The following is a 72,089-nucleotide window of genomic DNA, read 5'->3' as shown; positions in this document are numbered from 1 at the left end:
GCGCATTCACACCAGCCTTTTATAGTCCGGTTGAATCGAACCCTGGTTGGGTCGGTGTGAACACAGTCCGAGACCTCTTAAGTGAACTAAACAACCGGACTCTGGTCCGGTAAAATAGGTGGTCTCGGAACGCTTGCTTGTGAACTCTGGAGCGGTTCATTGCTGGTGTGAACGCAGTCCGCACCAAAACATAGGAAGCGTATATTTACGTGTCACAAGAACGTGGATGTCTTCAAAATCTTTAGCGAAAGAGTCTTTCAAGACATCCGCGGTTGTTTAGTTAAAGAGTGAAGCAGAATTAAGTGTTGAACAGTGTCGTGTAAAGTAAAAATGCTCCGTCAACTACATAAAAGTAAGAACACCTGTCGTCGGTGAAACGCCCCTCCTTACTGCAGAACATCTCTCATTATATGTGTTATAATGTTTTTTAACGGACGTTGTCTGATTATATAATCATATGCGCGGGCCGCTAGAGTCTGTTGATCTCCAGATTAACAGCAGCATGAGAATAACCTGCCGAAAGTGCCGATGCTCCATGGCGGAGGCTCCGGTAGAAATTGCCGGGATTTGCGTTTTTACCCTTAATGTCTGACCAATGGTTGAACATGGTTGAACATATGACTTGTGTTTAAAGTTTATAGTCCGTTTGAGTTTTGCCCGTGTGAACGCAAACCGAACCTTCTGCAAAATAAAACAATGTAACAAACTGTGGTCTGGTGCGCTCCAGAGAAGCGGACTATTAGGTGTGAATGCACCCTAACGCCGCCTACACACGGCGGCGTGCGTTGCCGCTTGGCGATGGGCGTGTCTTGAGCTTGGGGAGTTTACGCGAGCAACGCGACCAACAACCAATCACATGAATCTCCGGTTTGTATAGAGTGGCGAAGTCCCTCCCCTTCCCGGTGGACCTCCATGGGACCTTATTTCGGAAAAATGATGTATTGAAGTCAATGGAGAGAGAAAGATTATCTTTCGATCCCGTTTGAATTGTGCCACGAATTACACATATGATGTTTGTCAATTTAAAAGATAATTTTGCAAGTCAAAAAAAAAAAAATGTGTCGTAAAACTGTGAAGTAACACATCTGTTTGTGTGAAACGCTCAATGAACTACATCTCTGGTCAACAACACACGTCACCAAGATGGCCGTCACTACTGTCTTGTCAACAAAACGATTGACTACCCTCACTATCACCACAATGAAACACGTCCTGAAGAATGTCATGCAAAGCTGCCTGCCTGCCTTCCTTTGATTCTCTCTGAACTGCCTGGTCGTTTTAATGTTTAATGTCAACCATTTGTGCAGATAGCATGAAGTAGAAAAGATCGCTAGCGTTAGCGTTAGCATTTCTCCCCCGGGCTTAAATTGTGTATTATAGAATGACCACACCGGTGACAGTACTCTTCAAAGGGTTCACGAAATATGACTACTACTCTTACTGTTTAACATTTTGGGTTACTTAATGTTACTTCATGTTAAGGCTAATAAAAATGACAAGGCTGTAATGCTAACTAACGTGCTAGCTACTAGCTAGGTAGCTAACTTGATCAAGCCACTCCTGGTCCTTTCATCAGACGGGAAGCAAAAGAACGAGCAAGACCCATTGCTGGTATGATAACAACCTGGTACTAAGCACACAGGCATCTTATTAAAGTTATCTTATCTTAGCCAGCGCCATATAGATAGATTCTATCTATATGGCGTTATCTTATCTTAGCTATCTCTATTTTAGTGGAGGAAAACAATTGTGACATCACTTACGCGACTCTGGGATTTGTAGTCTTTCTAATTGCGTATTTTTCATAGTCTTATATTTCAACAGTTTTACGACAAACTGTGACTTTTTTGACATGGAAATGATTTTTTAAGATTGACAAACATCATATGTGTAATTCATGGCACAATTCAAACGGGATCGAAAGATAAGTTTTCTCTCTCCATTGACTTCAATACATTATTTTTCCGAAATAAGGTCCCATGGGGCGGAAGTAGATGGGCGTGACTTCGCCACTCTATCCCGGTAGGTGAACAGGGACTGAAAGCACCGGGTGATTCCCTACCGCTACGATTATTTTCTCCTCCATTTTTTGGCATATGAGGAAATGAACTGCGGTCTGGCTCTCCCAGCATACACGCGGTTTGATTGGCTAGCGCTTGTACTGGCAGATTTGCATACGCAGGATTTGATTGGCTGACGCCTCCGCCTCAGCTTCAAAAGTAGAACATTGCTCTACTTTTGCAGCGAGCACCGCGAGAAAAGCTACGCTTTGCTCCCACAATGCAGTTTGGCGAATCGTGACGTCACCCCATTCAAAGTGAATGGGCAGAAGCGTTGAAGCGTCAACGCACGCCGCCGTGTGTAGGGGCCGTAAGACTTGAATATATTTCACATCATTCATCCAAATCTAAAGTATAAAGTAATTAAAGGTATTAAATAAAGGTAGTGAAGTAAAAGTACACCATTTACCTCTGAATTATAGTGGAGTAGAAGTACAAAGTAGCAAAATGTTGAAATAATTAAATAAAGTACAAGTACCTCAAAATTGTACTAAGTAAATCTGCTTAGTTACTTTCTACTTCTGCTGATAAGTCTGATGATACATCTCAACTTCACTGGAGTTTCACACCGTAGTGCATCACTCCCCATTCACTTTTATGGATATGTATTAAAGTCAGAGTGGGAAAGTTTGTCTGTTAGTAAGAAACACTTTTTAACGTTGTTCTTTATTTCTCATATGTGAGGCTTCTAAAAGATAAATCCTAAGCGTTGGGGTTTGATATGAGTTTTCCTGACCCATTAGGCCTAATCAATATTTTGAAGTGCCCTCAAATGAAACTTATTTTTTGCCAGTCTAAGCTCTGAGATCATGACAGCCTGTCTCCACAGACCCTACATTTAATCTCCAGTCATTTTAACTTGTTTGTACGCATTTAGTAAAGTAAAAAGCAAAAACTAAAAAAATTGCATTTACTTTTCCTTTTACTGGGTAAAGAAAGAAACACGATTGAAATTGTTTTCATTTCTTATTCTTTTTGCATTTTTTGGAACTCAGAGTAATTTCAAAGACAGCATCGATGCAACTATCTTTAAAGTCTTTAGAAGATACTAGACTCAACCGTTTTTTCTGCGATGAATGATCACAGATATCACCCAAGGCAGCAGCATACTGTCCCCTGTCTACAGACACCTGCACAGCATTTGGTTTGGAAGGAAACTTTCTCCCGCCGTATCTTTCAAACTGAATACATGGCTACAACACGTGACAATACATCCATCGGTTTAGCCAATGGTGTAGCCTACCATGCTGGACACGTGCCGAAAGGGAAGAAACCATTTGTGCAACATGGACGGGGGGGGGGGGAGTAATGGCTCCAAGTGGAATACATGAAGGATTCATAAAAAGTATAATACATAGTGCGCACTATAAACACACAAATCTAAAGGGACTTTCGGGGCTTAATAAAACAACTCTGAAATTGCAGCGTGTGGCCTAAATGCCAACGTATTCGATATTTGAGGTCTTATTTTGAAGGTCTTGACCGGAAGGTCTGTTTTTTTCCTCTTACTTCTCCGTCACTTCCTCTCTTCTTCCTTTAACCTCCACAGCTGAGCAGCTCTCTCCTGTTTCCTCAAAGTGAAGGACAGCATGGCTAGTGCTGCTGTTGACAATATGTCGACTCTTTTATACTTAATGTTTGAATCGTAAAGGCTTCGTATGGATACAGTTGGTGGGGATAACTGGCGGAGACGCACGAGGAGCGCGCGAGCCTGCTCCAAGCCAACCAGAGCGCGAGCTGACGAGTCCAATGTGCTGCGGTGTCTGAGCGTGGGGAACACGGAAGAAGGCCATGACATGGAGGAGGACATCGGCCTCAAGCAGGACAGCCTGGAGGGACGAGTCATGTCGCCCCGCTACAGCCTGCTGCGGGAGGTGGGCAGGGGTACCTACGGCGTGGTGTTTGAAGCGGTGGCCCGGAGGTCCGGGGCCAAAGTGGCCGTGAAGAAGCTGAGATGCGACGCGCCGGAAAACGTGGAGCTCGCCTTGCAGGAGTTCTGGGCCCTGGCAAGCCTGGAGAAACGGCATGAAAACGTGGTGCAGCTGGAAGAGTGTGTGCTGCAGAGGAACGGCATGGCCCAGAAGATGAGTCACGGGAACAAACGGTCCAAACAGTACCTGCGTCTGGTGGAGACTTCTCTGAAAGGTGAGGCTACCGTGAGCTGTGGGAAGAATGTGCTGCCTTCAGTTTAGAATTGAAGTTAATGACATTACCTTAATACTTCCGAAACTAACCTAAGCTGTAATGGTATAAGGGTTATATTTAAAATCGCAAGTTGTGTGTATTGCAGTTATGAATCTTACCCTGCAGGAGATTGTTGTTGTCGCCATGACATAGTCGTTGGGGGTTGGGTAGTTTTGAGAGAGCTCTCACTAAAATGGAGTCTGCTGTGTTGGCTGTGTTGGCTGTTCAGAGGTGTTTTACACTTTCCTCCTATAGTTTTCATTTTGTGTTCTCATGTGCTGTGTGCTGGTTCCCTTGTGTGTCTATTGCAAGTTGTGTGGCCTCTGTGATACATGTGTTTGCAGCTGTGTGAAGATATACCTCCTTTAAATTATGTGATCTGTTCACATCAAATAACAAAATACCAGTATTGTTTTAGCATAAGTATACAGTCCATGAATATTGGGTCCACATCAGTAATATTACAGTGGTTCAACAGTTTTAGTTTTTAACTCTTGCTGGCACATTTGCTGCAAATCGAAATACACCAAAGCATGTTGGAGATGTAGAGATACCAATAAATATAACTACACGTGAATAACCTCTTCAAGAAACACCCTGTAGTAGAATACAGTGAATGAAAACATTACGTTCAGAAAGTTCGGGTGCACAATACCCATTCACTCTTTCAAATTATGCAAATACAGGTGCATGTAAAACACAAATATATCTAATACATCTGTAGCTGATGGCCAAATGTATTTTCTAAATGTAAATCATTTATCTGTATTTTCATTTATTCTCTTTTTTACTTGGCACACGTCGCTATTTGGAGTAGTGTGCATCAATGTGAAACGATTAAATGACTGAGTCGCATGTGTTGCAGGTGAGAGAGTGCTCGGTCCTCCAGAGGAGCCGTGCTACCTCTGGTTCGTCATGGAGTTCTGTGAAGGCGGCGACCTCAACCAGTTCATTCTGTCCCGGAGGCCCAACCCGCAAACCAACAACAGCTTTATGCTCCAGCTGACCAGCGCCGTTGCTTTCTTGCATGAAAACAACATTGTCCACAGAGACCTCAAACCTGACAACATCCTCATCTCAGAGAGATCAGGGACTCCAGTTCTCAAGGTGGCCGACTTTGGTCTGAGTAAAGTCTGCGCTGGTATAGGAAACACAAACGTTGGCGAAGACAAGAACAAAAACATTAACGTGAACAAGTTCTGGTTGTCCTCTGCGTGCGGCTCAGACTTCTTCATGGCTCCAGAGGTGTGGGAGGGCCACTACACGGCCAAGGCTGACATATTTGCCCTAGGCATCATCATCTGGGCCATGTTGGAAAGAATTACCTTCATTGATGCTGAGTCTAAGCGGGAGCTGCTGGGTACCTATGTGAGGCAGGGAGTGGACATTGTGCCGGTGGGTGAGGCACTGCTAGAGAATCCAAAGATGGTACTGAACATCCCACAGAAACGCAGGTCGTGCATGTCTGACGGAGTGAGGAAGCTGCTGCAGGAAATGCTCGCCGTCAACCCTCAGGACCGGCCCGATGCGGTCCAGCTGCAGACCCGAATGGACCAGGTCACCTAGGTGTGCTGCGTGACCTTCAACCTGATAGATTTACAGGTACTTATGCCTCTTCATATGATTACGTTATGAATTTTAGCATTTTTTTTTTATCAATTTGAAACTCTTATAACCACTATGTAGAATACATTAAAGCCATTCTTCCCCCAGGGTAACTTATGGCGCATTTCCACTACAGCTCGGAGCTCGCTTTAAGCGTGCCGAGCCGTGCGGGGCCCGTTTTTGGTTGCGTTTCCACTTAGCGTAGTACCGGCTAGCGGGTACTATTTCACAGTTTTCTGGCCCCATAAAATTTGAGGTTCTTTCCGGGCCAACAACCAGGCTGAACTAAACTAGTGAGAGAATCACTGGCAAGGGGGCTACAACAAGATGAACATATTTGACCGCTCGAAAGCGCTGGAGACGCTGTAGTACATATGCCGGGCCTGTAATTTAGCAACATGTAGTAGTTCATGTAATTCTCCATGTCCACTTGTTGCTGATGGTTGTGGTAGAGGAGCTGTAGATTTTGCACTAACATCTGTAGCATGGTCAGTAGCAGTAGCACTAGCAGTAGCTACTGACCATGCTACAGCAGTGAGCAGCAGAGGTGGGGCTATGGCTTCATCGTTATCAGGAAATGATCGTATAGGGCGTACACACAGAGCCGTTTGGCCCCCCAGAGCGTTCCGTTTGCAGATCTATCCACCTTGGGACCCGTTATCGTTTGCGGGGTCCGTTTCCGCATTTCCGTTACGGCCTCGTATGATACGAAAGAGAAAAGTAGGGGATACAACCGTTTGCGTTCTCGTGTAAACAGCACCTTATTATTTCCCTGATAATGCTACAATGTAAACAACAAATCTGTGTTGAATTTGTCAGGAGGAAAGCTTAGTTCTATTAGCGTGTGTTCAAGTTCCATTCAGTAAAAATGCCTTTTAGCCCCGAGTCAATTATAGCATTATCATCATGCCAACTGCAATCTCGTAAAAACATTCTTTTAGTGTTTTTTACCGTGGTATCCAACACAAGTAGATGTGTCTAGCATATACAGTAGAGACTCAACCATTAGCCTAATGTTCCCACCAACGTCTTTACTCAACTACTTACAGGAAACTTTGTCTAAGTTTGAGCATGCTTTTGGTGTTGGCTGAAGTTCCATTTTATGAAGTACCTGCTGTGGATTCAAGATGTCAGGGACTAATGTAAACTTGATATTGACTTAGGTAGCATTTGTCAGGAGCCTAATACTCCACATCTATATCAGATTATTTTTGTCCTCAGGTCTGTTTTGATGGCTGGCAGTCAGTTTCAGTTTGAGGTGTTGATGAAGTGAATGGTTAACAGTGAGGGTGGGGTTTGTTTAGTGTCTTGCCCATAACACGTTTTGTAACTTTAGTGACCACCCTCAGTGTATGTGCTCTTGTACTGTCTTATGCAACCAAAGCCTCAGCCGCCCCCTGGGGGCCACACATCCTTCAGCACACAGATGCCTGTGTTTTTAAGAGGTTGAATAACATGCCCTGGCTGCCCCTGGTGTGTTCTACATGTAACAGTTAGCTGTTAGTTGTCCATCAACTGAGCTACCAGAATGTCTTTCTTATGTAAGACATTATATCCTACCTTTTGTCTTTGTTTGTTCTTACGTCATGTGCCTTGCCCTGTGGGGGATGGGTAGTGCAGATTATGTGAGCATGGAGGCGGTAGGAGCTGCAAACATCCAGCTGACGCTCCCTCTGCTCACTCTCACCAGCTGAAATGACATTTTGCCACCAGTAAATGTCTGCAGTTTGTGGCCTTTATTCTTTTAGTTACATGACATAAGGTTTATATTTGTTTGAGTAAAACACTTAAGATTGTACCTACAGGGTGGTGTTGTGTCTCAGAATCAGAATACCTGTATTTGTCCCACAGAGGGGGAGTGTACGTTGTATCTGCCCTCTTAAACAAGTGATATTGTGTATGTGATTGTAATTACTTACTTACTAAAAACGAAGTAGATTTGATTGGCAATCTCAAAGATCAAACGTGCTCTGACATATTAACCCTCTGTGTGTGTGTGGATATCTAACACACACACAACATGTTACTTAGATGCACACAGAGAGCATTGCAATTTAAATGCTATCCCATTAACCGGACCATATCAGGAGGTCTGGCTCACGTTGAGAACAGACCCCAGTTGTGTGTAAATGCGAGAAAAGAATCCTCTTAGCATGTTCACCAACCAGCACTCTCAGGGGCCAGCCAGAAGCTGCAGGCTCGCCCTTCACTAAGATGGGAAAGTAAAGCCCATGCAGCAGCATTCTTTTTCCTCACATGCAACGCACCACGTTCCTGAAAAGTCGGCCAGTTATGTCCATCCGGTTTACAAAATGAGATTCAACCCAAACTACAGAACAGAGATTCCCAGAACTCTAAATCAGGGCAAGCATAATGTCCGGTAATCTGATTTCTTTACATGACTTCATAATAATATCAATAGTATGCAGTGTCTTTGATCACAGACTGCTTTTCAGGAACACATATGCTGTAGAGCCAGATTTAACTTCTAATATGATGTTTGTCTCTTTACACACATTCCTTAGTACAAAACCTAAAAGTATACCTTTCCATGAAATTGTAAACAAGGCTTTTCCAAGGTATTCTGGGAAATGCATGATTTTTTCAATAAATTGTAAAAGATGAATGTACACCAAAGTACAGAGATGTGCCGAGCTGGGCTAAGATGAAGCCGAGTGTGACACCACTCTGTCTGTAGTAGACAAACTATTTATTTGGTCACACATTTGTTTTGATTCAATATCATTAATTTGACTCAGACCCTCACTATTTGGATCAGATATCTTTTTAAAATCTGGTTTGCAAATTCTAGGAGGCTGCAGGAGTTTTCTCAATGTGTCCCATACGCATGGAATCAACCCTCAGTGTTCTGCAAGCCTGTATTTAAAAGGTGTTTATTACATTACTTTAGTAATTACTGTGCGCTAGTTCTGTTTTACAATATAGTGTGCTGTAAAGAGAAAGATGGCAATATAAAAAGAGTGTTTGTGTGACGCAGTTTTTAATAGGTCAAGGGATGGAGTGTGAGGGAGAGAGTGTGTGTGTCTGCAGTATGAACTGAGCAGAAACGTAGCTGGGTAGTGTGGGCGCAGTATGTGTATGCAGTATGCGAGTCAAAATAGTTGATTAGGAAAACCCTGAGTTAACCTCGCCCTGCGTGTTGCTTTGGCTGCCTCCACATTCATTTAGCTAGACATATCATTGTGTGCTATTTCCTACCAAAGGGTGAAAGCAATACGATACCAAAAAAGGAGGTCATCTGGAAAGACACATCTTGTTTAGTGTTTGTCAGAGATGCACCCATCGTTTGGCTGCCCAAACATTAGGTTCATCTGTCAGCTGATCGTCATCACGATCAGTCCAGTATATCTGCAAGTCAAATTCACACACGTATGATCAGAAAACAGCTTTTGTTTCTGCCTACCACAAACTCCATTTAACTCACCTTTCATTTTACTGGGATGGGGACAAAGGTCTCGTCCAACCCTCAACATTCAAATGATATTCATGTGCTAGGGTTCAGGGAGAAAATGTATTTGTGATTTAGGTCAACTCAGCTCTTAGGTATTAGAATGTGTCTTCTACATTCTGGAACTATTTGATATGGTGTGAAAAACATGGACAGAGGCACTCCAGATCATATTATTAGCCAACAGCCTTGTTAGCACAACAGACTGTGTTCTGGTACGTTTATGTGGCTTCGTTTTAAGACCAAGATGCTACATAAAGTGACATGTCAGCTCTGGCCATTAAAGCTGGCTGTCTCTATGGGCTGCAGGATCAAGCTCTCTTTAAGTCAGTTATGTAACAGTGTGCGTGCGGAAAATCTATCACTGCATAGCTGGGCACACACGCAGTATCTGAGTGACAAGCCAAGCGGCTGCACATCTCTAACACAGCAGTCCCTCTCATGGTGCTGCAGGAACACAGAGACTGCCCCTGCATCCTCTCTGCTGCACGCTCACTGAGGAGCCTTAAAACAGGGCTATTTACACTGTCACACTTATGGCGCATTTCCATTGCAGGGCCTCACTCGGCTTAGTACGGTATAGTTAGGCCTTGTTAGGACTGGCTCACTTTATGCTGCGTTTCCATTACAGTTTAGTAGCTGGGGCAGTAACAGGTACTGATGTGATCACCGTTGGGATATTCTTTGTACTGCAGACAGTGAAGACGTGTGTTCTATCAATCAAAGGGCGGGTGCTGAAGAGTGAATCAATGGCTCAATATGTTTGATCAAATACCTCTATTGATACATTTTGTAGGTTGTTTTGTTATACAAATAATTATTGGGAATCTGCATATAATAAATAAGTGGGTAAGGCAGATAATGGAATAGCTAGAACTGTCATTTTCTAAAATCACTTTACTGTAATGTAGCCTTAAACACCAACTTACAGAAAGAAATACTCAAGATGCTATAATAAGATTGAACAATATCTAAAACTCTCCTCTCATACAGTATTTTTATAATAATATATAGTTCGTAGCCCTGTCATTTCACTCTAAGCCTTGTGGATTGGACTTGGTGAGATCTCATTGGATGTGTGCATAATAACAGAAATCTTCTGAGGAACTTGGATATTTCTTTATGGCTGCAGGCATTTGTTTTGGTATTGGTAAACCTTCCATTCAATTTCTAGGTGGGGTAACTATTCATCTGGTCTGAGAATAGTGATCATTTCTTAGAGCCCAATTCATACTGCTGACTCAGTTGAGATTCAGTTGAAATGGAGCAAAACGTTTCTTTTTGTACAGAACCAGAAGGAGTTTGTAGTCTTCTGTTATGTCATGACAATCCTCAGTTGATTGGTTATTTCTTGTTGACATTTTGAGTTTAGTGCTTGATACTTGTTCTCAGCCTTCCAGAGGTTTTAACAATATTCCAGACACAGGCATGGTTCTGTGTGTGTGTGTGTGTGTGTGTGTGTGTGTGTGTGTCACATGGACGCTCTGTAAACTCTGGGATGTGTTGCTGTTGTTGATCCACTTTACTTTCTTCTTTCCTCCGCAGACGTTCTACGGGAGCTGCTACATCAGTGAGGGCCTCACTGTTCAACCTGAAGACTGTGAAGAGAAGCTGAAGTTTGGATGCTAAAATGGGATTTGTGTTTTCTTTGAACTTGTTTACAGTGTGATCATCTGCCAATGCTGATAGAGAATGTTTGTCTTGCCCTAAAAATGATAATGAAGCAGGAAATAATGAAGATGTGGGGAGATTCCCGTTGGATAACAAGTTGGAGACTCTAAATGTAAGCTTAAGTGCCGGATTACTTTATGTGCAGGTGTTCACAGCGTGGGTCATCTCCATGTGTCGGATATTTTAATCATATTAAATGAACACACCGGGACATTAGATTCACAATACTGCTGGAAACATGTCACTTCCTGTGGGGGTGTTTCTGTTATTGTGTCCAACACTTCAGTGTAGGCTGGTCTCATGCCAGATGTTGCTGACACTTAGGATTGTATTGCACCTCTGAGAAACCACCGCTTCATGGTCTGGAAGAACTAGAAAAACCGTAACGCCCCTTCTGTTGCGGTTTATTCCACAAATCTGTTGGTTAACATGGAAGAACACTACATAGGAGTCATGGTTGGTTATTAGGTGCGAGTGTGTGTATATATATTTATATATATAAATATGTAGATATATATATACACATATCTCTCAAATACAGCCATTATTTATATTCCTCTGTTTGAGAGTTTTGGCTAATCTAGTGAGTGAAATACTTGCAAAGAGCCTGTGAATTAGAAAGATGTGACATCCATTGATTCACAGCATTGCCTGAAAGTCTTCCAGTGAGTCACCTTGGTATACATTTGAAAAGTCCTCGTAAAACCCATCCCATTTTGCCTGTGGGCGAATCTGAATATGTGTAGCTTCCACACTTCTTTGCCTTCGACTAGTTACCTTGATTTCAGAGATCAGGTTCTTTTTTCATTTCGATGCGACTTCATTGACATGTGCTCCTTGAGTTCCTTTGTAATCTCATTGTTTAAACCTATGGTGCCTTGAATTTGCTAGTCAGGTCAAATTTGGCTCACAGCCGTACAGCTGTCATATTTGTGTATTCTTTTGCAGTCCAAATGCATTAATGATTTATGCTCTAAATAATTTGGTTTCTAACCACAAGAAAAATATGGATTTCCAAGTTTCCCATGTGTTCATTTGAAAGAAGACGATATATGTTTTCTTATTTTATAGTTTTTCTGTCGGCCATTGATTTGTTGTGTAAATGACTATTAAAGGGAACTGAAGATTGAATGTTAATTTGAATAAGTGCCATTAATGTTAAAGGAGCTAAATGATGTCATCCTGTAAACTTTGATGCAAAGATTAGTTTTTTTCTTGAGAAATAATCACACTTGAAGTGTTGCTAAATTCACAGCCGTTTTTGAGATGTGATTGGTTGAAGTTTCGGAGCAGTTTGGAACACAGTGAATCACAGCTGAATATTGTAATTTCCCCCCTAAAACCAAACGTCTGAATACACATGTTGAACCCTGAATCTTAATCCTGTTTTTATTTGTACTACCTCATTGTCTTCACTGAGCCATCATTTAATGTTCCATTCCTCAGTTCGAGAGGACCTGTTAGATTCCCCGGAGGAGGTTCAGTTTTCCCTGGATTGTGAATGCATCACAATAGTCTGTAATAAGTGACTCAGCTTTTGACTGCTTCGTTTCATTTTTGCTGATGCATTGTGAGAAATTGGTTTACATTCATTCAAATGTTTACACAACTTTAGCTCAACACACTTCATAATGTTCGTTGGTTATTTTGTGCATTATGTGAAAAATGTACCTCTGTTTCATCACAGTATTAGCGTCTGGTAGTGCAGGGTATTAATCATTTTGAACTGGAGATGAGCTAACGGTAGAGCTCCCACTCAGTTCTTTATTCTGATTTCTGAGTTGCTTTTTGACTTTAATTTAGAGGAATGTACTTAAAGAGATTTAAGCAGACCTTGAATATCCCCCCGCCTCTGCAGGGCTTCCTCAGGAGAAATGTGTGCAGGAACGCTGTAGTGACTCGTATGTCACTTGTTACACTCTTCTATGCAACTCTGCCTCCCTAATACACTGTGGATTGTTCATCCAGGCCCAGCTGATTGAGTCCTTGTTGTGCTCCGATCAATTGACCCTTTATTTCAACACAATGTGCAGTTCTGGTTGTACAAGATAGTAAGGTTGTTTTTTTTTTATTGCTGAATTTGTACCAAGGCTCTGTTTCAATAAAGGTCGGTAATACCTCATCTGTGTCAATTCTCAACATGTGTATTATCAGGAGATGTGGGAGTGATGAAAATACTGTGCATGTTAGCTGGGTGTGCCCATTCCAGCCCGGCACACATGAACTGGGAAAATAGAATAAGTGACAGGTAGCTGATCATTCCTGCAGTTACGCTTTAGGTGTTCACTGACTTGTATAACTTGATTTACTGCTGCGTTGTGCTCCGAGGCAATTAGATCAGATGTTAGGCTGCCTGTAGATCCTCACATTGTAGTATAAATAAAATCATCTGCATTGCAAAGACTGACATTTTTATTTTTGCATTTCTGTAAACAAATCATAAAGAGATCTCTCAAAAATACCCTCTGGTCCCTCCCCTGTCTGTGGCAACTAGGCCAACCATTTCTTTGTTGGCAGCTTGAGATTGGGACAACGTTTCTGAACTTTACTAAATTACTAAATCGTAATTGACTTTTTTTGAGGGGCTCCGAACTGATGCTTAAAAATAAAGCATGATAACCAGACAAAAATGGACCCCTCTCCTCTGCCCAATGGCCCTGTACAATGTCATTAGACACATTTTGAAAGCCAGTGACTATTTTATTTGTTTTCTTAGTTGGTTCAAAAGTTGTAATGGTGTGTAACATCACCTGAAACCTGTCACTTCACACACTGCGTGTCCTTAAAGAAACAAGTATTGAACCATTCACTATGGAGCTTTATGAACTGAAACAACATTTCAACATTAAGATGCTGATCATATGGGACAAACAAGAGAAATAATATGAAAAAACTTAGAAGTGTAAAGATGTAAAACCCTCCCTTAGGAGAAGAAATGTATTAATCTCACTTTACTTCTCAGGCTCTTATATGCTCAGTAACACATGAACATCATGTTGCCCCCTGAAAAGCACTGCCCATAGCCCACTTTGGTCCTTTTACTTTAAAGAAACATTTAGTTGTGTATAATAATTTATTTAGAACATAACATGTTCATGGCAGTGGTTTTGTACAAAACATCTGCCCTCCCTCGGGACCCCATTAAACATACACCAAGCGTGAATGGAATTGGTCTGAGTGTTGGCGAGATTATCAAAACTTTGTCTGTCATTATAGTCAGATTACATTTACCACGAGTTATGTTTCCTCCTGTCCTGTGCAGCTCTGGTCTGCTCTTTGTTTGGGAGCTGAACAAAATGTGGAGTTGACAGGCCGTGATCTGTGTAATTAATCCCTAACAATGGCGCGCTCATCCCCCCTGAGAGTTTCCCAGGCCTGAAAGGATGCACAGTTGGAATGTGACAGGGCAAACATTGACCGGCAATCAGCATGAAAAGCAGGATCTGAGCGTTGGTGAGTGTGCAGGGCAGATGTTCAGGGCTGTACCTCAGGAGTCAGGACGGTTCAAACTTCCTCCCCAGCCGGTGGGACCGAGGCTTTCTGCCACACTAAACACCACTGACCTTTGGACACAAAGAGTGGGTTTTTGTGGGAGAAAAGAAGCATTTTCTCTGGCAATATGCTAAACCCAGAGTGCTGTTACTGTTATGTACATGGGCGTCACTTCGTTAGAAAAACTGGTTGGGCCACTTTTTTCCGATTTCAAAAAACACTCCTGCAGTAAGCACCCCCCACAAGCAATACAGTATATACATATATACATATGATTACAATACTTTCTTTGACAACTAGTACAGTAACTATGCTGCTGAAAAGAGGGAGCAACAATAGCTTTACTACTTTCTATTAAATTATGACTGATATTAAACGTGTCGCAGGTCCAAACTGCACCATTTGGGTTGGTTCACAGAAATACAAATTTCTTGCAAAGTTCTTCCTATGACAATACTCCCCCTCAGACACCTCAGTGTGCATAGCATGTATGACCCCCCCTCCCCCCCACATCACGTCTTGAGTTAATCTTTGAGAAGTGAAGCATTCCTTTGATCTGGAATAGATTATCTGCACTTCACCTAATTGTATTGCTTACTTGCTTAATCACACTGAAGACATCAGAATATAAAAGTGATCAATCAATCATCACTGATCAGAAATGCTGAGTCATGGTCTCACCCATAGCCGTCCCTCCCTGCAGGTCGATCATGCAGCGAGGCCTCACTCACCTCACGGGCTCCACTAGCACCCCCCCCCCCCCCCCGTTGACTCGCGAAACAGAGGGCCTCATCATATACTTTGTGTGGGGCCTCATGTTGGCCAATTTTGGTCCGGCGTCATTAAGCGTCTTTGAGTTTCCTGAGAAGCGCTATACAAGTCTCATGTATTATTAATATTATTGTACCGTACCGGGCGCGTTTCAGAAGCATTTCAGAAGCGGAGCATGTTGCTCGCAGTTTTTGTTGATTTGGGCATATTTCCTGGACAGGCTACTTTGTACAGACAAAGTTAATAATAATTGTAATATTCCAGTTATAAATGACATGAATCAAAGATGTGTTGCTGTATTTTAGTGGTAAAAAATGCATTCATCATCATAATTATTCTATATATATAATTTACACAGTGCCTGTAAACCGGAGGAGAACCCTGGCATTTAGTAGCACCCATTGACTAGAGTGGCCGCGATCTTTGCGAACGCCGCAGCCAGGCCCGGACTGGCCATCGGGAGGCGATGAGCGAGAGAGAAAGCACGTGCATCGGTTACGTGTATTGTTGTTGTTAGCATCTGGTGCTAGCTAGCTGCGCTAACGGATATAAGGAGCTGTTTCAACAACGAGGAGAGTCCTCTCCTGTCAGACTGAGAGACTGATAACTACAGCTCAGATGAGGTAAAGGACTCTCTGAGTGTTTAGATAGTTAACTTAGTCTAAGTTCTCAGTGGGTCTCAAACGGTTTGGTCACCATTTATGTAAACACATATTTCCATTTGAGGGGGGAGTGATTAGTAAAATATGCATGAATAATAAAAAAAAAATGTTAACTAGGTGAAAAAAAGTAAGATAAACTTATGGCCATGTTCTTATGATTTTATGATTATTTAAATGTATACAGTACTGTTTCATATGGGTGTTTCCATAGATCTAGTCTCTTTATTTCTCTCTCAAAATGCACCAGATTGATGCGTTTAACTCAAGCGGCAAACTCTGGGGAAGAGCCGGGACGCCAATACGGAAGTGCCACAAACTGCAGTTCATATATTGGCCGATAGGCGATGACTGCAGAAAGGAGCAATTTCGATAGACCCCCATGTTAAAATGCCCAATTTACAGCAGAAAAAAACATGTTTCTACCCCTGGATGCAATAAATATTATTATGGATATAGTTAGATTCCACCTTCATGATTATGAATCTGTGAGTGAATTGTTTTCTAACGCGACCCTTTTATTTATATTAGGTCTTAAAGTTTTTGCATAAATTAGGGCGTGGTCACTTTGATGGACAGGTACGTGCCTCACTGTCAGCTAACATCAACTTGTCCACTCTGCTAGGCTACAACGTTAGTTAGTTGTAGTTACTGTACTTGACCCTTTAGCCGTGTTCGTGGTGATTGTGCCTTTTAGGGAATATTGTTACAAATACCAGACAATTAAAATGTCGTGCTGTGCGCTTGAATGTACTAACAGAACTTCCAAGAAGTCTAAAATGATAATATTATACATGTTAACCCTGTTAGCAGGTGTTTGTGTGCTTGTTAGCTTAGCTTGTTATGTAGCTTATTAGCCAGCTAAGGACGTAACCCTTTATACATGTATATATATATATATACAGTTTAGTTTATGATTCAGCCTTGGGTAAGACTTTTATAGTATATGGCTATGACGCCCATAATGCTAAACGGGAGCAAATGTTAAAAGGGGACCCAATTATCCCAGTGGTGGCCGCCGGAGCTAACGGAGCCGCAGGGGGCTACGTTAGCTCCGGGCGGTGGAGTCCGGCGTTATAACTGGAGATCAAGGAATGCAGCGAAACGCGGACTTGGTTCGCCTGCAACCCGCTGTAGTATTAGCTAAATAAATTATGTTGAACAAGGCTTATTAAGCTGAACATCGCCACAATTGTTCTGCTATGTATCGGTACTTCTTTTATTTTATTAACGTGATGACAAGCATTAAGAATAACAAAAAATAGCTAATTCTCTTGCAGATTGTCTCGTTTGATTATGAATGTAACGTTTATATAGGGGAACTACACTGTTCAAAACCAAAAGTGCCACGCAGTAACTTGGTATGCATGTAGTTCATGTTAGCTTAGCCTGAGCTAGCTCTGTTACTTCCCAGCTGGAGGCAGCAGGTCCCGCTTGGCTCCGCCTCTTTGCCCTTATTTGGAGCAGGTGGGAGTTAGACTCTGACGTCACTGTCGAGCCGTTAGTGGCCGACTCCGCCTTCTAAGGGCTTCTCGGCAACTCTGCAGAATCCTATGGGTGACGTCACGGACACTACGTCCATTTATATATACAGTCTATGTATATAGACCCCTCTAGAGGGTTTGAGGTCCACCCCCACTTAAAATATGTTCACATGAATAGGTTCCTAAATAGATTTGCACATTTTTATTTAAATAGGATCCATATGTTTATTTTGGGGTAGTAGATTTAAACTATAGGGCTATCACTATGGGCAGCAACGCTGTAAATATTGACAAATAAATCCAGCAAAATGGCACAAAAAAAACTGGTAGTGGCCTGGCTGGGTGTATAATTCCCGGCCTGATTTATTGTCCCAGTCCGGGCCTGGCCGCAGCGCAGCCGTAACTCAGCCGTAACGCAGCCGTAACGCGACGCAGACGGACCCGGTGGAATCTAGGGGTCAGTGTATGAATGTGACTGGAGTGTCAGCATTAAGGAGTTCCATAACAGGCAGACCCCTCGATTCCACCGGGTCCATCTGCGTCGCGTTACGGCCGCGTTACGGCTGCGCTGCGGTGTTCGCAAAGATCTCCCCACTCTAGTCAATGGGTGCTATTCCACCAGACGCGTCGCGTTACGGCTCAGAAGCGTCCCAGAAGCGTCTCGACGCTGGGCACCGCTAAAAATAGGATGCAAGTCTATTTTCGACGTGAGGCGTTGCATAGCGCCGGGCAGGAAGTGGACCGGTCAGAGCATCCAGTCAATCCCCAAAATAAACTAATTTTGCAGACCCTATCCCTCCGTAGTCTTTCAAGTAGGAGGAGAAATGCCAGCGTTCTCCTCCGGTTTACAGGCACTGTGTAAATTATATATATAGAATAATTAAAATTAATTATATAATCATTTTTTTACCACTAAAATACAGCAACACATTTTTGATTCATGTCGTTTATAACTGGAATATTACAATTATCATTAACTTTGTCTGCACAAAGTAGCCTGTCCAGGAAATATGCCCAAATCAACTAAAACTGCGAGCCGGAACGCAAGACGCTCCGCTTCTGAAACGCGCCCGGTGGATTATGGCGCTGGAGGAGGTCGGACCAAAACCGCGGCGCAGACGGACCCGGTGGAATCCCGGGGTAGGCCTATATACATTTACATATGTATGCTCATTTCCCATACCATTCAATACAATTACATTCAACACTCACTATATATTTGAAAGAAAGAAAGTCAGATGTTGCACCTGACCTCAACATGGGACATCCGGGACGGTTTCAAATAAAATATATTTGATGGGTTTACTTTTTGATTAAAATATAAATATATTTTGTTTACAATAATGTTTTAATTGTATTGATTTATAAAATTATATTTAAAGGGGACCTATCATGCAAAATGCACTTTTGTACGTCTTTTATACATGAATATGTGTCCCCGGTGTTCCAGGGAACTCACCAAGTGTCAGAAAACACAACCCTCTCTATTTTCCTCCATACCCAAATCTCTAAAAACGGGGCTGCAACGGATCTGATCAAAACTGATCCAGATTTGAACATTTCACTGACGTCAGGACGGTGGCGCTACGGCTATTGTGCCAACTCTCCACCTATCAGGGGAATGTGGGGTTGGGCCACGGCCATTGCCACGGCCATTGCCACTCGAAAGCGCTGGAGACTCTGTAGTACATATGCCAGGCCTGTAAGTGGCGCTGTAGTCTGCCACAAAAGCAGCGAAGAAGACTTCCCGCGCATGGTTGCCATGGTTGCCCTTCTGTTTATTCTCCGCTGTGGCTTTTTTTCTCCCTCCCCGAGGCAAGCGTTTGCTCCAGCTGCTGTAATTCAATGCAATCCCTCCCCGTCGAGGCAAGCACTGTAATTCTCTCCGGTTAGTCCACCAGCAGATGACAAACACCCACCTCTCCGCCTCTTCCAAGGAACGAGGGGACCGTGCGGCAGAGTTTCAGTTAGGTTTTTTTTCGCCGGTCAAGATGTCCGTTAAAGTTGAAATCTTCCGGACAAAATTAGAAAAGTGCCGGTCAAAGGTCTTCTTTGTTATTTATTGAGCTTTAAAACAAATGAATAACGACCCTATATAATAATATAATAAAACACGGAGGACGGAGATCTCTTTTTCTCCCCCTCTTCTGACAGCCCAGCAGCTGATCAGAGCACGCTCCCCTCTCCTGCAGGGGGGCGTGGTCAGCTGCAGCTCACAGAATCAGCCCCCTGCAAAAACAGGGCTGGAAAGAGCAAATGGAGTGAAATGAGGCATGGCTGAAATGCAGGATCTGTTTGGTATTTTGAAAAAAAAACTATATTTATATACTTTATATAGGTATGGCCCTACAATATATTGTTCAAATATAGCATGATACAGATGTAGCACCTAATTTAGGACAGTTTGAAACGCGAGGGTCGTGGTCGGCACAGGGTCTGCCCTCGATCAAGAGACAACCTCCAGCTTGACTTGAGACCGCCCCCGTGATAAATAAATGTAATTATAATGAAGCCAGCTGCAATGGATCATTGATCCACCAGGGGGTGCAGTGGGGTTCCACACTGGAGCTCATGTGAAATCAACTTTGATACAGTATGCTGGATGTACAGCATGTCTGGTACTACTGTATAGCGGATCTTTGTTAAGATCCATATGTCACGGATAGGATCATAGTCTGTGCTAAATAAGAGACATGTAATCATTTACAAAACATCACCATGTTGTTATTTAACAAAATAATGTTGTTTAGTCAAAAAAAACGAACGAGAGGAAATGCAGCCGGCTCTCGATTTTTAATCCTAATTTAATCATCATCTTCACCACGATCATTTATGTTTATGTTCGCCGAATTGACATGAAATCACTGACAAATATGAATATACTGTATTCAACTTCATTAAAACGTTATTAACGTGCCTAAACTCAGTAATTCACAAAAAATATTTATATTTGAATGGAGCCTCGTCAGGCAGATCAGGATCCCGACGGGTGTTATTTTCCCCATAATGACCAAGTCGCTGCAAATTATCCTGCTTATTACATGGCCACATTCTCAACAAAGTAACGACATGACTCCCAATATTAATTGAAATGCTTTTATGGATTTAGAAAATGTTTTTATTGATTTAAAAAATAGTTGTATGTATTGATTTAAATTGACATGCATCCGCTAAGAGAAACCGAGAGATGAGTTATTGTTATTACAACGTGACTTCACTATTATTTAACAACTCTTTTTATTGGGTTCTTTTATTTGGGGTTAAGTAGGGTGAATTGCCCTAATGTGGGACATTTTTTGCATTTCAGACTTCTGGAATATATTGCGATATGAAGCCAATAGAATAAATCAACACCAAGTACCATTCTGAAATCCCCAGGATGTGTCCTAATCAAACCAAAAGAGAAAATGCAGATATTACACTCATAAAAGAAATGGTAGACATATCAGTACTCTTTATGCTTACTGTATAACATGCTGCTGTTAATTACAAAGTTAAAATGTTATTCAAATCTAAAATAATTTAAATATAATTCATAGGGAACACATACAATTGCTGATGTATTTGAAGGCAACATATCAAACATTGAGGCAACACATAAAACCTAAACCTGCATAAAACAATTGCTTATAACATGCTGCTGTTAATTACAAAGTTAAAATGTTATTAAAATCTAAAATCATTACAATTTATTTCACAGGGAACACATACACCTTTAACATGTATATTTGAAGGCAACACAACACACACAAACATGAACCTGCCTAAAACAATTGCTCACAACATTACATGTCTGGAAACAAGCAGTCCTTGCATGCCAAGTAGCCATCATCGTCCAAAACCCCATTATCCTCTGCACAGCTTTCATGGAACCACTGGAAACTACACCAATGTGGCATCTGCTATAATGGGGTTAATGTATGATATTACTTAACTAGAGAATGCAATTCCTGAAGAAATTGCTAGTGGGAATGCTTTATGCTGAAAATCTGACGCTAAACTGCTATGCTGAAATGTAATGTGTAAGAAGAAAGTGAAGAATTTAGATTGAAATTATTCATGAACACTGGGGGCTTGAATGTGTGATGAGAGAAGAAAAGAACGTAAAAAGGCTTGGCAAAGCAGCAGAATATTTGAACTGCAAACTTTTGAACTAACTTGATGGTGAATGATCTATCGCCATGCCAACGGCATTTGATGACATCCCATAATACGCTTAGATGTGTGGATGGCTGCATCGTTACCAAACCTGTGAAGTTTTGGGCTGTTTGGAGCATTTTCACTGAAGTTATGAGAAAACCGTGTTTCATGGCGAGCCTTGTGTTACCATGGCAACGGCATTTGAAGAAACCCCATAATTGACGTAGAGCTGTTGAGGGCTGTACCGGTGATATACAAGCGAAGTTTGGAGGACGATCGGACCGTGTCCATTGGACTTACAGCGACATCGTGCTTCATGGCGAGTGGTCTGTCGCCATGGCAACGGCATTTGATGACACCCCATAATACGGTTAGATGCGTTGATGGCTGCATCGTTACCAAACCTGTGAAGTTTTGGGCCGTTTGGAACATTGTGTGTGAGAGAGAGAGAGAGAGAGAGAGAGAGAGAGAGAGAGAGAGAGAGAGAGAGAGAGAGAGAGTGAGAGTGAGAGTGAGAGAGAGAGAGAGAGAGAGAGAGAGAGAGAGAGAGAGAGAGAGAGAGAGAGAGAGTGTGTGTGAGTATGAAATGAACAGTTAGAACTGACTGCTGTCAGTTGGAGTGATGACATCATCGTGTTCCATTACAAAGGTGTTTATAGTTGAGCTAACGAGCTGTAGAGATCAAAGGTTTGCATTGTTCTGAATGAGAGATAAACCTCTTACATGTGAACGTTTTGTGGAAGAACGATAACAGATATCTGTGAAATTTCAAAACGTGAAGCATGTCAAGGAAGTTGAGTATCTGAAGTGTAATTTTTGTGTACTTTCGGGTTAATAATGTGGCCTTTTTGGCAGTTTAACTAAAGGTGTGCGGCTGCTGCTGTGAGGAAATATCAGCCTGAAATTACAATGGGTTTTAATGGAGACATGTTGAACGTTTTTGTCACTTCATGCCCTCAAGAGGAATTTTGTTTAATTATTTTTTGCTTAATTATTTGTCATTTTTCAAGCTACGAGATGTTTTCCTACGTTTGTCATGAAAAATGATGTCTCAGGAATGTAGGGTTTGGGAATTATGGCAGTTTAAAAAAAATATATGAAGGCAAATTTCAAGATTTGCTCCACTCTAGCTGTGACATCACACACTATAGTTAATGTTAAAATCTGTATGAATGAACAGTTAGCAGTTGAAGTCGCATGAAGATTTGTTGAAGTCTGAAGAATGTCTCCATTGACTTCCATGTTAAAAATGTGATGAATTATGGGATGTATCTCTGGAATTATGAAAGTTTTGAATGATAAAAGTATCAAAGTGCACCAGATTGATGCATTTAACTTCAATATAAAGAAAAACATCTTCTGTTGTAACAACAATAACATTATAAATAGTAACATAGCTGAACATGGTATTGCACATTTAGCTTTGAGTGTTACTGACCTGAGATGTTTTCATTACATGAATTAAGGTGACTGAGGCTTTGTGACATAGACTTTTGAGTGTCCCACATTTTGCACAGAACTGTCCCACATTAGGAAATGCAGATTGTCTGAGACAACTTGGCACTAAGAGTACTGATATGTCTACCATTTCTTTTCTGAGTGTAATATCTGCATTTTCTCTTTTGAAAAACTAAGTCTTAGGCCCAGGCCCCACGTGAATGAAAACGGGTTGTATCCGCATATTTCTCTTGCGTATAGCCCTTTTTGCCACACGACGCCGTAACGTAACGATAGAAACGGACCCTGCAAACGACAACGGGTCCAAAGGTGGATAGATCTGGGAACGGAGCGCTCTGGGGGGTCCAACGGCTCCGTGTGGTAGCCTATACGGTCATCATTTTCTGATAATGACGACGCAATAGCCCCGCCTCTCCCCACCTCTGCTGCTCACCCCCGCAAAAGTACACTGCACACTGAATTCAGATTATTTATCTTTATCTCGATATGGACATAAATGCGAGTGAAGTCTAATCTGACAGGACGGAGACACGCAGCTCCTCCCGCTGTGATGCAGCGGGAGCAAAACACACACTTCAAGTCAGATCATCACCCTTAGCTATTTTAATTACCTCTCAAACTACCTAAACTAGTTATAAATATGTTTATTTTTACTGTCGAGTCACTCATTACTGGATCAGCTGCTGCATGAGACAGACACTGACACTGTCAGAAGAGAGGAAAAAGAGACAGGCTCCGTGTATTTTATTATTATATATCATTATATAGAGTCGTTATTCATTTGTTTTAAAGCTCAATAAATACCAAAGAAGACCTTTGACCGGCACTTTTATAATTTTGTCCGGAAGATTTAAACTTTAACACACGTTGACCGGCGAAAAACTCTGCCCGGTTCCCTCGGCCCCCACCGCGGAGAATAAACAGAAGTGCAGCCATGACAACCATTCTTCTTCGCTGCTTTTGTGGAGGAAGTTGCTGCTTTTGTGGAGGAAGTTACAGCGCCACGTACAGGCTTGGCATATGTACTGCAGCTTTTCCAGCGGTTGGATCTAAACGGAGCTGTCTCGTGTGGGAAGACACTATCCGGTGTATATTGCATGTGGGCGGAAGCTTTTTGGCGATTGCGTTTGCGTTAATCCTATGCGTTTTGCCGTATGCGTTCCCGTGGGGCCGGGGCCTTAGTTTGGCCACTCATTTTTAATCACACACGTCTCCCCATCCCATTCAAATTCAAATTCTTGACGGGAAGAGCAGTGTAGCCTACATGTAAATGGGTGGCATAGCCTATATGCATTTGAAAAGAAATAGTACCCCCCTCAGAGTGACTATCTGTTGACTTCACATCTTGTCACAAACCAGGGGACTTTACTTCCTGATTTTTGGAAGACAAGACTGACCCAAGATACCTGTACATAGTGGAAAGTGAAATTGACATTGTCAAATTTAATAAAAATACAAAATAATGTATCTGTGTACGTGTTTTACTGTACTGTGATCTGCATGCACTTATCAAACATTTAATTAAAGAATGGTGATATACACAGTATATGCTGTGATGCAGCGGGAGGAGCAAAACACACACTTCAAGTCAGATCATCACCCTTAGCTATTTTAATTACCTCTCAAACTACCTAAACTAGTTATAAATGTTTATTTTTACTGTCGGCCGGGTCACTCATTACTGGATCAGCTGCTGCATGAGACAGACACTGAAAAGTATTATCATCTGAAATTAATCATTATGTTATTAGTATTGAATACATATAAGTATTTTTACAACTTGTATTTAGAAATACTCTGTTGTAATTATTGATGCATAAATGTGTTCATCCATTCAATGTGGCATCTGCTATAATGGGGTTAATGTATGATATTACTTAATAATACAATACACTATATAATATATGATATGATAATTACATTTTAATTTGATTCATTTCTTATTTCATAGTTTCTCATCATTATTATGAAAGCACCCATTGTTTTAAATAATGGTCGGAATGTGACCTGTGAATTACCATGGGATAGCACATTCTAAACTAAAATGTTCAATCAATAAAGTAACATCTTATCTTATCTTATCTTAATAATATCTTCATATTAATAATAATAATAAATCATACAGTATGTGTCCGAAAGGGAGCAGGAGGAAGCAAACACAAAAATATACAAAAAATATACTGCATATTAAAGCAAACGATTGTAAAGGTAAAAGTATGAGCATCAAATCAAATCAAATCAAGTTTTATTTATATAGCACATTTTTAAACGATTTTTCGTCGAGCCAAAGTGCTGTACATATAATAAAAATACCCTGCAGTAAAGACACTTTACAGCAAATACAACAGCACAGTTTGTTCAGAATATCAGTATGAGAAAACGACACCCTCTGTCCTTAGACCCTCACATCGTACAAGGAAAAACTTCCAGAGAAAAACCCACATTTCAAAGGGAAAAATGGGAGAAACCTCGGGGAGAGCAACAGAGGAGGGATCCCTCTCTCAGGACGGACAGAAGTGCAATAGATGCCGTGTGTAAATCGAAGAGATAATACATTTTACAGCGTAGGTAGACCGCATGACAAATAAAGAAGTGTAATGTAAACATTTACATTATTATTATGATTATTTAATATATAAAGACTATATATTATTGAATTACAAGATTAGATATACTTTATTTGATCTAAATAATTGATGTGTTCAAATGCTCTTCTAAACAAAACTGAAAGTCCATGAAAAGTTGTCTTTCTGTATTTGTGAATGAAGCGCCATCTCCTGGTTAAATCCTGAAATTGAAAATCTGGCAACGCCCTCTTGGAAAATAGTGGGAGGGCGTAACATTCCCAGATGCTGGTCTTAGGCAGGAAGCTGTAAACTGGAGTCCTATCTGGAGTGCTACATCTGTAGGTCCACTTTAAGTATTATTTATTCTAAAAGAAAATGCATCTGTTATAAAAACTGTTTTGTTTAACCCACTCCACTTAAAGGTGGGGTAGGTAATTTTGGAGAAACCAGCTCGAGTGCGCTAGAATTTGAAAATACACAACCGGAAAAAATCTGCCACTTCCTTACAGAGTCCCTCCTCCAACACACACGAACGCGCACATGACCAATAGAGAACCGCAGTGACGCGTCCTAAAACCCGGAAGTAAACTTCTTCTGGTTCCTTCGACAAAAATGCAATGCAATTTCTCCATAGGATTTTGGAAAATAGCTCGAAATAAGGTCTGTGGTTGACACACATTTAAGAGACGGATCACGTTTTGTTCAGCCGGATAATCTCCAGATGTCTACCCTACTTTTATAATTTTCTAATCATAAATCTAATCGATAGATTTATGATCGATAGATTATCGATCATAAATCTGCGGTTCTCTATGAGGGCACGAGATACGTTTGTGCACAGATGGAAGGCTGACAGGCAGGTAGGCCATCCAGTTACTTTAGCCGGGCCGGCTAAAATGATTGGTCGTGCTTTTTACAGTACTACGGCTTCCACAGATGACATTTTTTTATGGATTTTTTGTCAAAGCACTTAAAGGGCCATGGCCATGGCCATTTCCACTGATCATAATTCCATTGTTGAGGTCTACTAGAATAGATTTATATTGTGCAATTTTCCAAACTCACATTGGTTTCTCATACAGCATCTCTGTAAACTACGTGTATTCACTGAATTTCACTCTCTGCCTTTAACGGCTCGTTGTAGCTCCAATAGCTCCAGCCCCCACCCTCCCTGTGAGCACAGTGTGCTCTGATTGGTCGGGACGTTGTGAATCGCGCTGAGCTCCGTGGAGGTGTTGTTTCCTTGTTTAGGATACACAGCGAAACACAGCCAAACTCATCCTGAGCACACACAAAGTCACAGCCGATGTAAAAACAATAAGTGTGGCTTGATATTGAGTAAGAAAAAGGTTGATAAACGCTGTGAGAATGGGTCTGCAGAGAGAATGTTGCCGCGATCCCAACTGTCTGTTATCAGCCTGCAGCCAGGGAGGAGAAATCAGCTGAGCTGCCTGCTCCCTGCACACAGATGTGTGTGTGAGGAAGTCCGTGGATTGGTCAATTTGGACTAATCAGCGGGGGCTTAACGTAACGGCTCCGCGGACGTAACGTAACGGCTCCACGGATTGGTCCATTTCGTTCCGGGTACGGCTTGACATCATGCCGTAACCGGAACGAAATGGAAGAATCAAATGGACAATGACGTATCTCCAACGAGGCGTTTAGGGGAGGTATTTTCTGTGTTAGAGTTTTACTCGCTACAGGGTGTACTTTGAGGGTTTTGACTCTGCACACCGTTTACATGCATAAAAACCTTCATAACACACAAGAGGACGGGTAATAACCGGAAAAGCATGACATGGGCCCTTTAAAATATTCATTACTATCGGGATGTTAAGAGCATTCCATGGAATATAACAAAAAGTGTATCTCGAGCCGGTTTCTCAAACGTACCTACCCCACCTTTAATATAAACTGCGTAACATGTACAGACCTTAAACTTAACAGAGCTAATACACTAAGCAAAAACCTACCCAACCCAATACAAATGTTACTTATGATTGTAAAACTAACACATTGTAAAACAAATAGTAAGTAAATATCGTGAACATAATTTATCTCAGTTTCGTCCCATTTAAATAATCTCACCTGAGCCCCTGGGCTGATTAACTACCCTCATCTTGTCAGCCATGACATAACACGACCAGCTCATACTATAAATGCAACTGTGCTCAGTGCATTAATGCACTTCTTAAGTAGAGAATAACGATCATACACTCAAGTACTAATTGGATTTAACATGATACAAGATATTTTAAGGATGAAAATGGTTTACATCTCGTCATTCCAAATTATGCAATTGCAAGAGTGTTTCGGGAACCCCAAAATGCAAAAAAAACTCTTAGAGCGGGTGAAAACGACCGATTTGTGTGCCTTGCATGCAACCATTAATATGCATTATGTAATATGAAGTGCATGCATCCAGGAATTAGCTCTTTCAGGGAAACGGAAAAAAACTGTAAATTTCTCTCACTTCTTCCGGAGTGTTTCAGTGCAAAGGACAGGCCGGGAGATATTCAACAGTGTCACCAAGTGGTGAAATAAGTATACTACATGTATGCATTTACTGTGGTTTAAATAAGCAAAACAGATAACCTATAAATACATTCAAAACAGATATATCTGCTATTGTCTCTGGAGAGTTTGGAGTTGTATGACCTGAAGAACAGAGTTGTTCTCAACTGTTCCAAAGTGGGTTGGCTTTGTAGAATGATTTTATTTATTTTTTTGAAAATCTGCTTATCTTATCTGCAAAATGGAAATACTCAATTACAAATACCAAAGAAAGTATTTAAGCAGGAGGAGTATATATATTTTTTTCCACCATTAACTTATACACAGTTTATTATTTGATGTGCTTCTACAAATTATCCTTGTAACCTTGTAATAACTTTCCTTTCAAATTAAATGTTTCGAAATATAGAGCCAACAGATGAACCAATATTTCCTGTTTGCACAATTATCATACATTTTGCATAATTTTACCAGGTATCCTCTAAGATTCCAAAATAAACACTAGAATTTGAATGCACCACAGATCCAAACGTGGAAGAGTTTACATGAACCGTTTGATTGATATGTCTTCCATTACCATTTTTGGTCAGAGAAGTAGGATGCTGAAATCAAATGGAAGCACATTGGTCATCATGTTGGACAGGCAGGGAGAGAGCGCTTGTGTTTGAAGGTAAGTGAAGGAAGCTGTTCCTCTGTGTTTAATGATCTAAACCAGGGGTTTTCAAAGTGTGGGAAGGTGAGCCTCCCCTCAGAGAACATATGAACAGCCGCGCCCCCCCTCCCAATTATTATTGCTATTATTATTATTATTATTATTGTTGTTATTACATTGCATTTCAAAGAGGTCCAGTAAGAGAACATGTCATTAAATGCTCTGTTTTCGCTGTCTACCTTCCGCCATTTGAAATTATTCCGACTGTTTCTCTCCTCTTGTCTCGTCTCTGTGAGTGTTTGAATCTATTGTGCTGACTCACTGACTGCACCGATTTGATTGGCTGAGTAGCGTCACCTCCTTAAAACATTAAACAATCACTTTTTAAAACCTTTTTATCTTTATGTTTTAAACATATTGTATAAAACTCCTCCACTACTTGGACTATTCCTTGCACCCCTCTAGAATAAGCCCGAATGGTCTCAACCATATTGCATCAGTAATAACGTGCACTTGTTGACTTGTTATAACAAGATCGCAAGGACACTGGTAGCGATCGTACAATTGAGTGTTGTTCAGTTTGTGTGTTGTGGAACATGCGTGTCCGTGCATGAAAATATACCACACACCCAATTACAATAGCATGTTCAATTCACTACCCTGGAAGATAATAAAGTTGTTAAAGTTGGAACAGCCTGTGGACAGCCGTTCTTCCTTGCATGTCAGTCGCCGACACCTTCTTACAGAGGACAGGCACATCTAGCTGCAGCACGACCCGTATATTTTCGCACGCCGTGTTCTCAACACATATCTTTTAAACATTTTTAACATTTTCAACATCGTGGATACATCCTTATATGCTCCCGGCAACACACTGAACGTCAACTTTATCTCCTTATTACACTCACCCCTACTTTAGTGGGAACAATGAGTCTGCGTCTTTGATGCACACAGGAATAAACGCAGATCATCCTCTGGCTGCAGCCTTGACCGGCACTTCCTTTGATCAGAGTCAATGCGGAAAACCCGCACTCACACAGGTAGGTGGAGGTGAAGGGAGTGAGCACTTTAACAGCCTTTTTGGCGAGGTGGGGGAACTCGGTCTCCACAGACAGGCAAAAGTGTGCAAATGTCACTTTACTCGTCTTTTTCTCGTTATTATTTTTTCTCACGCTGCGCCTCCCCTGAAGCTCTCTGGCGCCCCCCAGGGGAGGCGCGCCTCACACTTTGAAAACCGCTGATCTAAACCAACCACCAGGTGCTGACACCACACCATCACTGTTTCTGAAAGTCTCCTGCAGCCGCACAGTCACATCTTCATCTGCAGGTATTCATGACCAGGGATGGGAGGGCTACTTGAACATTTTATTCTGCTACAATTATTACATACCAGTAGCGTTGCAAAATTCCGGGAATTTTCAAAGACTCGAACTTGACTTTTAAGAAACATATTAAGAAAGTATCAAATACCATTAAATTCAACTTGCAACATTTTAAACAAATTAGACCTTTAATAATAATTCCTACAATAAAATCTGAGCCTCTTTTTAGATTTTCACTAACATTGTAATCCTGCAAATAATCCCCAGTTATAGAAATGTTACAGTAATCTGATATGTATTTTTGTATGTAACTTTAAGGGAATACAGTTACCTTGTTTGTATCCTGATAACATAACCCTTTACATGTAATCTGTTACTCCCCAAGCCTGCTGATGATCTGCGCTGACTAATCTTTTCACTATAGTAGTCGATTAGAAAAAACTTCCCCCTGACCTTGCTGGGTGACATAGGAAATAGATACACTGAAAATATGTGGTATGATTCAATGATGAACCATAATCTGAAAGAGGCAGCTCATGGTTTGACATGGAGCTGTCCCTGGAAGACATACTGGGAGGCTGGCTCTTTTTGAGATGTGGAATGTCAAAGCACTTTGAGTAAACATGGATTCATTTTGAATCACCTCAAACACCCCAGACTGCTGCCACGTGTGTGAGCCTGTGTGTAGAGCTGCAGGAATACAGATGATTCACCCTGAGTTCCACGGAAAGACTGTCATATGGCATCAGAGTCAAGATTTATGATATTTCAATTAAAGGGGCAGTTTATCTAACATCAATGCAGTAAAGTGTGATATAAAAGAGTTGTATGTGCTGCTCAAAGAAAGAAATTGTAATTTGAAACCCTCAACAGCATCATGTTGTTTCTTCAGTAGAAAGACATTCCAGTGAACATACCTTCGCATAACATGTCTTGCCAAACTCCTTCCAGCACTAACCAATTATCTTCAGTGAAGCCATACTTTACTGAGATACGGGATTGTCCCACTCTCAATAGTTTTAAAGGACAACTTAAAAAATGGTTGAGAAACAAACAGACGTGTAATCACCGCTAAATGCACTTTAACACAGGGGTATCTCCTCTTGCACTTTATGTAGCACTTTTATTTTATCCTGCACTTTATATATCATAGCTGCTACATTGTACTGCCATGTGGTAAATGCTTGTATGCTGCTCATGCTCTTCCTGGATATCATGTATTTATTTTTGCTATGCATATAAATGTCATGTTTTTATATGTTGTATGTGACGTGACTACGGATGGAAATGAGCTCAAAGCTAAAATCCGGCTCATTTACGCTTGTAAGCATTATTTTTGTTTTAAAGTGTTCATCAATGTGCACTGTCCCGATTCAAATAAACGATTAAATAAATAAGCCTGCTAATCAACCCTAGTTGAAGCTGGTTCACGTCTTATTTATCTGAACGGTCTCAGTTTGTACATATTATGATGAATCTTCCTTGCAAGCCAAAGTTAGCCATGGAGTGCTGCAGGGCTCTGTAATTGGACCTATTTTGTTCACATTATATCATATATAAATATAAAGCATATTGTGCTTCCGTTGAGTAATATTATAAGGCATCACTCCGTAAACTTTCATTGTTATGCGGATGATACTCAATTATATTTATCGATCAAGCCTGATGAAACCAATCAGTTCATTACAATTTTTAATTGCCTCAAGGACTTAAAAACTTGAAGGACCTTCAATGTGATGTTAAAGGGTTAGAGTTAAGCATCTCTGAAAAATAAACTATTAACAAACTGCAGCAACATATACTCACTCTGGATGGCACCAACTTGGCCTCCAGCAAAACCGTGAGGAATCTCTGCGTTATACTTGATCAGGATGTGTCCTTTAACTTCCACATAAAACAAATCTCAAGGACCGTTGGTTATATTGCAAAAATCAGGCATATCCTGCCTCACAACGTTACAGAAAAACTAGTCCCTGCATTTGCTACTTAAATGCCTCCTATTGTAACTTTGTATTATCAGGCTGTCCCAAAAGGTCTTAAGACTCTTTAGCTGATTCAAAATGCTGCACACACTCTCACACAAACACAACAACCACACACATGTATAATGGCCGTATTATAAATCAGCTATAATTAGTTGTTTAAAGTGGACCTATCATGCTATATTTGAATAATATATTGTAGGGCCATACCTATATAAAACATGTCTGCAACGTTTTTTTTTCAAAATACCAAACAGATCATGCATTTTAGCCATGCCTCATTTCGCTCTATTTGCTCTTTTCCAGGCCTGTTTTTGCACGGGCTGATTCTGTGACGTAGCTTGAGCTGCAGCTGACCACGCCCCCCTGCAGAAGAGGGGGGCGTGACACGGCCCCGGCACGAGCGTCATGTTACCATGCTTGCTGTGAATACGAGTGGAGAAGAAACATGTTCTCTCAGACAAATGCATGTGTTCAAGCATATTATGAATATGATCCAGAATCTGACACTGAAGAAGCAGAGGTTTCGGTGGAGGTGCAAACATCTCGGTTGCAGCAGGACCTTTCTGAATGGTTAGTTGACAAGCTGTTGTCCCTATTTATTTTACGTTAACTCTTGTTTGTTGTTACAATGCTTGCTACTTATTCCGTTTCCGTTCATATTTTGGCTAATTAGCAAGAATGCAATGTGTACAGTTTGTAACATAGAGTTTGTAACGCAAAAACAGCGGTACATATATATATTTACATAGGGAGACATTCATCTTTTCAGCATATATACAATGGCCTCATTGCGTTTATTAATAGTTTACAGTCCTTTTCTTCCAACATCGTGCAACAACTGTTACTGTTGGAAAGTTCAATAACTTTGGGTCATAAAAAGTATAACTCCAGATGCTTAAACACCTGTTGTCAGCAATGTGTGTAGTTTCATATGTGTTTTTAAAAGCTCAGTTATTGACTTCTTTCTACAGGTGTACATGTGGAAATTGCGCTACAATGCCTTCTGAACCAGAGAATGTGTGCTGCATTGAGATACCACAGGTAACATTTTTGATAGCTTCACTAAGTTGTCTGTTTAGAGAATACATTTTTCACATGTCATTCAATATGTTTATCACACTAGGTGTCAAGACGGATGCAGGAACTTGAGGACCCTGTGCCTTGTATGGTGGACCATCCTGGATTGGAGCCTGTGTGCCTAAATGTGTTCTCCCTGCAGAATGCATTGAATATATACAGAGCTGAATATGGGAGACTACAGATGAGGCAAATACAGCAGTGAGTGGTTTGTTTCTTTTGACTGAATTTGTAAAGCGTATGCTAATATTGTTCATGAAAATAAATACTGGTGTATATGGTTTTATCCAATCTTTCATTTCATTCTGTCATTGTACATGGCATTACTATTATATTATATACTACACAGCAATGGCATAACACACCCATGTGTATGACAAAAAAAGTCCACACACAACCTTATGCTTTTGAAATCAACATATACTTTACCCATCCAAACATGAATAATCATGACACATTTGATATAAACTGTCGGAACTTTATTCAAAATCAACGGTTCTTTGAACCCATAAAAAAAAGTAAATGTACTTGTATTTTACATAAATGACATAGGCTTTTCACTAAATATTCTTTGCAATTATTTCAGGCGTCACAGGTATCTAGCCTACAGAAGTTTTGTGAGCTGGTGCTGGGGCTTCCTTGGACGCAAGATCAGAGTGGTCATTCCGGCCTGCGTTGTCCTCAGGATTCACAGGGAGTTTCCTGATCCGCAAAACAACTATGTTGGGTTCAGACAGCAGTCAAATTGAACTGTGTAGCATAACCTGCGATGACCTCCTCCCTGTCAGGTCGCTCATATTGGGAACACAGGTCCTCTGGGATGGGTATCTTCAAAAGCTCCTGTGTGAATGGTGCAGGGTCCACAAAGACTTGGTCGAAGATGAGGTCCATCAAGTTGGCAACGTAGCCTGTGCAATATTGAAAAAAAGCAAAACAAATATTTGGTTTAGATTTTAATATGCATGTGAAAAAACTGAAAGTTCTTTCTACTTTTTTTTCAAATATTGTTTATTTTATAATTTGTTGTGCCAGTTGTGCAATACATACTTCATTTTAAAATGTATAAATGTGAATATTACTGGCACTTCAATAGATTTATAGATTTATTTTTCATGTGCTTGCGTCCTAATTCATATGGAAGTCTACTCTTTGGTTGTAAATAGTTGTATAATAAATATTTTAAACACTTACGGAATGTGGGGTCAGTCTTTATGGGTTTTGCTCTGCATTCTCCCTTCCTGGCCTTTGGGAACTGCAGTTTATACAGAGGGTTTCCAGTGGATGTAGTGGCTTGTGCACGATCAGCGTTTTCATTGTAGTGCAGGGCTGCCGGGTACAGTCTTTAATTTCACAGGTAATCTGCTGGTAGGATGTGAGGTGCTGGCCTGTAAAGAAGAAAACATAGTTAGAACAAAATCATCTCAATTTAGTATTCAGGATGAGAAAATACTATTTGGATAATTATAGTCTGAAATCCCAAAAGATGGGGGCTAAAACTGTCTATTTAGCAAAGCTCTTTGCTTAGCCTTTTCCAATCTGAGTTAGTTTGGAACCGTAACGTGCATGCTGTGTTTCTGACAGGAGACAGATGATGTGTTGGAGAGGGGCTGAGCTCCGTAGACTGACTGTAATGAGTGCTAGCCACTAATTAGCCTGTTGCTGGAGGTAAGGACTGTTGGAGCAGAACACCTCTGCTACGCGCCGTTCGTTGGATGAGGCTGGATCTCTATTAAATTAAGAAAGGAATTGAAAACACCGGAATCAAAAGTTATAACAATTATCTGAGTTTACTGGTAGGAAACCAAACACATATACAAGTTATACAGAGTACTCGAGTACTCCGGGCTTCAGGCTTGTGATGCGATGCGGACAAAGGTGTCGGGACCGGCCACTCAGCAAACCAGAAGCATTTTACACTCAAAAACAACAGTATACATACTTATATTTCGGGGCGGAGATGTGTTCACTTGTTCCCTCCCCCTTTTATTCGACAGCGAATTAGAGAGCCCCTGGGGAGGAGCTGTGTAAACTGCTCACCTCCCCCAAGTGTTCTTATTGGTTGGATTCACATCTGGTCGGGTTCAATAGTTCTCTCCAGAACTTGGAATTCCAAAGTTCCATAAGGTCAAAAGTCAATTCTTATCTCCGTCCCGATCTTAACTCCATTCCTTTTCCATGAGAGTTTTTCACATAAACTATCCTATTTCAGACATTTAAACCTTTCTCCACATATTTAAGGAGGTCTTTAACGACTTTAAAAACAACATCTGGCTTTTAGGGGTCAAAAGGCCAAGTTGGTGTGTGAAACAGAATCTCTGGATCAGTGAGTTTGAAAGTAAGAATATCATTTCTATATATATGATTACCCAAAACCGTTGTGATTACTTAAAACAGTTCAAACAATACATGTTCACTAAAATACAATTCAAAATAATACATGTTTACTTCAATACAGTGTAGAATCATATCTTTTTACTTCAGGACCCATCAACAACAACAACAACAACAACAAACCAACGGTGCTTTAGCTTGGTTTTACTCGTGGTGTGTCTCCCCCCTTGCACACATACACACACTGTTTTATCCTAACAGTCGTGCACACACACACCCATTTAAATTAATGTGCGCTAACAAGTAAACACACAAAAGCTTTTACATATAACGCTGCAAAAAACGGCGTGTCTCATTAGCGTAGCGTAGCTTAGCTTACAGATCGATGATATCTGATCATTCTTACAGACTACAATCACAAAAGCTTGTACATATAACGCTGCAAAAAAACGGCACTTAGCTACAGAAGATTACGTTTGTTATTATAACTTACTTTATATGATTTTAGAGGATACAAAATACTAATAAATACGAGAATAAATACTTGTGTTATCTGCTATGGCGTGGCTTTACAGCCTTCACACAGATCGCCATTGAGGCAGTATGTCTGAGCATGTTATCAAATGCCTGATAATTAAAATAAAAGCAAAGACTGCGGAGCGTACAAAATAAAATAAAATGTCACAAAAACATATAAACACCTAACCGATTACTGTTTGGGTTTGAGGCGACATTGATACGGCGAAGCTACATGCTACATGCTACAAGCTAGAATAGCTTTATCAGGAAAAACACCGCTAAATAAAAACGTACAGCTTCCAAATTGGATGTGGCCTCACTGGCCTGGTCCCGGATGGTGGGTATTGATCCCGGTTTTAGCCTTAGTTTGGAGGCATATCCTTCTTTGACTTGAGTGAAGTTCATAAACATGTCCGGGGCAAAATGTTGTGAACACACAAGCAGACATCTGCTGGAGTCTTCTGGCACATGTCCCTGGAAAATGTCAATGAACTCTAGCCACAGATTCTTGTCTTTTTCCAGGGATTCCATTGCATGCAGTATCTTGCCCTTGTCCCGATTCTTGCAGCCAACAACAGCACAACGTTTAACTCCCTTAGACATCCTTGTTAGAGCAGGCAAAAACACAGATGTGACTGGGGGAGCTTTAGCCTGCCGACAGCCTATATGCGAATGACAGGTTGGGCAATGGCCGTGGCCGTGGCCCAACCCCACATTCCCCTGATAGGTGGAGAGTTGGCCATATAGGCGGAGCTCCTCGTTCCTGACGTCAGAGCATTTTCAAATCTGGATCAGTCTGTATCAGATCCATTGCAGCCCTGTTTTTAGAGATTTGGGTATGGAGGAAAAGAGAGAGGGTTGTGTTTTCTGACACTTGGTGAGTTCCCTGACACACCGGGGACACATATTCATGTATAAAAGACGTACAAAAGTGAATTTTACATGATATGTCCACTTTAAATGAATGAAAATATTTTGTGGTGAGAAATGTTTTACTCAGATGTATTGAGTTAAGGGGAATTTATTAATAATGTCCATCTCTTTGGGGCAGCAGAATTCGGTAATCATTAATTTATGAAACACACCTTGGAAGTTTTCTTGATAAGGAGTAGTAAATCGTGAAATCAGATCATAACGATTGTGAGTCATTTAGCTTCATCATAGATGGGGAGTCCCCAAGCAATAATTGTCATCTACATAATGTGACTCATTGCATTGATTGTTAGCTGATTGAATTTTTGAGGGAACCTGGCAATTCTGACATTCGATAAAAAATGGCATTAGGGTATAATGTACTGTATTTGCTTCTCTTATTATGTTTGTGGCTAACAATGTAGACATTAGCTGTCCTAATAAGCTTCCAGTAATAGTCATGTTTCTGGTGACCAGGCAAATTATTCAACAAACTCATCTGTCTCTTTAAATGTTAAACGCTCCAATGTGTTCACCAGCTATATGCTAACACTCAGTTGCTGTTTTCTGCACCATACACATGCTTCTGATCCATTGTAAATACTACATTATAGGCTAGTCAATGTTTACATACTATTTAAATTAGCTCTATTTCGTTAGCTACCCGAAAAGTTGATTGGATATTTGAGCAGCACATTGCAGGTACAGACCTATCCAGGGCAGCGTGGGGCAGTGGAAAGGGTTACTGCAGAAATGTGTCCTGGTCCTGGGAGGTTTTATTCTTTTCCAGTTACTATTTACTCCGCAGTCCACTGCCTGTGACATCAGAACCGAGACTATATAAGTGAATGGAGGCAGGCAGTTTTAATAAATACATCTTCTCCAGAGCGGGAGGAGAACAAGAGAAGGAGCAGAAGGCAGTGGTGAGGGACATGGCCAGAAGACAGCTGCTCTGCTCTCTGCTGCTGTGTGTCATCACTCAGGTGAGGCCTCATGAGGCAGATCTATATCTAGGAGGATATTGTTGTAGCTGATGTTTTGCTTTTTGTTTGGTATACTGTATATGTGACCAGAAGATGTTGCATGCTTCAGAAATAACAGTTTCCCTTAATCCCATGTGGGATGAGCCAATGTTTGGCATGGAAAAAAATATGAATGACTGTATCTTATTCTATAATTGGAAAATCAGTCCAGGTGTTGTACTGCTGTCCCTCAGAATGATCTGTAGTGCTTATCAAAGGATATGTAAAGATCCTATTGTGATGTCTGAGTGTTGGGAGGGTAACTTTATACATGTATTATGTTACAATTACAAGTTACCTGTAAACAAAATGTAATCAGTAACCTAATCTGAGTGTGAAAATATAAAAGTAATGCAACCTGGTTACTTTCCGTTACTTTCGGATGACTTCAATATTGAATGCAATGCAAATAAATCCAATAGTAAAGAAATATCAATAAAATGTTTTTTACTGAAGTTAATTATTTAAGACAACAGAACAATGTGACCTTAGAAAAGAAGAAACCCAGGTATTTAGGATACAAAATTATTGGTAAGAAAACCTGTATTTCCTTCAGCATATTCAGGCAGTATACACCAACACTGAAACACATGAGCACATACTACAGTTGAAGTTTACAGAAAATGCTCCTTTACACACTATTTATTGAACATATAGGTTCACCTACTTAATTAAAAACAGAACAAATGAACCAAAGAAAGGGAAAACCATAAAGCAGATTCAGGCAGTAGGCGTATAGATTCACACTTAAAGGTGGGGTAGGTAATTTTGGAGAAACCAGCTCGAGTGCGCTAGAATTTGAAAATACACAGCCGGAAAAAATCTGCCACTTCCTTACAGAGCCCCTCCTCCAACACACACGAACGCGCACATGACCAATGAGGGCATGAGATAAGTTTGTGCACAGATGGAAGGCTGACAGGCAGGTAGGCCATCCAGTTATTTTAGCCGGGCTGGCTAAAATGATTGGTCGTGCTTTTTACAGTACTACGGCTTCCACAGATGACATTTTTTTATGGGTTTTTTGTCAAAGCACTTAAGATATTTATTGCTATCGGGATGTTAAGAGCATTCCATGGAATATAACAAAAAGTGTATCTCAAGCCGGTTTCTCAAACTTACCTACCCCACCTTTAAAGTATAAGCACAATAATAATTCCTACAATAAAATCTGATCCTCTTTTTAGATTTTCACTAACATTGTAATCCTGCAAATAATCCCCAGTTATAGAAATGTTACAGTAATCTGATATGTATTTTTTTATGTAACTTTAAGGGAATACAGTTACCTTGTTTGTATCCTGATAACATAACCCTTTACATGTAATCTGTTACTCCCCAAGCCTGCTGATGATCTGCGCTGACTAATCTTTTCACTATAGTAGTCGATTAGAAAAAACTTCCCCCTGACCTTGCTGGGTGACATAGGAAATAGATACACTGAAAATATGTGGTATGATTCAATGATGAACCTATAATCTGAAAGAGGCAGCTCATGGTTTGACATGGGGCTGTCCCTGGAAGACATACTGGGAGGCTGGCTCTTTTTGAGATGTGGAATGTTCGAGTACTCATTCATGTTACGAGATATTCATTGCTATCGGGATGTTAAGAGCATTCCATGGAAGATAACAAAAAGTGTTTCTGAAATAAATTACATAACCCACCTTTAAATATAGTTGGGGAAATTATATTTTAGCATAATCTTGACTAAACAGATGCAATTCACTTGAATAGCCATGCCATTCCTCAATCACATGCACATAGGACAGTGTTTACTGCAAGGCTATTGAGACCACACCCCCTACAGGCACTGTGCATTCCTCCATCACATGCACAGATGATTTCTAGAAGACTCGATCACACTTTTGAGCCCAAAGCACAAGACAAATGAAGCCACACATTTGAGCCTGTGGACTACACAAAGTGAAGTAAATTTTGATGATATTATGAGGTAATATATTTATTTAATGTTTAAATTGCAAATATCACATACAAATGTATTCATCTAGTACAGTGTTTCTCAAACTTTTTCATACCAAGGACCACTTAACCAATAAAAAAAACACTCGCGGACCACCTAACTCCCCAAATATCCAAAAACACATCGTTTTTCTAGAACAGATTACAAATCGTCTGAAAATGGTACAAACAAGTGGCAACATGTGTGACGAAGGTGTTGCGCTGGGCTCTATCATGCAATCGAAAGTGAAACTTAAGCTCGCTCGCGGAGATATTCCCGCGAGAGTGCGGAAAACTTAAATTAATTTATTCATTTCAAATATGGAATATTTCCAAAATTCCCCAGCTTAATTTCCCATGGAAATTTACCAGAAACTTTCTGGAAATGTACCGGAAATGTTCCGCCCCTTTGCAACCCTATAGAGTGGCGAAGTCCCTCCCCTTCCGGTGGACCTCCATGGGACCTTATTTCGGAAAAATTATGTATTGAAGTCAATGGAGAGAGAAAGATTATCTTTCGATCCCGTTTGAATTGTGCCACGAATTACACATATGCTGTTTGTCAATTTAAAAGATAATTTTGCAAGTAAAAAAAAAAAAAATGTGTCGTAAAACTGTGAAGTAACACATTTGTTTGTGTGAAACGCTCAATGAACTACATCTCTGGTCAACAACACACATCACCAAGATGGCCGTCACTACTGTCTTGTCAACACAACGACCCTCACTATTACCACAATGAAATACGTCCTGAAGAATGTCATACAAAGCTGCCTCCCTGCCTTCCTTTGATTCTCTCTGAACTGCCTGGTCGTTTTAATGTTTAATGTCAACCATTTGTGCAGATAGCATGAAGTAGAGAAGATCGCCGATGCTAACGTTAGCGTTAGCATTTCTCCCCCGGGCTTAAATGGTGTATTATAGAATGATTACACCGGTGACAATACTATTCAAAGGGTTCACGAAATATGACTACTACTCTTACTGTTTAACATTTTGGGTTACTTAATGTTACTTCATGTTAAGGCTAATAAAAATGACAAGGCTGTAATGCTAACTAACGTGCTAGCTACTAGCTAGGTAGCTAACTTGATCCACACACTCCTCTTTCATCAGACGGGAAGCGAAAGAATGAGCAAGACCCATTGCTGGTATAATAACAACCTGGTACTAAGCACACAGGCATCTTGTGAAAGTTATCTTATCTTAGCCAGCGCCATATAGATAGATTCTATCTATATGGCGCTGATCGTATATATACGGTATTATACGTATATCGTAGTGTCTCAATTGTGACATCACTTACGCGACTCTGGGATTTGTAGTCTTTCTAGTTGCGTATTTTTCATAGTCTTATATTTCAACAGTTTTACGACAAACTGTGACTTTTTTGACATGGAAATGATTTTTTAAGATTGACAAACATCATATGTGTAATTCATGGCACAATTCAAACGGGATCGAAAGATACGTTTTCTCTCCCCATTGACTTCAATGCATAATTTTTCCGAAATAAGGTCCCATTACCCGGAAGTAAGTGGGCGTGACTTCGCCACTCTATTTGAAACCCTCAACAGCATCATGTTTCTTCAGTAGAAAGAAATTCCAGTGAACAATACTTTCGCATAACATGACTTCATGCCAAACTCCTTCCAGCACTAACCAATTATCTTCAGTGAAGGCATACTTTACTTCACTGTGTAGCCAAACTTTACCTCAGCGTAGGTGTGTGTATGTGGTCAAAACCTGTTTAAACTCTAGGTGGAACCGGAACCCGTAGAAACAAGCATTGTTTCCTACTTTTATACCCTGAGAGCTAATTGGCTGCAAAACAGGCTGCTGAGCGACAGTATAAACAGCAGCTGTATCTCGCTCCCAGGGGTGGAGTACTCAGATCTTGTACTTGAGTAAAAGTAGAAGTAGAGTGTAGGAATACTCTGTTACAGTAAAAGTCCTGCATTCAGAATCAAAATGTTACTCAAGTAAAAGTACAAAAGTATTAGCATCAAAATATACTTAAAGTACCAAAAGTAAGAAGTAGTCATTTTGCAGATTGGTCCATTTCAGAATAATATATATGATATGTTTTATAAGGATTGATCATTAAAGTGTTCTCAAAGCTGGTAAAGGTGCAGCTAGTTTGAATGACTTTGTATACTGCAGGGTAGCTTGTGAATTTACTCCAGGTGAAACTAAAGTCTGATTTAAGACTTGATTATATTTCACATCATTAATCCAAATCTGTAAAAGGTATTAAATACAAATAGTAGAAGTACAAAGTAGCAAAAAATGGAAATACTCAGGTAAAGTACAAATATCTCAAAATGGTACTTGAGTATGTGTACTTAGTTACTTCCCACCTCTGCTCTCTCACACCAGGTGTGCTGCCAACCTTGTGTGGGGCCCTGTCAGTGCCCTCCCAGCATGCCGCGCTGCCCGGCGGGGGTCCCCCTGGTGTCAGACGGCTGTGGGTGCTGCAGGCTGTGCGCCCGGCAGGAGGGTGAGGCCTGTGGCCCCCGGCGGCCCTGTGATGCCTCCCGGGGCCTGCAGTGTGACCTCAGCGCCAGCTTCCCTGGGGAGCCGGGACAGTGTGTCGGTGCGTACACACTCACACACTCACACTCACACACTCATACAAATCAGTCTGATCAGAAGCTACTGCTACTCCGTGCTCTGCTCATTACTACCACAGCATCGCCTACCTCTCATTTAAAGGATAACAGCCATTTCATGTTAGGGCTGTCCTAACTACAGCCCGTGTGTAAAAATATATTACACAGTAATTTTCATGTGTTAATGAAGTCAATTATAGTTGAGAACATTTTCAAACAAATGTTAGTTGATTAAAAAAAGCCCATTAACTTATTAACATAACAAGCTTGAAATATACCCTTCCTATTTCTCCTTATTATAAGCAATCTGAGGTAACTACTGATAGTACTGAGGTTGCCTGCTACTACAACAAGTACTACTACCACTACAACTACTGCTACTACTATGTTCATCATGATAATAATTATTGCATTATTGAGCAGGTATGTGTTTAATTTCTTTCATGTTTTCAGTTATTTGATAAAACCGACCATCTTTCTGACTCCCTATAACAGTTTCTTGCTCAGCTCCAGGTAGCGATTCAATACCAACATGTTTCCTGCAGGTTCTCTGTCTGCACATGTTGACTTAACTCACCACATATTGGCACCAAAAGGATGCAGTAAGCGTGGCACTCCCCCGCATAACGTCCCCCCCCCTCCTTCTGTTGTGGTCAGGTGAAAACCAGCTGGGCTGTGAGCTGGATGGCAGGAGGCTGGAGGAGGGGGAGGTGTTTCAACCGTCCTGTGACCAGCTGTGCCACTGCATGGGTGGGGGGGTGACCTGTGTGCCCCTGTGCAACGAGGATCTGCAGAGGCCTGCTGAGGGGTGCCCCCGCCCTCAGCTGCTCAGACTGCCAGGCCGCTGCTGCAGGGAGTGGGTGTGTGAGGGCCGGGACAACAGCATCGTCCCCAACCCCCCTGCAGGTGAGGGGGGTCATGTTGTCCATGATGTTACACTATCAGAAGAACAACGGCAACAACAAATGTGTTTGTTCAGATTCATATGAAAGAGGAAAAGCCTGAAATAGCTACATTTTGAATTTGTATTTGTTTATTTAAAGTGGACCTATCATGCTATATTTAAATGATATATTGTAGGGCCATACCTATATAAGGTATATTTATACGTTTCTGTTTTCAAAATACCAAACAGATCATGCATTTTAGCCATGCCTCATTTCGCTCTATTTGCTGTTCTCCAGCACTGTTTTTGCACGGGGCTGATTCTGTGAGCTGCAGCTGACCACGCCCCCCTGCAGGAGAGGGGAGCCGTGCTCTGATGAAGTCAGAAGAGGGGGAGAAAAATAGATCTCCGTCCTCCGTGTTTTATTATATTATTATAGGCCTATAGAGTCGTTATTCATTTGTTTTAAAGCTCAATAAATAACAAAGAAGACCTTTGACCGGCACTTTTCTAATTTTGTCCGGAAGATTTAAACTTTAACGGACATCTTGACCAGCGAAAGAAAACCTAACTGAAACTCTGCCGCACGGTCCCCTCGTTCCTTGGAAGAGGCGGAGAGGTCGGTGTTTGTCATCTGCTGGTGGACTAACCGGAGATAATTACAGTGCTTGCCTCGATGGGGAGGGATTGCATTGAATTAAAGCAGCGGGAGCAAACGCTTGCCTCGGGGAGGGAGAAAAAAAGCCACAGCGGAGAATAAACAGAAGGGTAACCATGGTAACCATGCACGGGAAGTCTTCTTCGCTGCTTTTGTGGCAGACTACAGCGCCACTTACAGGCCTGGCATATGTACTACAGCGTCTCCAGCGCTTTCGAGTGGCAATGGCCGGCCGTGGCCCAACCCCACATTCCCCTGATAGGTGGAGAGTTGGCCCAATAGTCGTAGCAACACCGTCCTGACGTCAGGACAGTGTTCAAATCTGGATCAGTTTTTATCAGATCCGTTGCAGCCCCTTTTTTAGAGATTTGGGTATGGAGGAAAATAGAGAGGGTTGTGTTTTCTGACACTTGGTGAGTTCCCTGGAACACCGGGGACACATATTCATGTATAAAAGACGTACAAAAGTGCATTTTGCATGATAGGTCCCCTTTAAGAAGGGACAATGCACTTCTGTCGTGTTGGTTTTTCCCCCCTTACTTTGGTGTTCCCTGTCAAATTTGACCCGTCAGTTATGCCCCTTTCACACCAACGCGGTTCCAGGGCCAGTTCGGAGCTTGAGCCTGATAAGCACCGTTTTTTTCCTGTTCACACCGCAGCAGAGCCGGCTCTTTTCCCTGAAAACCGCATATGTCACGCTTACGTCGGAGGGGGGCGAGCAAGGCCGCAGGGCCAACTTGGGCCCCACGCAAAAGTGTTTCATATGTCCCTCCGGGTCGGCCACACATGTTTTGCGAACGTTGACGGTTCGAACTGTTAGCGCCGGAGCCTCGCAGCGGGGAAACTGAAACTGTGGAGCGCATAATTGCACCGCATTTGCGCATAAGATTAATTGCACCGCATTCACGCATAGATCGTCCGCAATATGAGGCCCCCTCAGCAAGGTGAGGCCCCACGCAGTCTGCGTGATCTGCGTGTAGGGAGGGGTGGCCCTGGGGGCGAGATTAACCTGAGCAATAACAGTTTATGGCCATTACGGCAAATACAAGTTGTAACAAGCATTAGCGCTGAGCAAAGTGACTAGAACGTGACCACACACTTTATAAAGTCAGGCAACACTGACCAGGCTTAGTGTGATTCTGTTTATTTGTACCTTACTTTGACCATCCGTTCGCTGTTATTGATCATTGTGGAGAGCAGACAGACGTTTTGTTTTGTATTATAGCATGCTATCGGTGAGTTCCCTGGAACACCGGGGACACATATGCATGTATAAAAGACGTACAAAAGTGCATTTTGCATGATAGGTCCCCTTTAAGTACAATTTTGAGATATTTGTACTTTACTTGAGTATTTCCATTTTTTGCTACTTCTTCCTACTACTCCACTACAGTTCAGAGGTAAATAGTGTAATTTTACTCCACTACATTTATTTGATACCTTTAGTTACTTTGCAGATTTGGATTAATGATGTGAAATATAATCAACTCTTAAATCAGACTTCAGTTCCACCTGGAGTAAATTCACAAGCTACCCTGCAGTATACAAAGTCATTCAAACTAGCTGCACCTTTACCAGCTTTGATAACACTTTAATGATCAATAATTATAAAACATATCATATATATTATTCTGAAATGGACCAATCTGCACAATCACTACTTTTACTTTTGTTACTTTAACTACAGTATGGCGCTGTTTACACGGGAACGAAACGGATTGTATCCGCTACTTTTCTCTTTCGTATAGCCCGTTCGTTCACACGAGGCCGTAATGGAACCGCGGAAACGGACCCCTAAAACGATAAAGGGTCCCAAGGTGGATAGATCTGCGGACGGAACGCTCTGGGGGGCCAAACGGCTCTGTGTGTACGTCCTATACGATCATTTTCCTGATAACGATGAAGCCATAGCCCCACCTCTCCCCACCTCTGCTGCTCATGTGTAGCATGGTCAGTAGCTACTGTCAGCTACTGGCAGTAGCTACTGACCATGCTACAGATGTAGAAAAAAAATCTACAGCTCCTCTACCACAACCATCAGCAACAAGTGGACATGGAGAACTACATGAACTACATGTTGCTAAATCCACCGCGGAGAATAAACAGAAGGGCAACCAGGCAACCATGCTCGGGGGTCTTCTTCGCTGCTTTTGGTGTATTTTGTGGCGGAAGTACAGCGCCACTTACAGGCCCGGCATATGTACTACAGTGGGTCGAGCGGTCTCGTGTGAAGGGACACGTTTATTGAACCGTATCCGTGTGAACGGAATACTTTTTTGATATCGAATTCGGTTCGTTTGCGTTCCCGTGTAAATGGGGCCTATATTTTTAATGCTATTTACCTAAGTCATATTTTGATTGCAGGACTTTTAATTGTAATAGAGTATTCCTACACTCCTTTCCTTAAGTACAATATCTGAGTACTTCTCCCACCTCTGCTGACGGCCCAGAGGAACCTTGCAGGCCGTAGAGGCATTTCCTTCTGATCCCTGCAAGCCCTGAAGTAGATGGATGATTTTCAGCTATTTCCTGTGAAACTAAAAGCTGGTCAGCATGTGAACACATGGACCCACAGGCAAATACCAGCTTTGTGTTGTGAGGAGATAAACAGATTTTAATACCAAGGAAGAGTGACTAAGACCAAACATCTGTGAGCACTATTCTTAGCAACGCTGCAGTTTACAACATGTCAGGGTCCATATGGTGTTGAATCTCTCATCAAAGCTGTCCACTCCAAACAACTTTCAGCCTGATGCACACAGAACATATTTTCCTCCAGCAGATGAGCCGGTGGGTGGGCTGTATGGCCCGTCGTTTGGCTCCATCTCCAACTGCATCCACTGGAGCTCAGACTGGAGCCCCTGCTCCCACAACTGTGGCCCCGGGGTCTCCACCCGGAGCACCAATAGGAACTGGGCCTGCCGCCTGCAGACTGAGGCCAGACTGTGCCAGGTCCGGCCCTGCCAGACTCTGCTGGGGCTCCGCAGGCTGCAGCCGGTCAGTCCCACCACCACACACTTTAAGACTTTTCAGAGTAAAAACAGGCATATCGTTTACAAAGGCTTTTGGTGAGATACTGGCTTTCTGTGCATCTCCGGCAGTGGCTCAGTCAGTAGGGGCTTGGACTGTGAGCCGTAGGGTCGCTAGTTCCCCGTACAGACCTAAGTATGGAGTGTGGACTGGTACTTGAAGAGGTCCCAGTTCACCTCCTGGGCCCTGCCGTGGTGCCCTGTGCCACCGGACACCACCCCCAAACCCTCACTCCCAACTGCTCCCCTGGCGTTGGGCAATAGCTGCCCGCTGCTCATAGTGCTAGGATGGGTTAAATGCAGAGGTCACTGTAAGTGCTGTGTGCATGTATGTGTGACCAATAAAGAGGGTTTCATCCTTCGATTCTATCATTTTTACATTCAATTGATTTGATATATGTATGGGGTCAGATCAGTGTCAAAAATAAATAAATGCACACAGAAGGATTCACAAATGTAATTCCGGATGTATATATAAATATCTACACACATTTTTCAATGCACACACAAAAACATATCATTTTATAAATGTAAAAAAAGTTTCACAAATATATTTCTGATTCACACACAAATAGTTACATCAAAAACATATTTGAGTGTTGTTACATTTATATAAAAAACGCTTTCTGTGTGTGAATCTCTCTGCATTTGTGTGTGGACTTTTGAGACTCCCCTGACGCCGCTAGATTCACACATACATTTTTTTAAGAGGCAATTGTCTTCGGCCAATCAAAATGCTTCATTTTAAGCCAATCACATGCGTGTGTCCCCACGAGGTTGTGCCTAATGTGTTTGCAACGTAGCGTAACATCTACGCGGTTTGCAGAGTCTGGGGGTGTGACAGAGTCCAGGGGGGTGACAGTTCAGAGTTCATCTCCAACAACATGGCATCTGGAAGTGGCGCTCCCGCTACTACACATTTTGTCGTTAGTCATGCAATAATATCGAATTATAAATGATTACTTTTGCTTAATTATGAAGGTAGCTCAGTTAGTTTGAGGATATTTTGCCCACTGCTACTCTGCTACCACTGTATTTACTGTGATTAGAACGTTGATTTTACCCACTAGTGTTCTGCGGGCGAACACTTGTTTACCAACACTGATTACTCCTATGGCTAACGTTACCTTATGATCCTACTCATCCTAGGTTGTCTATTAGCATTATTTAGCTTACTCTTTCGCAAACGCTAGTATTAAATGCCACGCATAATACATCAATACACACCAGTAACAAAGCAACCATTCATAGCTTAAACATACTTAATCATGAACGCCAATATACTTCTACTTGAAGCGATAGACCCTGTCAAACTTCAATTAAAGATAATACTTGATAGCAGAACAACCAAATTAGCATGCAGACATTTTAGACAGACTTAGCAGCGCTAGCTAATGTTAGCTTATATTAGTTACAACACAATTAAACCTACTGAACAGGTTTCAAAATATCCTCGAACTAACTGAGCTACCTTCATAATTAAGCAAAAGTACTCATTTATAATTCGAGATGATTGCATGACTAACGACAAGATGTGAAAGTATTATACTTCACTTACACTTCCAGATGCCATGTTGTTGGAGATTAACCCTGAACTGTCACCCCCCCAGAGTCTGTCACATCCCCAGACTCCGCAAACCCCGTAGATGTTACGCTACGTTGCAAACGCATTAGGCACACCCTCGTGGGGACACACACATGTGATTGGCTTAAAATGAAGCAGACATCTGATTGGTCGTTTTTTTAAATGTAACAACACTCAAATATGTTTTTGATGTAACTATTTGTGTGTGGATCAGAAATATATTTGTGAAACTTTTTTACATTTACAAATGTTACGTTTTTGTGTGTGCATTGAATAATACGTTTGTGGATAGAGACATTTATATATAAATCGGGATTATATTTGTGTATCCTTCTGTGTGCATTTATTTATTTTTGAGACTGATCTGACCCCATATATATGGAATTAAATAAGATAAAAGATAAGACATACTTCATTGATTCAAATGTGGGATTGGTTTCCTTACCAGCTATGTCCAGATAAGACATTGCACATTAATTGGAAGTAAATCAAATAAAAAAAATGATAATGTAAAAATGTATTTAAAACAAAATTACAGATATACATATCAGCTGTAGAAGATAAACAAAATACGCAAAATGGTGAATACATATCTATGGAGCATATGTATTGAATACACAATATAAATAATATACAGAATTGAAGGCAATGTACATTACGCTTGTCCAACCTATCAAATGTAAACATTGAATACAATATACACAAGATTGACTATATATGAAACTCTGAAAATCATAGCTCCTGTTAGCTAGACGACACAACACTCACTGGCATAACAGCAGACAGCAATCACAACACTAGGATGAGGTCAGTAAAATAAAGTGATCTCAAGCCACTGTAAGAAGGGTCCAACTGTAGACCAGGTAGACCTCATATAGACCATGTAGACCTCATGTAGACCTCATGTATGCAATCCTATATGAAGAGTAGGGTGGGGGTGAGACGTAAGACTGGCAAAAGATTACATTACATGTCACTTGTTAGACGCTTTTATCCAAAGCGACTTACATACATTCAGTACTGTGGGCAATCCCCACAGGAGCAATTTGAGGCGAAGTGTCTTGCCCAGGGACACAACGACATGCTGACTGCAGTGGGACTCAAACTTGCTATCCCCTGATTCAAAGATCAGCGCACTAACCCCACTGAGCCACAGCCTCCCAAAGATAACCATGTGTTGGTCAATGATAAACAACCATGTGAATATATAATACGTCCTCTGAAAATAATGAGAAAACATCTCCTCTTTTGTCAAGTGTTTGTGAATTATGTGTACCCAAACCTAATATCCATAAAAAACAAACATTCAAAAATATGTATAAGTATTACTTACTCAGGACCATTACCACTGGTATGTTGGCCCACTAGTGTTTTATGTGAGCATTACATAGGATCCTACTCTGTAAAAAAAAGCAGCTTAAGTTCAATTTCAGAAAAAACTTAAACGGTGTAAGACTTTTTGACCCTTGCTGACCTCAGGGTCCCCAGGTGATTGTGTGTTAGACCATGTAGCTGAGCGAGGCTGGTGTTCTCTGATTGGCTCAGGGGCAAAGGGAGGTAAGGTTTGGTTAAAAGGACACTGTAATAAATCATGACATTATTGATTACAGCATCCCTACCAATACATATATTTAAATTACAAATGTTGTGCCATCATTTAGGATAAGAATTATCCCTCTATCAATGACTTGTCGCTGGACATGTAACAAGACAACCCACAGCTGAACAACTTGTATTTCAGGGTCCGGGGGGGTGTGAGAGCAGCTACAGTTCCCCTCTGCCGGACCAACTGGAGCACCAGGGCTGCAGGAGCACCGGAGCCCACCGGCCCCGCTACTGCCCCCCCAGCTGCAGCCCCTCCCTCACCAGGACCGTGCGGATGGTTTTCCGTTGTCCCCAGAACAGGCTGACCCTGCAGCAGGTGATGGTGATCGAGTCCTGCTCCTGCAGCCCCTCCCCCTGCCGCCGCCGCCCCCCTCACCGCAGGCCGCGCTGCCCTGCCCTGGCTATGGGCTGCATCTGAGGAAAGGGACTCAACACACACCGGGGTGTAAAGTAACTAAGTACATTTACTCAAGTACTGTACTTAAGTACAAATGTAAGATACTTGTACTTTAAATGAGTATCTCAATATTTGTGCTACTTTGTACTTCTACTCCGCTACAATTCAGAGGCAAATATTGTACTTCTACTCCATTAATTGAATGCCTTTAGTTACTTTACAGATTTGAATTAATGATGTGAATTATAATCAACTCTTAAATCAGACTTTAAGTATATTTTTGATGCTATTACTTTTCTACTTTAACTTGAGTAACATCTGCAATTCATGACTTTAACTTGTAACAGAGTATTCCTACACTCTGGTACTTCTACTTAAGTACAAGATCTTAGTACTCCCCCCCCCTGCATACACACATGATGGTTTAACCAGGGTTTTAAATGAGGGAAGTATTCAAATCAGGATGGGAAACAAGATATGAAAGTATCTGTGAGAATGTATCCAGATGTTTTGTAAATGGAAACTCAACAAGTAATACGATTTATAAAGTTGTTTCTATCCAGATCGTTCCCCGGGTTGTTTCATTTCTCTGTTTCTTAATATTCTCATGTACTATTTGCATGATGTCTGCTCTATGACCGTTAGCAGCCACAGGTTCCTGAATAGATATGATAATTAGATCATGCACTTTGGGTTGTGTGTTCACAAACAGAACAGAGATCCACCCAGCACTGTATTTCCCCTTTGCTCTGCTTTACTCTCCATCTCGGTGATCTCATTAGTTTCCATCAGCTACACACATGCATACACATTCACATATCTAAGTGATTAAATCTGGGTATTAATTTGCAAATGTTAGGATGGATTTTTGATTTCATTGAAAGAGGTGAGTTCTACTTGTCCAGGTGTTGTTTTAGAATGCTGCTTTGATTTGAGGTCACTAGGTCATATGAAATGAAAGCTATTGAAAAAAACGACTTATTTCAGGTCTCCCTTGAAAAAGAGATCTATGATCTCAATGGGACCATCTGGTTAAATAAAGGTTTGAAATGAAATGAAATGAATTAATAAAAAAATGCTCAACTTTCATAAAAATACTTTTTTTTAAAAACACTATAATCCAATAAAGAAAGAGGTGTGTCCTCCTTCAGCTCAGCATTACAATGATGTCATGTATTATTATTATTACAGCTATTGAACAAATAAATCAAAGAGATGTGTTCAACACGTCGGGGTATTACAAGGCTGCATTGATTTTGAGTCACTTGGGTGCATGACATGAAAGCTATTTAAAAAAAGAGTCTTTAAATAGAAAATATGCTGAATTTTTAATAGATTATTATTTTGGAATATTTAAATAATTATTGGATTGATTCACATATATTTCATGGAAAATGAGATACATATTGTGTGTTTAACCAAAAACATTACACATTACACATTAAGCCCTGGCTTATCTCTGCATTTGATTGTAATGATGGTCCACAATCCACCTTTAAGGTTATTGCATAATCAGTGTTTGTCAAGAGGGAGTGTGTGAGTGCTTCCAGGGCCGAACCTGAAGCAGGACATTTTTATATTCTGATAGTAATAAGTCCACGAGACATTTTCATAAAGTGTTATTCATATAAAACAGCTGGAGTAAATCAGTTCACAGGAATGCAGGTCGGTGATGGTATTGTGTGTGATCTGTGTTTAGTCTGCATGTGTATCACACCGTCTCCTGCCGGGGAAGTGGGCGGGCATCTTATTGCTTTCGAATTCACTTCAGTTTTGTTTTGCACAAGTTTCTGCGAGAGCCGGCTGGCAGCTGTGTTTTTATCCAGTGGAAAACTTGAAGTTGAATGATATGGAGATTTTTTCGCTAGTGGGGACTCAGGAGATGTCTGGGAACAACACGCCGGCCCCCTGCGGGCCCATCGACATTAACTTTACGCACACCTTCCTGCCGTCCGCGTTCGTCACGGTGTTCGTGGTCGGGACGCTGTCCAACATCTGGGGACTAAGAAGCCTGTGCAACAGCTGGAACAACATCGGGAACATTAACATCTTCATGTTCAACCTGGGGGTGGCGGACCTTCTGTACCTGTTCACCCTGCCTTTCCTCGTGCACTATTACATAAGGAAGAGCAGCTGGGAGTTCGGCCAGCCTTTCTGCAAGGTGACCCGCTTCTGCTTTAACCTCAACCTGTACGGCAGCATTGGCTTCCTCACCTGCATCAGCATCTACAGGTACCTGGGCATCGTGCACCCCATGCGGGTCATGGGGAGGATCAGCAGCCGACACTCGCTGGCCGTCAGCGCGCTGGTCTGGCTGCTGGTCATCATCCAGATCCTCCCTGATATGTTTTTCGACAAGAATAATCCAAAATCCACAAACTCGTGTTATGACACCACCTCTAACGAGCTGATCGAAGAATACCTGCCCTACAGCGTCGGCTGGACCGTCACAGGGTTTGCCATCCCCCTGGTGATCATTCTGCTCTGCTACGGACACGTTGTTGTGGTTCTCGCCAAAAAATCATCTAACGTCAACCCTGTGCTGAAGCAGCGGTGTGTGAAACTGGTGGTGGTTCTGGTGATTCTGTTCTCCATCTGTTTCATCCCTTACCATGTCTTTCGGAATGTTAACCTGAAAATCAGGATTTTGAAACAGAGTGGGGATTGCCGCGCCAGTTTCCGAAACATCTACATTGCACATCAAGTGGGCAGATTCCTGGCTAGTCTGAACAGTGCCATAAACCCGCTGATCTACATCGTGGGGAATGATGACTTCCTAATGAGGATCCACCGGGTCAGTAACCGGGCCCGGATGTCTCTGGCCGGTCTGACAGGAGCTGCGCGTTACCGCAGACCGATTTTAGACGCACAATTCTTCACCCTAGACACAAATCCGTGAGTCGCTGTGTTTCTTGCACCGCCAGAACTTCCACATTTCCGGGAACAAAGTATGATGAATGATGATTGGCAGGACATTAAGTCTATTATCTAGCAGTACCAGTCATCAGGTCACCAAGGCGACGGCACAGAGACAATCTGATGACCTTCTGGAAAACTGTATCTGCAGACTGAATTATATCAGAAGAACTGTTTGTTTTGCAGCTGAAGCTCCTGTTTGCATCACATTTAATGCTCTAATGTAGGCCTATTGCATCAAGTATTTTTGATATGCGCCTTGGCGCTGACCATATTTTGCACTTTCTGTGTGTGACTGTTTGTGCTTCAGAGCTGATTGTTCTGTACAGTGCAGGAAACGTTCGGTCCAATACATGTTTGGACATGGCAGTGTGTGGGCCTGCCTTGGCGCTTTAATTAAGCCTTTAATATAGCCTACTTAGCAGTGGATTGAAATTCCACTGTGCATGTGACCGTGCCACATCTCTTAATTGCACGTTTGTTTAGAGAAACTGGAACTGGAAAAGGAACTGCAACAGTGATTTTCACTGTTGCAGTTCCTTTTCCAGTTCCAGTACAGAATTAGGAAATATTCTAAACCGCAGTAAAAATACAATTAATACGCCGTCCTGTATTCATGTGTTCAAGTCACAAATTAATACACTTATAGTGCAGAGGGCCGCCTGTCTAAAGGAAATACTGTTTTGTACTATAGTGTTAGATAATTATACACAGGTTAATATATATTACGTTTTTATGAAAGCATTTAAGAGAGTGTTCATTCCTCTTTATGATCATTTTGTGCTACTGTTAAACTGTTTTGCATTATACAAATATGTGTTTCTGTTATTTTGTCCAGCCCATTTTGATCAGATAAGGCAAACAGAATCCTTACTGACTTGTGTATTAGACAGGACATTTTCATGTAGATATAATAAACTGGCTACTGTTTTTATACATATATGGCTGAAACTCATGATTGTTTATGGATTGGATCTGTGGTTAGGGGTAGGGACTTGAAGAAGCAGCAGCTTCTGAGCTGAAATCTCTTAAGTCATTGAAAAAAAAAGAGTAAATTACAGGTACCTCAAAAAAAGCACTTCAGTACAAAGCAGAAATAAATGTGAATTATTTACTTATCACCGCTGGTTTGAAAACACCAATAGTAAACATACTTTAGTGAAACACAGGGCTGTTCCAAATGTCTTTATAACCTGTCTCTAAACATCATGTTTGATGACTCAGTTCTACTGTTAGCAGGTCCACTGTTTAAACGGCCATGACAGACCTCACCTCTAGATACTGCCTCTTAAAACTTCATCGATTAACCCAAAATTATTGAATTAGCTTTAATAAGATTTAGTGGAAATAAAAATATTACTTGGAAATTGTTTCAAAGGAAACCAGAACTCAATTTTGAACACAGGGAACTTTTGCTCTTGGTTACACCTCACACTGTATGCAGGTTATTTACATATTTTAGGTTGCAGGCATGGCAAACATTTCCACGCTATCTGTTGAACAGGAAGTCTGTGTGGTTTTGACACAGAACGGTTACAAGCTCAAACTGCCAGAAAGCTTAACAATCACCTTCACAGGAAAAAGAGGGAACTTTTGTAGTATCAACAAGATGATTTTGAGATTTAAGATTGTTTAATTGGCATTCTAAATTAAGGGTAGGGATTGGGATTGGGATCTGAGGCTCCACTTGATACGGGGTTCCTCCTCCAGAAGCAGTTTGGATACTTTGAAAGTTGGCCAACTCTCACTGTTGTTGGAAACTTACCTAAAATGTTTTATCGTCTAATTGTATTAATGTGATCACATTATCCCTCCCGATATTTTTAAAGATCTGCTATAAGCTAGTTTGCTAACGTAGCTAACCTAGTCATTTTAAATATACTGTCAAAACACTTACAGTTATGAAAAATACTGACTATGCCAACAGAGACAGTTGTCCAGCTCTATAATCAGGGGTGCACATAACTTTTTTAGTGAGTTACTCAGATGAGTACCAAGAGACAGCGTTTGGTACTCACCCCACACGAAGCGTGGTCCTCCTCAGTGTCTCCTTCACTGTCCTCAATTTACACTTCTTGCATGCTAGATGATGAAGATGATGAAGATGCACCTCCCTGTCTCTTTTTAAGCCTCCGATTTGCTTTCTCCAAAACTTGTTGCCAAAACTGTGAAGTCCTTGCATTTCCTGAGGCCAAGTTGAAGGATCAAATACTAAGAAATGATCACATGACTTGAAGTCATATCTGATTTCAAATGTGGGAAGTAACAAAGCACACTTATTTACTCAAGTACAATTTTGAGATACTTGTAGTTGACTTGAGTATTTCTATTTTATGCTACTTTATACTTCTACTTTTACTCCACTACATGTATTTAATACCTTTAGTTACTTTACAGATGTGGATGAATGATGTGAAATCTAATCAAGTGTTAAATCAGACTTTAGTTCCACCTGGAGTAAATTCACAAGCTACCCTGCAGTATACAAAGTCATTCAAACTAGCTGCTCCTTTACCAGCTTTGAGAACACTTTCATGATCAATCATTATAAAACATATCATATATATTATTCTGAAATGGACCAATCTGCACAATGACTACTTTTACTGTCTCTACTTTCACTATATTTTGATAATACTTTTCTAATTTTACTTGAGTAACATTTTGAATGCAGGACTTTTACTGTAACAGAGTATTCCTACACAAGATCTGAGTACTTCTTCCACCTCTGTCTGATTTCAAACTCTTCCATAACACCCTGAGTAAGTTTGCAGCTGTGTGTTTCACTCCACTTTGGTGTAAATAAAACTGCAGCAGCTTGACCACAGAGCGTGAACGTTGTGATCAGATGATTTTGCGCAGTTCTCCAGTGTGTGCGCGGGGCACAGAATGTGCACAGGGGAGTCTCCCACCGCAGCCAGTTGGCGGACTTTTGGCACAATTCTGTTGTTTATACCGACGTTAACCCTGTCTGTGCACACGGCGACCAACTCTGTCGTCCAGTGATCTAAGCCTCTGCCCCCTGGAAAGCTTCACAGGTCCGTCGGTTATGTCCTGCGCGGCTCACCCAGCTCCAGTTCAATCAGTCATAGAAAGATTTTTTGCAGGGAGCGAAACGGCAACGTAGCTGCTTAATGTCTTTGGGTTTTTTGACATGCCTAGTAGTTTACTCCATTGAGTGTTGACAAGAAACACGTGTAGACGAAATATGTGTTTTGTTTTGATGTTTTGAGGTACGCAAAGGCGCGTAGTGACACAAGTGACGTTACGCAATTCAGATTTGTGCCGCGCATGCGTACCTGCGTACCAGTTATGTGCACCCCTGTCTATAATCCTGAACATCACCAAGCGCTCAGGTCCCAGCTGTGTGCGTCACAGCATTTTCGAAAGTGTAGCGCGTTTCTCCTATAGTGTTTGTGTAAGTGTTTTGGGCTGTTGTTGCAGGTCGGCCACCATATAAAAACAGTGATACAAAGGCAGCTGGTGTTTTAAGCCACTCTGAGATTAGTTTCCTTAAGCAGACCGAGGTGGTCTTGCCTGTGATTTTGGGACGTAGCCTAACTTCTAAATCTAGGTCAGAGGAATTAAAACAGTCGTTCCTGGTGTCTTATCAGAACCGGAGTTCAGTAGGCCCTACGGGATACAATCCACTTGCAGCGCATTTTCTAACGCACAGATTATGTGATTAGAGTCAAATGCAATTCCATAAATGATCGATTATTTGGTTTGCAGGGTTTTTCTCCCAAATAAGCAAATGTTGTACTTTGAAGATGCAGAAATGGGTGTGCAGAGCAGAATGTGGAGTGTATCTGGTTTCTCAGCTATGCAGGAGATATTTATCTCCCTGGTGCTATAATGACACAATACTGAGAGTTTCAGGAAGCTGTTCCTCTGCGTAATGCTCTGCTTAATGTGTCAGTAAAATATGTGATTTTGTCCATGTTCAAAACGTAAAGGATCTCCATTTTTAGATATAGGCAATCTAGGTACAGCCTCTGATTTACAATGTAGGCTAATTTCATTCTATAAATCAGGTAGCAATAAAATACCTGCTGGTACTTCTACACAGGTGAAGAAAACAAGACTGAAGACAAAGGAGTCAGAGTTCACATTCATAATGCTTTATTTATCCTGGGAAAATTGGCAGTTGCTCCATATTTAAATGATATAAATAAAAGAATAACAGAATACAAATATTGATATAATATACAAAGTTAAATTTAGAATGTGCAACAAATAAAAAGATACTATTAAATGAAGAAATGTATAAACATAAGAAGTTTAAATTAAAATGTGCACTTTAAAATACAATATGCAGATAGCGTGGGGCTTTAGATCGTACGGATATCAATCATGCGGACTATGTGCAGTCATAATTTCCTAACCTTTTCTGTGCCTTTGCCGGTGTTGTGCCAAATTATGCACCCCCGGCGTGAAATGCACCCCTTGTCACGGGAATGCGCATTTGAAAATGAAACGTTTACACCTTAAAACGATGCTTAAAACGAAAAGTAAACGTCCAGGGTTTTTTTAATGGTAATTTTCAGACTGTGAGTCGTTTAGTGGTAGCTCATATAGTCTTGATTCTTGTGGTTAAACTTTTCGCTCCGTATTTTGATGGTTGGGGTGTTGCAATATACGTTGGCCAGGGAGACATTATTTGTTGACGCACAGGTGGCCCGAGGGGACGACATGAGCCGAGGGACCAGGCATGAGCGTCAGTTCTGAAGTTAGCACGGCTAGGATGTTGCATTGTATCTTTTGGAACATTACAAGTAAAGTATGTGAGAGTAAGATAGAGTGTGTCGTTATTATCAGTATAGCACACAATACATATTGAAACATGGGGTGTCGAATCCTGGATTTTGCATTCATTCGTCACTTCTTTTTCAGTTATTTTTTTATTTAATATATCTTTTTATTTAATTGTGACGTCCTGTCTGTATACACATGCTTTAAAATGTATTGTTTAATTTTACATATTTGTCATATAATAATCAAAATATATGTTTACAAATGTTACATAGTCTTTGTCAGCATATTTATGCCACGTTATGCACCCCTTGCTATCTTACATAATAAAATGGTCACATTCATGAAACTTGCTCCATGTATTGGTACTAGTCCTACAACTATACCCTACAAAATGCTTGAGGGTGGGATTAATAGAAACATATGTTTTGGGGGGGTGCATTTCACGGCGGGGGTGCATAATTCGAGCAAGTTTCATGTATGTGACACGTTTATTGTCAGAGATAGCAAGGCGGTGCATATCGTGGCAACCAGGCCTGTCGTAAAAAGCACCCCCCCCAAAAATATGTTTCTATTAATCCCACCCTCAAGCACTTTGTACCACCACTACCATCAAAATACGGAGCGAAAAGTTTAACCACAAGAATCAAGACTATATGAGCTACCACTAAACGACTCACAGTCTGAAAATTACCATTAAAAAAACCCTAGATGTTTACTTTTCGTTTTAAGCATTTTTTAAGGTCTAAACGTTTCATTTAGAAATGCGCGTTCCCGTGACATGGGGTGCATTTCACGGTGGGGGTGCATAATTTGACACAACACCGGTCGTTTTCCCTGTTTTGTGTGTGTTTCGCAGCGCGAGCGATTACAATAGGGTCTTCGCCGACCTCTGGTCTCAGACCCTAATAAATGTGATTTATATGGCTCTTTTCCTGGTGCTCAAAGCGCTTAAATGGTAGGAACCACTAAGTAATTTCACTTGTAGTACTGGATTCATACAGCAAAATGACACTTTAGAATGCAGGCTACTTGATCCTTTGTAAAAATGTTGTAATAATTTCAGCTGACACACACAGGAAAAGGTGCAGCTGTTGCTCAAGATCAACCGTCTTCTTTCTCAATCGCTTTAAACCAGCGCAAAAAAAAAGTTTAGATGAATACCTGAGGTCTGTGGTATTAAAGAAAGAGGTCTGATGTAATTTGTTTGAAAGGCTTCTTTGGAACTGCATCAATAATGATTTACATTACTCATACTGTCATTCATCTTGACCTCAGTTCTAATGAAGCCACACAATGAAGCAGGAAGTGAAGCCAGGAGCTGTGGAAGTGTGCACCCTGGAGGATTTCACTGAAGCACTTACAGATCTCTGACCTGCCGCCCAGCCTCTGATATGTGAGGTCCTGGCTTCTCAGGACTAATGACTCTGGCTTGCATATCAGACCCGGTTCGTGCTATAAACAGGAACATATGACACAATAAGGATATCATTTCCTAATCAAACTTTCTCATGACCCATTTCAGTGCACACAAAGGCAGCAAGGGCCTCTGGTTCAAGTGAAAGCAGAAAGATAATGAGGCTTGGGGAGTTACGGATTACATGAAACAGGATTATGTAATCCGGATACAAAAAAAAGGTAACTGTATTCGATTACAATTACATAAAAAAACAGTAATCAGATTACTGTTACATGAAAAAAAATATATATAGAGATTGATAGCAGGATTACAGCGTTACCATACATTCCGAAATAAATGGATATATTACAGGAAGGCGTACTGAATGAATTTTCTTTATGGTTTATATTTACGTTAATTCATCTTTATATTAAATGTATTTATTTTGCAGTAGGTGGGCACCTGATTTAGGAAAACAATATATAGTTTGCTTTTGATTAATGTATTAAGCTTAAAAAGCATTTGTGAACTATTAAAGGTCCCATGTCATGCTTTTCCGGTTACTACCCGTCCCCTTGTGTGTTATGAAGGTTTTTATGCATGTAAACGGTCTGCAGAGTCAAAAACCCTCAAAGTACACCCTGTAGCGAGTAAAACTCTAACACAGAAAAGACCTGTCTATGCTGCCCCAGAACGCCTCGTTGGAGATTTCTCATTTACTTCCTGGGTACTCTGACGTGGGAATACCCAGAGGCCACACCCTCTGCCAGCATTTCACGAAACAAAGCTTCACAAACCTTTCAGGATTCATGCCGGATATGTACAGCGTAGGGCACTGAAGAACGATGCTGTTCCTACTTTGTTTGGACCAGCGGGAGATTCGGGTACACAACCTGTAAGTATTCATTGTTGTTTGTGTATTTATGATGTTTAAAACAAACAAGGTATCTACCACGACTGTTTAAATGGGTAAACGTTTTTCGGGCTACTACGTTGGGATCGCGGAGAAATGCTCTCCGCAGACCCATTCTCACAGCGTTATAAACCTTTTTCTTACTCAATATCAAGCCACACTTATTGTTTTTACTTCGGCTGTGAGTGTTTGTGTGTGCTCAGGATGAGTTTCGCTTGTTCTCGCTGTATCGCCGACACAGAAGCCTGTCCGCTCCTTGCAGCAGCTCGCAGCAACGAGCCTCTCAACGTCGCGACCAATCAGAGCACACTGGGCTCACAGGGAGGGGGGGCAGGAGCTCCAACAAGCCGTTTAGGACAGAGACTGAATACCGGTGAATACACATACTTTACAGAGATGCTGTATGAGAAACCAATGTGAGTTTGGAAAATTGCACAGTATAAATCTATTTTAGTATACCTCAACAATGGAATTATGATCAGTAGAAATGGCCATGTCATGGGACCTTTAATGTTACTACATTTTAGATATGAAGTGTGTTGGTTTCTTCTTTTTCTAAGGTTAACATTGTTACATACACTTAAGTAAAAAACATCTTATTGTTATTTATTTTCTCTTGTTTTTATTTGCATTGCATTTGATATTGAGGTAATCCAATAGTAACAGAAAGTAATCAGATTACATTCCTTTATATTGTGATACTCAGATTATGTTACTGGTTAGATGTTTTGACACGTAACTATTTATTGTAACGGATTACATGTTTAAAGTAACCCTCCCACCCTTGCAGATAATAAATCACGTACTGATAAGTACTTAATATGATATTCATACCGTCTACAAATGGTACAGAATGCTGCTGCAAGACTGTTAACCAGGTCCAGCAGGATGACACACATTACACACATTTTTAAATCCTTACATTGGCTCCCAACTCTTTTTCGAATTGATTTTAAGGTTCTGGTTATTACATATAGAGCCCTGCGTGGAAATGCACCGGAATATATAAGTGACCTTCTCCATCCCTACATCGCCAGTAGGTCACTTAGGTCTTCAGACCAGGGCCTACTGGCTGTCCCACGGTCTTGTCTGAAAACTAAAGGTGACCGTGCCTTTCAGGTGGTGCTCCAACACTGTGGAACGCTCTCCCTATAGTCATTCGCTCTGCAGTCTCTGTAGAAGCTTTTAAACGACTGAAGACCTATCTTTTTACATTGTATTCATGTTTCTGTGGTCTTTATTTTAACTTTTGTTCTTACTTGTGAAGCACTTTGTGAATTCTATTTCGGTGAAAGGTGCTATAATACATAAACGTATTGTTATTATTATTATTATTATTATTATTACAAAGTTCACACTAAGATTTGCTCAACCCTTTTCCCACCAAAGTTAATATTGTGTAAAGAATGCTCGTCAGCAGTGTGTGATGTAATAATAAAGGAACTTGTTCACTTTCCTGTGGTTTCACACTGTGGAGGTCTCACTCCCTCAGTCCATTACATTACATTACATTACATGTTACTAGTTAGACGCTTTTATCCAAAGCGACTTACATACTCAATACTGTGGGCAATCCCCACAGGAGCAATTTGGGGTGAAGTGTCTTGCCCAGGGACACAACGACATGCTGACTGCAGTGGGGTTTTAACCTGTGCTCCCTTGATCCGAACACCAACGCTCTATCCACTGCGCCACACGCCTCAGTTTGAATCAGAAACACTGAATCTCCAGTCTTGTGTAAGAGAGTTACTCCTCCGTGTCCTCCATGTTTTGTGGTGTCTGCAGAGTCCTAACATCCACTTGTGTTGTCTTCACAGATAAATATTACCATACTGCAGATTTTCTCTCCCACTCACTCTCTGATTCTGTAAACGCAGTCTAGTAATAAAAACAACATTCGGCATGATGAATGCGCATGAGCACTTAGAGCAGGGGTGCCCAACCTTTTTTGAACCAAGAGCTACTTTTAAAGTTGCCAGTCTGCCGAGATCTACCAGTCCAAATAGAGAGGGGGGGGGTGCTGGGGTGCTAGCGAACTGTCAACTGAGGGGAGCCTCGCTGCGGGGAAACGGCGGACCTCTGTCGGTGCAACTTCAATGATGCCTTTTAAAAACATAAAAAATGAAGGGCGGTGACGGCCGTCAGCGAATCGAGCCGGCCCTTAACGACCGGCTGTTCTGTGATTCTCCAGATTCTACAGTTGGCCAGTCCGTGGAGGGTGGAAAATACATAGGCTACCGGAAGTAAAAAAAGATGTGCAACAGGACCGTGTTCCCACGGGAAACAAAACATAAAATATTAAATGAAACAATCTCATCTCTTAAAATTCACAACTTATTATGAATTAAACATTCACAAACTTATAATTATGTATTCACATGTTTAACTGTTACATATGCACGCAACGAACAGAAGAGCCTAGGGCAGAATTAGGAGGGTATTCCGTCTGTGCACCGTTTTGAACTGCCCCTTATTCGGTAAAGCCACGCTCGCATTGCAGATGAGACAGATGGACTTTGAATTGGAATAATCTAAAAAATAATCATCCTCCCACTCGGAGTGAAAATGATATATTTTGGGCTTTTTTGCTTCTGCCATAATTGCGGTCTTGTGTGTGTGTGCGGACTGTCACTCCTGTTGACACGGACAACGTCAGCTAACTAGTGCCCACTGCCCACCATCCACGCCCCGACACATGGGGTCACGCCAATCACAAAGCTTTGATGCGTTCAAGTGCATAGAGTGGCGAAGTCCCTCCCCTTCCGGTGGACCTCCATGGGACCTTATTTCGGAAAAATTATGTATTGAAGTCAATGGAGAGAGAAAGATTATCTTTCGATCCCGTTTGAATTGTGCCACGAATTACACATATGATGTGTGTCAATTTAAAAGATCATTTTGCAAGTCAAAAAAAAAAAATGTGTCGTAAAACTGTGAAGTAACACATTTGTTTGTGTGAAACGCTCAATGAACTACATCTCTGGTCAACAACACACGTCACCAAGATGGCCGTCACTACTGTCTTGTCAACAAAACAATTGACTACCCTCACTATCACCACAATGAAACACGTCCTGAAGAATGTCATGCAAAGCTGCCTGCCTGCCTTCCTTTGATTCTCTCTGAACTGCCCGGTCATTTTAATGTTTAATGTCAACCATTTGTGCAGATAGCATGAAGTAGAAAAGATCGCTAGCGTTAGCGTTAGCATTTCTCCCCCGGGCTTAAATTGTGTATTATAGAATGATCACACCGGTGACAGTACTCTTCAAAGGGTTCACGAAATATGACTACTACTCTTACTGTTTAACATTTTGGGTTACTTAATGTTACTTCATGTTAAGGCTAATAAAAATGACAAGGCTGTAATGCTAACTAACGTGCTAGCTACTAGCTAGGTAGCTAACTTGATCAAGCCACTCCTGGTCCTTTCATCAGACGGGAAGCAAAAGAACGAGCAAGACCCATTGCTGGTATGATAACAACCTGGTACTAAGCACACAGGCATCTTGTTAAAGTTATCTTATCTTAGCCAGCGCCATATAGATAGATTCTATCTATATGGCGTTATCTTATCTTAGCTATCTCTATTTTAGTGGAGGAAAACAATTGTGACATCACTTACGCGACTCTGGGATTTGTAGTCTTTCTAGTTGCATATTTTTCATAGTCTTATATTTCAACAGTTTTACGACAAACTGTGACTTTTTTTATTTTTTAAGATTGACAAACATCATATGTGTAATTCATGGCACAATTCAAACGGGATCGAAAGATACGTTTTCTCTCTCCATTGACTTCAATACATTAATACAATAATGTATATACAATACAATACAATACATTTTTCCGAAATAAGGTCCCATGGACCGGAAGTAGATGGGCGTGACTTCGCCACTCTATTATTCTGGCACAGGAAGATTATGTTATAGGACATTAACGATAAAACAGAATATTGTTGTTCTATTTTTAGACACATCTCACGATCGACTGGGAATCTCCCCGCGATCGACCAGTCGATAGCGATCGACTGCTTGGGCACCCCTGAGTTATGCTGCGTTCACACTGGACGCAATGCAAATATTCGCATCGCTCCAATCGCGCAAGTTTCACCGCGGCTTGCAGTTTCACCGCGGCTTGCAGTTTGTTTTATCGCGTCATTCAAAACAGACATACCGTTGACGCGCCGCACCGTCGACGGACAGTTGAGGTTGTTTACACTTCCATGCAAGATCGTTTTGGTTATTTCTGTCCTTGACTATGGAGGATATAACAACTATTGCTGCTTTGTACCTTCTGTGGAAGTCCTACAAACATAGCAACAAACACCGTCGTGTCTGGGTTCTTATTCTCCTCCAAGCCAGCTCCTTTTTGTTGCGGTCCCGGTAGATATACGACATTGTATCGTAAATCTCCTGGAACCCACTCACAGCCACAACGATCATCTCTTCCATCTTTACAACTGATCAACAGCAGGACGTCAGAGGGACCAGTGGCGTCGCCTGGCCTGGGCATCCGGGGCTTTAGCCCCGAATGTTTTTTCTGTAGCCCCGGACAATTCTCCCTCAATAATATAATACATTAACCGTGCTTTACGTGAACCTCATCATGACACGAGAGGACGGCAGCACTGTAATTTCCCGTGTTCAGTGAATGCAACAGAGGCATGACACCAGACCAATCAGAGAGTTGCATGGAAAAAACGTGTGCTTGTGTCATTCAAGCTCTGCTCTGTGTGTGTGTGTGGCAATAGCGCATTTAGTGTGATAGAGAGAGAGAGAGAGGGGGAGAGAGGGAGAGAGGGGGAGGGAGGGACCGTCAGCATGGACGTGTTGTTAGCATCTGGTTAGCTAGCTGCACTAACGGACATAAGGAGCTGTTTGTTCCACAAGAAGCTGGAGGAGAGTCCTCTCCTCTCAGACTGAGAGACTCAGGTGAGCTAAAGGACTCTGAGTGTTTAGATACTTAACTTTAGTCTAAGTTATCTCAGTGGGTCTCAAACGGTTTGGTCACAAATTATTCAAAAGATTATTTCCGCGGCACACCTTCATATGATCATTATAGTTATTAAAAAAAAGAGAATAAAGGAAAAACAGTTATGAAATACTATATGGCAGTAAAACAAGAATAGAGTTTAAAAAGGGAGTGATTAGTAAAATATCCATAAAGAAAAAGAACATCTGTTTACAGTTCTGCTTCATATGGGTGTTGAGAGATGTATCCATAGATCTCTTCATTTTGCTCTCAAAGTGCACCAGATTGATGCATTTAACCTCAATATTTAAAAAAAAATCTTCCCGGGGGAGCATCCCCCCGGACCCCCCTAGAGGAGGTGAGCCCCCCACTCATAAAAAATACCACTTTACCCCTGCCTATATGCCGTGAGCTGATTATCGAGCCTTCATTGTAACAGTCGCGGGTGTACTGTGTGTGTGCGTGTGGGGAGTGTTGCAGTAAAAAATGCCACTGTAGTGCCGCCGCCACTGTGGGCTAAGCCCCGAATGTTTTCAGGTCCAGGCAACGCCCCTGAGAGGGACGTCAGAGGGAATCCCAACCAAGCGGCAAACTCAGGGGAAGAGCCGGGACGCCAATACGGAAGTGCCACAAACTGCAGTTCATATATTGGCCGATAGGCGATGACTGCAGAAAGGAGCAATTTCCATAGACCCCAATGTTAAAGCTCCCATGTCATGCTTTTCCGGTTATTACCCGTCCCCTTGTGTGTTATGAAGGTTTTTATGCATTGTAGGAGTAGAATACCTCTGCTACGCGCCGTTCGTTGGATGAGGCTGGATCTCTATTAAATTAAGAAAGGAATTGAAAACACCGGAATCAAAGTTATAACAAATTATCTGAGTTTACTTCTAGTAGGAAACCAAACACATATACAAGTTATACAGAGTACTCGAGTACCCCGGGCTTTTAGATTTGTGATGCGATGCGGATAAATGCATCGGGACCAGACAAACTCATCAAACGAGAAGAAATTGGACTTCAAGTTTGTGATTCGATGCGGACACAGATATCGGAACCAACAAACTCACCAAACCCAAAAGCAATTTTACACACACAAACGTCAGTATTTCTATCTGTCTTTGGGGCGGAGATTTGTCGATTCTTCCTTCCCACTTTTCTCCCAAGCGAATCAGAGAAGCCCTGGGGAGGAGCTGTTTAAACTGACCACCTCCTCCAAGTGTCCTGATTGGCTGGATTCGCTTCTGGCCGAGGTCAATCAGAGTTTCGAACAGAGTGAGACCCCAAACCACACTAGGTCAAAAGTCAATGTTATCTCCGTCCCGATCTCCCCTCCCTACCTTTTCCAGGGGATCTTTTCTTATTTTACGATGTCTTTAACGACTTAGAAACAGCATCTGGCTCTTAGTGGTGATAAGGATCAATGTTGGTGTGTGAAACACAGAATCTCTAAGTCAGTGAGTTTGAAAGTGAGAATAACATTCCTATTCTATATATAATTACCCAAACCGTTGTGATTACATAAAACAGTTCAAACAATACATGTTTACTTCAATACAGTGTAGAATCATATCTTCTTACTTCAATCCCTCTTTTGATCTCACCTCACGAGATCAACATATAGCATTTGAAACATTACCACTGTCAATTTTCTTCTTACTGTGTCTGTCCCAACATTTATATAAACCCATCAGAAGTTGGGATATAGAGCACTTTAAACCTTTAGGAACAGTCCACAACAACAACTTATTATGACAGTGGAGGGAGAATAAAATATGTCTAAAAAGCAAAGTCCTTGTCAGCTGAGTCATCTTTACTCTTCCCTCAATGGTGGAACTGATGAGTCTAACACACAGTGAGCAGATACAAGGCACACAACAACAACCACATGTCACCAAAATGGCAATAAAAGTAGCCACAGAAATCAGAAAAGACATTATCATACTTTTCCCTCTTTTGGTAACACATAGTTCTGTAGAATAAAAAATACAAATCCCTTACATTATGGGATATAAAAATAAAGTTGAAAGTTCCTCAAAAAAAATGGATTGTTCAGACAAAGTTCCACACCGGCTATATCAACCTGTTTCAGCGGGAAATGGAGTTCCCTGTGCCGTCTTGGTTTGCCATATCTTCGTCCCCCCAGCCCGCTGACGGCGGCTTCTGGGGTGCCTGCTAGAGAGATGTGGCCTGATTGTCCTCCCCCGGCCCGCTGATGGCGGCTTCCGGGTCGATGCTGGAGAGATGTCCTGATCCTCCTCCTCCGGCCCGCTGATGGCGCCTCCTGGGTCGACTGTTGGAGAGATGTCCTGATCCTCCTCCTCCGGCCCGCTGATGGCGCCTCCTGGGTCGACTGCCTTGACGAGAGCCAGATCTGTTCTGATGTCGTCTAGGGTCCTCGCGACGAGGGCCAACTCTGTCCTGATGTCGTCCAGGGTCCTCGCAGGTGTTTTTCCCGACCGCACACTGGCTCCAGTGGTACCAGTTGTCTCCCTTTCCATCTAGGCGAACGGCATGGGAGGTCCCCTCCAACCAGACGTAATCTGCTGTGTTGGCCTTGTGTTTCTCGGGTCCCCCTTTTGACGTCAGCAGCCTGTATGGAGAAGTCTCATACCAAGCCCTTAAGTTGCTGGAAATATGGTTTTGAAATCATCTCAAAAAATAAAAATCAAAAATAAAAATCAAAAATCAAAATAAAAATCAAAAATAGAACAAAAATAAAATAAAACAAAAAAGGAACAAACTAACAAAACAAAAAATAACCAAAGCTAGATTATTTTAAATGTATCAATTTCTCTTAAAAGCAACAAATAAAACAAAACAAAAAATACCATAACTAGTATTTTAAATTGATAAATTTCTCCTCAAAACGTAATAATCTCACATACATATTGTCTGATGTATATCCCATCCTTTTCCCCCTTTTACTGAAATAGAACGCCGTTAACGGTGTTCCTATTTTCAGAAATATCGAGGCTTATACATCAGTTATTTAATATCAGCTATATATTTATTATTACTATTACTTATATATCAGGCATTAAATGTCAGCCTTCTTCCACGATTGACCTCGTCTACATTATCTGACTTATATTGATACGTGTCCGTTTGTATTTATTTAATATACTGGGCAATTATTGATAACCTTTTGAATCTCCCTCTTTTCTTAACAACTTGAGGTATGGCTATTTTGAAATCTGACTTGGTTAAGAGATGATTTGTTTATTGGTGAAAGGAACACTCTTCCCCTCAATGGTGTGGGGGTGGATATTCAGGGAGAGTTCCTTACAATCTCCAGATCTTCCTCTCATTGTAGAGGCCATAAAACCTTTTAATGGGCTCTGTGGTCTGTTCAGATTTAGATTTTCTTCCTCTCCAGAGGTCACGCCTGTCTTTGACCCTGTATGCTGCTTTGAATCTGCAGCACCTCAGGACATAGAAAGTGATAGATCTCTTCCCAAAAGTGTAAGTTCCCTTTTGAGCAACATAGCTCCACATTTAACACTCCCTGACTTGTTTGTAAAGCGTTCTTTAAGACCTGAATTGAGTCTTCTGTTGTGTAACGGAAAATCCCATTTCCAAAAAGGGTCAGTTTAATAGCCCTTATCATATTACCGCTCTGTGCTTGCATGCTAGGACCTATTGTCTTTGCCAGAGCTGCTGCTACTCATTCTACATGTTTTAGCTTCATATTAGCAGGGTTCACTAACATGGTTGGTTGATCCAGTTTAAGATTTTCAATATCTTCCATTACTATTTCCAACATTCCTTATCCCTGAATATCAGGTCTAACAATGCGTTTTCCTTTAGGAGTATTAGATGGGATACTCATCAGTGGCATTCGTGAGCCATTATCTCCATAGGGTGGAGGTAGGGTCTCAGACATTATACCACCTTCTTGTTGCTCTCTGTCTCTCAAGTATTACACAGATTTGACTTAAAAAAAATCACACAGAGCTTCTCATACCTTATCATATCACAGTCAGGCAAATTATTATTGTGCGATGTTTATTTCAACAGATAGCGTGACTTCCAGAAGTAAGCTTCTACAATCTCCTCACGGTGATTGCGACTTCAGGTCAAGAGTTAAAAACTCAGTCAACAAAATCTCTTTATCGTCACGTTTAATGAGCCTGATTATCCCCACAACAGTTTTGTGATGAGAGCCGGTCGTTCCAAATAATTAGTTGGAGGTCGCGTCTCTCTCCTCTTCTATCACCCACCATATAACAATTACAGACATTTTATACATTTAAAGCACCACGAAAGGTAACCGCATTAATCAATCAGATCATGACCTGCGGGGAATGTAACCCTTCTTTTACAGCCTTACAGTCTTTAAAGAAAGCACTGCGAGGTAACCGTATTCATCAATGTTATATTGACCTACGGGGAATTTAACCCTATTTTGACACCTAAGTAATCTTTAATTAAAGCGCTTGCAAGGTAACCGCATTAATCAATCTTATCATGATCTGCGGGGAATTTAACCCTCTTTTTCTAGCCTTGCAGCCTTCGTATTTAGTGAGTGAAGGGCTGGGATCTACCCGCCACACTCAAACACTATTTTTGCTCTAGATCCAGGACTGAATACCCTTCTCTAAGCACTAATAATCTAATTTAACTAGAATATGTATTGTATTTCCCACCGTGACTAAGAACAGTGAGAACGCTGCTGACAACTCTAAAGTTTTAGTATAATCAATCACAGATTTTTGATATTCAAAACAGGTGTCTGCTCACCTTTTGTGTATAGCGCGCTTGCAGTTGTCAACAGTGTCTCTTTGTCCTCCCCCTGGACTGGATTCTGTCCCCTGGCTGTCGGTGTTCCTTTCTAGAGATCAGCTCACAAACGTCGGGAGTCACCACTTGTAGGAGTAGAATACCTCTGCTACGCGCCGTTCGTTGGATGAGGCTGGATCTCTATTAAATTAAGAAAGGAATTGAAAACACCGGAATCAAAGTTATAACAAATTATCTGAGTTTACTTCTAGTAGGAAACCAAACACATATACAAGTTATACAGAGTACTCGAGTACCCCGGGCTTTTAGATTTGTGATGCGATGCGGATAAATGCATCGGGACCAGACAAACTCATCAAACGAGAAGAAATTGGACTTCAAGTTTGTGATTCGATGCGGACACAGATATCGGAACCAACAAACTCACCAAACCCAAAAGCAATTTTACACACACAAACGTCAGTATTTCTATCTGTCTTTGGGGCGGAGATTTGTCGATTCTTCCTTCCCACTTTTCTCCCAAGCGAATCAGAGAAGCCCTGGGGAGGAGCTGTTTAAACTGACCACCTCCTCCAAGTGTCCTGATTGGCTGGATTCGCTTCTGGCCGAGGTCAATCAGAGTTTCGAACAGAGTGAGACCCCAAACCACACTAGGTCAAAAGTCAATGTTATCTCCGTCCCGATCTCCCCTCCCTACCTTTTCCAGGGGATCTTTTCTTATTTTACGATGTCTTTAACGACTTAGAAACAGCATCTGGCTCTTAGTGGTGATAAGGATCAATGTTGGTGTGTGAAACACAGAATCTCTAAGTCAGTGAGTTTGAAAGTGAGAATAACATTCCTATTCTATATATAATTACCCAAACCGTTGTGATTACATAAAACAGTTCAAACAATACATGTTTACTTCAATACAGTGTAGAATCATATCTTCTTACTTCAGCATGTAAACGGTGTGCAGAGTCAAAACCCTCAAAGTACACCCTGTAGCGAGTAAAACTCTAACACAGAAAATACCTCCCCAAAACGCCTCGTTGGAGATACGTCACTGCCCATTTGAGTCTTCCATTTAGTTCCGGGTACCGCCTGATGTCATGCGGTACCCGGAACGAAATGGACCAATCCCGAAGAGCTATGGCCACACCAGCAGCGTCGTGTTCCTCCTCCAGAGGTTCGAAGAACCGGCATTTCACAGACGAAAGCTTCCAAAACATTGCCCAGTTTGAGGCCGGATATGCACAGCTTGTTTGGACCGTTTGGAGCAGGGGAAGATCTGGGTATACAACCTGTAAGTTTGCATTGTTATTTGTGTATTTATCAAACAAGACTGTTTAAATGTGTAAACTGTGTTGGACTGCTAAGCCATTGACACAGTGCTAACTGTGCTAACTAAGTTGCTAGAGTTTCCATATATCAACTCTAATATCAGCAGATGGCCTTGCATACATGTATCTCATAGCAGGAGAATGTCTGCATTCACACACAAAATACCTATTGACAGTATACTCCGGGTGATTTGCCGGTCAGTCGCAAAACGTAATTACATTATAGCTGGCGTAGCAATCTAACACACGGAGCTAGAGCTAGTTTCGGTCAGAAAAACATTTTTGTGATGCTACGTTGCTAGCGTTTAAATATATCAACTACAATGTCAGCAGATGGCCTTACATGTTTGTCATGGCAGGAGAATGTCTGCAGTCACACACACGGAATACTCATACAGTATACTGTACTGTGATTTACCGTACATTGTGACCGTACATA

At 41.4% G+C, this 72,089-nt stretch overlaps 3 protein-coding genes across 3 annotated transcripts; all 3 read left to right on the top strand.

Moving 5' to 3' along the window:
- Positions 1-3,593: 3,593 nt before the first annotated feature.
- On the top strand, positions 3,594-13,390 carry LOC117493566 (serine/threonine-protein kinase 35-like). Its single transcript, XM_034144197.1, has 3 exons — positions 3,594-4,205; positions 5,110-5,846; positions 10,864-13,390. The coding sequence occupies exons 1-2, from the start codon at positions 3,719-3,721 to the stop codon at positions 5,808-5,810; spliced, it is 1,188 nt and encodes a 395-aa protein (XP_034000088.1). The 5' UTR covers positions 3,594-3,718; the 3' UTR covers positions 5,811-5,846; positions 10,864-13,390.
- A 24,399-nt stretch (positions 13,391-37,789) lies between these two features.
- Positions 37,790-50,669, top strand: LOC117494017 (CCN family member 5-like). Its single transcript, XM_034144644.1, has 5 exons — positions 37,790-37,855; positions 42,236-42,452; positions 43,126-43,374; positions 46,792-47,009; positions 50,368-50,669. Exons 1-5 carry the CDS (start codon positions 37,805-37,807, stop codon positions 50,647-50,649), a joined length of 1,017 nt encoding a protein of 338 aa, XP_034000535.1. The 5' UTR covers positions 37,790-37,804; the 3' UTR covers positions 50,650-50,669.
- Positions 50,670-52,081: 1,412 nt separating this feature from the next.
- LOC117494007 (P2Y purinoceptor 1-like) lies at positions 52,082-54,500 on the top strand. The gene has a single exon (XM_034144631.1). The coding sequence runs from the start codon at positions 52,478-52,480 to the stop codon at positions 53,525-53,527; it is 1,050 nt and encodes a 349-aa protein (XP_034000522.1). The 5' UTR covers positions 52,082-52,477; the 3' UTR covers positions 53,528-54,500.
- Positions 54,501-72,089: the final 17,589 nt, after the last annotated feature.

This window comes from Trematomus bernacchii, unplaced genomic scaffold, assembly GCF_902827165.1.
Source record: "Trematomus bernacchii unplaced genomic scaffold, fTreBer1.1, whole genome shotgun sequence".
NCBI lineage: Eukaryota > Metazoa > Chordata > Actinopteri > Perciformes > Nototheniidae > Trematomus > Trematomus bernacchii.
The sequence above is the reverse complement of the archived record's forward strand: the minus strand, read 5'-3'. Positions and strand labels throughout refer to the sequence as shown.

Coding starts and splice junctions, on each gene's coding strand:
- LOC117493566 (XM_034144197.1), top strand. CDS start 3,719: ATGGATACAGTTGGTGGGGATAACTGGCGGAGACGCACGAGGAGCGCG. Junction 4,206..5,109: donor GGTGGAGACTTCTCTGAAAG/GTGAGGCTACCG, acceptor CATGTGTTGCAG/GTGAGAGAGTGCTCGGTCCT.
- LOC117494017 (XM_034144644.1), top strand. CDS start 37,805: ATGGCCAGAAGACAGCTGCTCTGCTCTCTGCTGCTGTGTGTCATCACT. Junction 43,375..46,791: donor CGTCCCCAACCCCCCTGCAG/GTGAGGGGGGTC, acceptor ATTTTCCTCCAG/CAGATGAGCCGGTGGGTGGG. Junction 47,010..50,367: donor GGCTCCGCAGGCTGCAGCCG/GTCAGTCCCACC, acceptor CTTGTATTTCAG/GGTCCGGGGGGGTGTGAGAG.
- LOC117494007 (XM_034144631.1), top strand. CDS start 52,478: ATGGAGATTTTTTCGCTAGTGGGGACTCAGGAGATGTCTGGGAACAAC.